The sequence below is a fragment of the Rhinichthys klamathensis genome, unplaced genomic scaffold (assembly GCF_029890125.1).
Source record: "Rhinichthys klamathensis goyatoka isolate OS25496 unplaced genomic scaffold, OSU_Roscu_1.1 h1tg000225l_1, whole genome shotgun sequence".
Taxonomy (NCBI): Eukaryota; Metazoa; Chordata; class Actinopteri; order Cypriniformes; family Leuciscidae; genus Rhinichthys; species Rhinichthys klamathensis.
In genome coordinates, this window is record NW_026606749.1 from 1,463,329 (window position 1) to 1,524,893 (window position 61,565).

The 61,565-nt window shown below is 42.1% G+C and overlaps 1 long non-coding RNA gene across 1 annotated transcript; it reads right to left on the reverse strand.

Moving 5' to 3' along the window:
• Window positions 1–40,608: 40,608 nt before the first annotated feature.
• On the reverse strand, window positions 40,609–41,441 carry LOC130099245 (uncharacterized). Its single transcript, XR_008808370.1, has 2 exons — window positions 41,360–41,441; window positions 40,609–40,759 (listed from the first exon to the last, which is right to left on the reverse strand). It is a non-coding gene; the product is annotated as an uncharacterized LOC130099245 (long non-coding RNA).
• Window positions 41,442–61,565: the final 20,124 nt, after the last annotated feature.

A 61,565-nucleotide genomic window follows, 5' to 3' on the forward strand; every position in this document is an offset into this window, starting at 1 on the left:
TGCTGTCAAATACGTAAATGTTATACGTTTTAGTGCTGTAAATACATCAGTATTATATGTTTATGTGTGTATAAAACATAAATAAATGTACGTATGGTAGAACTACACTTTTTCTCATGAGATCACGTTGACTAGTAATGTGGCCCATATTTTAAAGTGAGAAACATGCTAACTCCTCACTAATTACTCAAGCGTTAACTTGTCATCACGCAGGAACTACTAGTGATTCACTAGTAGTATAATAGTGAAGTGTTTAAAAACGAATCGGTTACCTAACGTAACCTCGGTTCTCTCTAGAAGAGGGAACGAGTATTGCGTAAGCTAGCTCACGCTGCGGGAAAGATTCATCTTTGCTGAGATATTGAAGCCAAAAAATTATTTCATAATTTGTATCCATTGACAACGCAGTTCCTCTGCGGCAGACCTAGAGCAGGCTAGCTAGCAGCTCATTGGTTCGCTCAGAGAGAACTGCTTAAGCCTATGGGAGAGCGGGGCTGAACCCGCTTCCAATGAGAGGCGCCCGCGCGCTCATTGCGTCATGGCCCGCCAGAATGGGCGTGGCTATGGTGTATATAACAGTCTCTCCCAGGCTTATATGTTGATTTATTTCAGCGTGAAGCGAAACGCTAGTAGCGCAAGCACGGCCGGGAACGCAATACTCGTTCCCTCTTCTAGAGAGAACCGAGGTTACGTTAGGTAACCGATTCGTTCTCTTACGAGAGGTTCTCTCGTATTGCGTAAGCTAGCTTACGCTGCGGGAACACCTGGTCAACGCCGTGCGCGCTATGAATCCACTCATGAATCCCAGGGTGATACCGGGGGATTTTTAACGTGGAGTGAATGTATTATGAGGCCGGCAGAGCGGGCACATGAAGTGTATACATAAGCATGTATGATGAAGTGTATAAGCATTTAAGGAGAGCACAAGGGGCGAACCGGTTGTGTGAGGGACTCCCAGTAATGCAGCTTCTTAGGGAGCTGGTCGTTAGACAGCTAGTAATTTTGCCTGCAAGGCGGGAACTTCCAAGTTGTAAAATCTGACAAAAGTGGACGGGGAGGCCCATCCCGCGGCCACACAAATGTCATGAATGGAAATTCCACAGGACCATGCCCACGATGAGGCCATGCCTCTAGTGGAGTGCGCCCTGATGCCCAGAGGGCAGGGCAGGCATTTAGATGCGTAAGCAGAGGCGATAGCGTCTACTATCCATCTAGACAGTGTCTGTTTAGAGGCGGCCAGACCTTTGGTGCGCCCCCCAAACGACACGAAAAGCTGCTCAGCGCGTCTGAACGCGGCAGCGCGCGTAGTGTACAATCTCAGAGCCCGCACCGGGCAGAGGAGATTGGCGTCGCGCTCACTATCGGATGAAGGCAGAGCCGATAGGGAAATAATCTGAGCCCTGAACGGGGTACCAATCGCCTTCGGGACATAGCCATGTCTAGGTTTGAGAATGACAACAGAGTCATTCGGTCCAAACTCGAGACACGCGGCGCTGGATGAGAGCGCGTGAAGATCCCCCACGCGTTTTACTGAGGACAGAGCCGTCAGAAAAACGGTTTTGAGCGAGAGGTATTTTAGGTCCACAGACTCGAGCGGTTCGAACGGGGGTGCTTTCATAGCTTCGAGAACTATAGAAAGATCCCAGATAGGAACCGAGGGGGGGCGCGGAGGGTTCATCCTCTTAGCTCCCCTGAGGAAGCGGATGACTAACTCGTCTTTGCCCAGGGACTGAGCGCGTCGGGGTTCAGAGAACGCCGCGACGGCTGCCACGTAAACCTTGAGAGTGGAGGGGGACCTGCCCTTGTCCAGCATCTCTTGAAGGAAAACAAGCAAAGACGGCACCTCGCATGACCGTGGGTCCAGATGTTTGTCGGTGCACCATTTTGAGAACACAGACCATTTAGACGCATAGAGCCTTCTCGTGGAAGGTGCTCTAGCCTGTATGATAGTGTTTCTTACCCCTTCTGGCAAATCGACGAATAGTCGTTGATCACCCATGCATGTAGCGCCCAGCGCCGTGGATGGGGGTGCCAGATCGTGCCGCGAGCTTGAGAGAGGAGATCTGCTCTGACTGGGATGGGCCACGGGGCTGTCTGTGACAGCTGAGTGAGCTCCGGAACCCAATTCTGACTCTCCCAACGCGGGGCTATGAGGAGCACCGAGTGGCGTGTGTCCCTGATCCTCTGAATTACCTGTGGTAGCAGAGCGATCGGAGGGAATGCATAGAGCGGGCGGCGAGGCCATTCCTGGGCTAGCGCGTCCTCGCTCCTTGAGAAAAATATTGGGCAGTGAGCGTTCTCTTCTGACGCGAAGAGGTCCACCTCTGCTCTGCCGAATAGCCGCCACAGTATTTGGACCGTTTGTGTGTTCAGGGACCATTCTCCTGAGGAGATGAGGTTCCTGGACAGTATGTCTGGACCGTCGTTCAGATGGCCCGGCACATGCGTCGCTCTGAGCGAGAGCAGGCGGCTCTGAGACCAAACTAAAATGCGGTGTGTCAGTAGGAAGAGATTCCTGGACCGGGATAGGAGACCACAGCCATGTTGTCCGAACGGATCAGGACGTGGTGTCCCCGAATGAGCGGGAGGAAGCGCGAAAGCGCGTTCTCGACCGCAAGCATTTCCAGACAGTTTATGTGTAAGGGGCTTTCCTGTGTCGACCAATGGCCGAAGGCCGGTGAGCCCTCGCAGACTGCACCCCAACCCGTGTTGGATGCATCTGTCGAGATGACTTTTCGGCGGGAAAAGGTCCCCATCGTGACGCCCTGTCGAAACCATTCTGCTACTGTCCATGGCTGCAGCGCCGTGAGACATGTCTGCGTAACTCTGATCAGCTGGCGGCCCGTGTTCCACGCGCGGTGGGGTACACGGCTGTTTAACCAAAGCTGAAGCGGACGCATGTGCAGAAGGCCCAGCTGAAGCACAGCGGAGGCTGAGGCCATGTAACCCAGCATCCTCTGAAAAGTTTTCAGAGGTGAGCGGGTGCCCATCTGAAACGAGGCGGCCAGTCGCTGTACACTGCGCGCGCGCTGTGTAGACAGGCGAGCCGTCATCGTGACCGAGTTCAAATCTATTCCTAGAAAGGAAATCGATTGACTGGGTTGAAGGGAGCTCTTTGTCCAGTTGACAGAGAGGCCCAGCGTTTTCAGATGGTCGAGGAGAACTGCGCGGTGCGACAGAAGCTCCGTCTGTGATTGGGCCAAAATCAGCCAGTCTCCAAGAAAATTCAATATGCGCAGCCCCTGGCTCCGCAGGGGGGTGAGCGCCGTATCCATGCACTTCGTAAATGTGCGGGGCGCCAGGGATAAGCCGAACGGGAGAACGGCGTATTGATAAACATGACCCTCGAAGGCGAAACGTAAGAATGGCCTGTGACGGGGATTTATCTGGATCTGAAAATAGGCGTCTTTCAGGTCTAGAGAGATGAACCAGTCCCCCTGGCGCACCTGCGCGAGGAGTTTCCTGGTAGTGAGCATCTTGAACGGTCTCTTCATGAGCACTTTGTTCAAAGACCTGAGATCTAAAATCGGTCTGAGGCCGCCGTCTTTCTTGGGAACCAGAAAATAACGGCCGTAAAACCCCGACTCGGTCATAGATGGTGGGACTCTCTCTATGGCGCCCTTTTGCAACAGCGTCGCAATTTCTGAGCGGAGCGTGCCGGCGGCCAGCGGGCTGACAGTAGATTCGAGCCGCGCGCGCACGAGGCGGGCGGCGGCGAAACTGTAGCAGATAGCCGTTCTTTATAATGCTTAGTACCCACGGGGAAATGCCTGGAATGGCTTCCCACGCTTTGGAGCATGCGGCTAGTGGCCGAATGGCTATATCGCCCTGATTGCTGCACATAGCGGGCTGGACACAGTGTGTGGGCGCGCTTTGAATGTGTGTGGCAACGGGATTTGCACTCAGAGAGGAGTCTATGGGACGTGAAACAGAGGGAGCAGAGAGGGGACACGCGCACGAGCTCGTGGGCGTGTTTATGTTCTCTGATATTAGAGCGGGCTGTGCCCGTTTCATGTGATGGGGCTCTGATAGAGACACGGGATATGTTATGCTTGTGTGTATGGGTGAGCACATGATTGTGGGCACATTTTCTACACAACTGGCAAATTTTCTCTTTTTGAGATTTCTCTGGGTAGCCGTAAAAACGGCTTTTTGTCGCTCGCAAGCGGGCTGGGACACCGGCTTGTTTGTGGCGGTCAACACTACAGCAGTCGGCGAAATAACGGGGACTGGCAGAGGGCGAAGCTTTGACGGCGGTCCGGCCGCAGCGGGAGAGCACCGTCGTTTTCTTGACTTTGCTAGGCAGACTTCTGATGATCAGGCTTCAGCGTGATCTTAGGTCGCGGGCCTCGTGGGGGCGGCGGTCTGCGGCGGCTGTCAGAGCGAGAGCGAGGGCGGCCGCCCTGTCTGCGCTGGGCTGTTTGAGTCTGCGGAGGGGGGCGCTGTGGTGGAGCTCTGGCAGGAGGCTCGCGAGAGCGGCCCGCGGAAGAGCTAGCGCGGCGGGGCAGAAACAAATTCATCGCCTGAGTAGCTTTCTGGACCTCAGAAAAGCGATCGACGATTCCCGTGACAGCAGATCCAAAAAGGCCCGTCGGGGAGAGGGGCGCGTTAAGAAACGCGGCGCGCTCAGAATCTTCCATGTCGGCGAGCGTGAGCCATAAGTGTCTCTCGGCAACACAAAGGCTGGCCATGCATCTCCCCAGAGCTTGTGCGGCGGCTTTAGTGGCGCGAAGGGCGAGGTCCGTAGCACTTCTCAGATCCGTGACAGCGGGGGAGGGGTTTCTACCGCCTTCGGCCCACTCACGGAGAATATCGCTCTGTAATACTTGGAGGACAGACATAGAATGTAGCGCTGCGGCGGCCTGACCAGCGGCGGCGTAGGCGCGAGCATGAAAGCTCGAGGTCGCTCTGCAAGCTTTCGAAGGAAGCGTGGGGGAAGAGCGCCATCTAGCAGAGGGCGGGCAGAGGTGTGCGGCGACCAAGTCCTCGACGGGCGGCATGGCTGAGTAACCTTTTTCGGCGGCTCCGTCCACCGAGCGCAGCGAGGCGGATATATCAGAGCGGTTTCTAGCCGAGAGCGGGGCATTCCAGGACTTCGTCAGCTCAGCGTGAAGTTCAGGCAGGAATGGGGCGGTTGCACGCGGGGGTCGAGCGCCGATGAAAAAAGCTGCCGTCCATCCGGTTCGGGGCCTGCTCGGGTGGAGGAGACCACTCGAGACCGAGGCGTTCGACGGCCTGTGAGAGGAGGCGCATTAGTTCCTCCTCTATCCCGGCGCGGATCCCCGCCGACTCTCTCGTGGAACCGAGAGATGACCATTCTTCACTGTCTGATGCGAGCAGTGAACAGGAGTCCTTCTCCTCCGCGGCGTCATCGGAAGCGACAGAGCGGCCACTCGGCGGCAACTGTATGTCCGGCAGGGGCGGGGAGGGAGAGCGGGAAGCGGGAGGCGGCGGCGGCGGCCCGCATGGTTCCGCTGGGGGCTCCGGCGGCCTCTGGGAGCGACGTTTCTTCTTACGCGGCGAAGAGGGAGGCGGCGCGGGAGCGGATTTTGCTGCCAGAAGTCGTGCCCACAGGGAAAACAACGGCAGGCTCTCACAGAAGTCACATCCTCCATCCGCGAGGGCGAGTTCTGCGTGCTCGAGTCCCAGGCAGAGAGCGCAGATGACATGGCGGTCTCCGTCCTCGAGACGAGCGCGGCAAGAGCCGCAAGAAAAACGAGACATCTTTAAAAAGACGCTCGGCTCTTTTAGATATAAATAGAGAAAAGAGAAGGATACAGTCGTCGGATGGCGCTAGCTTGCAGGGCGGCTGAAGGTGGCGAAGACGGCCGGCTTCTTCAGGGTCCGGGAGCTCGCTAGAGTGATGCCTTCTCGACGGCGACGGCTTTTCTCAGGACAGCAGAAGCGTGCAGCTTGCTGAAGATGAAATGAATCAACATATAAGCCTGGGAGAGACTGTTATAGACACCATAGCCACGCCCATTCTGGCGGGCCATGACGCAATGAGCGCGCGGGCGCCTCTCATTGGAAGCGGGTTCAGCCCCGCTCTCCCATAGGCTTAAGCAGTTCTCTCTGAGCGAACCAATGAGCTGCTAGCTAGCCTGCGCTAGGTCTGCCGCAGAGGAACTGCGTTGTCAATGGATACAAATTATGAAATAATTTTTTGGCTTCAATATCTCAGCAAAGATGAATCTTTCCCGCAGCGTAAGCTAGCTTACGCAATACGAGAGAACCTCTCGTAAGAGAACTATAAGTTTTATTAAGTGTTTTTCACTTTAAAATAATGGGCCACATCACTAGTAGTTCTTGCGGGATGACGGTAACGCTTGAGTAATTAGTGAGGAGTTAGCATGTTTTTCACTTTAAAATAATGGGCCACATCACTAGTAGTTCCTGCGGGATGACAAGGTAACGCTTGAGTAATTAGTGAGAAGTTAGCATGTTTTACACTTTAAAATAATGGACCACATCACTAGTAGTTCCTGCGGGATGACATGGTAACGCTTGAGTAATTAGTGAGGAGTTAGCATGTTTTACACTTTAAACAACCTAAAATAATGGGCCACATCACTAGTAGTTCCTGCGGGATGACATGGTAACGCTTGAGTAATTAGTGAGGAGTTAGCATGTTTTTCACAAGTAATACAAGTTATTTAATTTTATATTTGACACATACTGTACAGGCATACATTTCTGTGAGGCACTAGTCATATTCAAACAAACATTGTAATCTGGAAGATGTGGTTTTGCGATTATCGCAACATAAATGCAGGAAATTTCTTCATTAAGGATGCAAATTGTTTTTGACAAGAGAACATCAATGTTTATATCCTAATGAGAAGTCCTCCTCAGGCGGCTACTGTAACATAAAGGTAGGTCGTTGGAGTCTGAGACATATTGAACTGACACTCAAAAGAGCTCGTAATAGTGAACTAATCCAATCATGTCAGCATCACTTCCTAATTATTTAAAATTTTAAACATATTATCATTATTAGTATTATTCTATGTTTAAGTTTATGTTTAATATTCATAAACTGGTTTCCACAAAGAACCCATTTGAGGCACAAGCTTCTGAAATGTTATGACCATGTTAAGAGTAAAAAAACCCCCACAATTGTTCACTTTTTAGACATGTTACTTTTGTGATTAGTAATTAATTGGTTATTCTTTCTTAGTTCACAAGTAGTTCTCAATGAGGATATATTTCTTTAGTAATAATCAAATACCTACCAAGGAACTACCTTTGTACTAAATTAGATATTAGTTAATATTGCTTCCATATTAGTTAATAGTATTAAAGTCCCCGTGAACCGGAAGTTGCAAACGACTTTTCTCCAGTGTTGTGACGTATTTCCGAGAGAAACGGAATACTAAATGAGGCAAAATGGTGGGCGTGGCTTTTTTCCCAACTAGGACCTGATTGGATCTAGAAAAGTAGGTGTTTTCATTCAGACTGTCTATTGTCAGTTGGAGGGGCGTGATTATGGATGTTAAGAAGACGCCCAAACCGTGAAACCTACGTCATCAGGCAAGGTCCTCCAACGCAGAGGGGAGGGGAAATTTCAGATTTTGATTAAAGATTACGAAGCCAAAAAATTTTTTTGTGTGGATTGACTTGCATGGATGAATTGTTTACCACAAAACGATCAATTTAGGCAAACAAAGTAAGTATGGTCAATTTTGAATTCATGGGGACTTTAAGTTCGGTGTTAATGCAGTACTACCTATTACTTCCTGCATAGCATTCATGAACCTATGGTTGTTTTTGCGGTGGGTAAGAAACGTAAGGCATTGAAATCGAATCATTTATGTGAGGAGATTAAGAAGATGAGGCACTCGGGAGGAGGAAAAATGTTTTCAATCTTCTTTACAGTTCTTAATAAAAATATTATACTAATAAACTTACGTTGTTGTGCATTTTCAACAGTTTCAATATGAAAAAAAAAACTTTTTTATTGATTCAATGGATTAACTGCATTTTGATTTTTTTTTAAATGGATTTATTGCATTTGGGGGGGGGGGGGAATTTATTGCATTTCTTGTCTCCACACCTGCACTCACTCCCTCAATCACCCACCTGTTCTTCGTCATCATCATCCGTGTCACCTGTCCTCACCTCGTTATTGTTCATTTGCATCTGTATTTAGTCTCCTTCTGTTAAGTTAGTCTTGGTCGGTTATTGTCTATGTCACGTTGTGTGTATCCTCTGCCCGTTTGCTTGCCTTGTACCTGTTTTTGAGTTATCAGTAAATATTTGTATTGGAGGTTTTGACTCAGCCTTTTCTTCAACCCGCACCACAACCGTGAAAATAGTAGGGGTGTAAATCGGACAGTTAATCACGATACGATACGATATCGATTCTCTCAGCCAGCGATACGATATTTGCCGATACCTCAAAAAATTCTACGATTCGATTACGATTCAGGGCTATATCGATCGATTAATCGATATTTAGATATTATGTGCCAAGTGTACACAACCAACGTTTATTAACTCACAATACATCCAAAAATATATAACAAGAACGTTTATTTAAACTCATTTAAAATTGCACACCCTCTCCCAATTCGGACATTTACAAGTTGTTTGTTACAAGTTAAAAAAAAAACATGTTATATGAAAATGAACAAGAACGGAGTTATCTGTTTTTGCAAATGAACTCTTCTGTTATATTAAAGTGAAAGGATGTATATATATATTAAACATGTGGCAAAAGCAGACAACTCCACATTTCATGTTTCAGAGTTAAACAAAGCCAAGTATTTGCTATGATACATAATAAAACACTTGGTTAATCTGTAACGTTAATCTCCTCAGCTGATCTAGACGCCTGTCAAACTTTGTTGTTGTGATTAACGTACACGCAATACAGAGAGCTTTTCACTCACCACTAAACGTGCTGTTTTAGCAAGATTCCGTGACAAAGTTTCAGCTTTTATTTTACTTTTACGCCCCGAAGAAGATATCACGGGTTCATCAAGTTCGCTGAAATCCATCCTCGATCACTTTTAGTCAGCTTTGACGAAACTCCTCTCAGCTAGCGCGTCTTTTCAAAGTGACAAGCAGCGCCACCTGACCTGAATACTGCGTACTGATTTGCTAAAACAGACTTTTCGGGGCTTGTTGTTTCTGCTGTAAAACATGAACTCGTGATGACAGTGGAAAATACCGGCTTTTGTGACAAAGGGTTCAGTCAATCTTGTCAGGCGTCTATTTCAGCGGAGAAAAGTTACGTGAGGATGTGGAGTGTGTCAAAATAAAGGTACCGTACATCGATATTTTATGTGTGGTATCGATGCATTGTATCGTTAGACGTTTGATCGATGCATCGATCCATATCGATGTATTGTTACACCCCTAGAAAATAGTAGTCTTTTTTTACAGTAACAACTTTATAATCTATTCAAAACTTGTCTAAACATTCATATTTCATCTGTAACATCGTTTTTATGATATATTAGCATATAAATCTTAATTTGCAGTTTAATACGCTGCTTTTACGACACAGATGCAAGCTGTTCTGTAGTAAACAACAGCATGCACCTGTGCAGTTCATTCATTCACACACAGACACGCGATTCATAATTAAACAGTCTTTTTGCAGTTTACAGACACTATTGCATATCGCGATGAGAACAAAGCACTTAAGAATAAAAAGAAATACTATTCCACCTCAGCTGGATCAGTTGCGAAATGAAACTAAACCGGCACAGTATTATTCCTCACAGTGTCGTAAAGTGCATGGGTCTGATCAAACTTGATGTGTTTTATCAAGTTGATGTGGGCGTTGACATGTTTGCATCTTGCCTCAGATCATTTGCGTTTGAATACCGCACACTCTCCGTGGGCGTGGTCACATTAGCACTTAATGAGCTATAATGAGCTGAAATGAGAACGACTGACATCTCTCTCTTTTCATACAGATTACATTAACTGAGAATATTTGTTTTTTTTAATATAAATTACTTCATTTAAAAGAAGAGAATTCAGGCTTCATGCCTGTGTGCCTGTATGCCTGTGTGACTGAGTATTTGCTGAGTTACAGTTAATGTTTGGACGCGTTTCAGAATGGACTTCACATTGAGAAAGATGGCAGAACGTGCATCATTTTTATTTTGCTTTATTTGGCAAAAAGCACAACACTTTGTTTTTATTGTGAGTATACACAAAAAATAGACACTTAACAGGATCGAATGATGTATATGCAAGATCAAAATCAAAAGAGTATTTTGAGTCTCTTTTGCACTGATAAGACCGCCGACCCCAGGGGGTTAATATAACCCAGGACAACTTTTCTGTCCGTGTAGAAACTGATCAAATTTAATTTTATGTCTATTTCTTCACTAATGACTTCTGCAATCTCAGCGGCTATCGCTGATGCACACAGCTCCAGCCTGGGGGTGGTAAGATCAGGCTGAGGGGCAAGTCTCGACTTTCCAAATACAAACCCCACTTCTCTACGTCCATCTTTGGTTGTGGCTCTGAGATAACCAACTGCAGAAATGGCCTTGATAGAAGCGTCTGGAAAGCGTTCCAGACGCTTCTATGGCCTTGATAGAAGCGTCTGGAAAGACAAAAAGTTCCACACCTTGAGCTTTGGAGAGAGGAGTTGTTGAGTATGTGCGAGGCACACGAATGTCACTGAGACTATACAGAGAGTTCTGCCAGTCTATCCATTTTTCTTTCAAACTCTCAGGCAGACTTGAATCCCAATCACAGACTTGTGATGTCATCTCTCTAAGCAATAGACGTCCTTGTATGTGGTATCGGTGACAAGAAACCCAGTGGATCGAAAAGACTGTTCACCATAGAAGGAACTCCTCTTCATGTATAGGGTCTATCAATTCTTGGAATGTGAAATGTCAAGACATCCGACATAATACTCCATCTTACTCCATAACTTCGTTGGTCAGGCAGTTCATCCACAAAAAGATAGAGATTCTGGAGGTCTTTGGCTTGGTCTTCAACTGTAAATGCATCCAATACCTCAAAATTATTCGAAGATACTTTGTGGAGCTTAAAGTTTGAAGCAGCTAACATTTTTGACAAAACACTGACTGACTAGGCATGTGCCGGTATCAAATTTTCATGCTGCGGTTAATTGATTGAGCTTTTATCACGGTATACGGTATTATCACAATATTTTAATTGCTCAAGAGAAACAGATGGATTGTGGGTATCTAAAAAAACAACAACTTGCATCACAATGTGTAATCGTGATTTTCAAAACATATGGTAACTAAACAGAATTTTATTAAGTTTAGTGACAACATGTTACAATGTTTACATGGTACAATGACGGCTATTGTTTGTATTCCTCAATTCAATTCTTGGATTTGATTTCAATCTTAATTCAATATTGACTCATTTGGATAAATATTAGGTAGGCTACAGTCTGCATGTTAATTTTTGGTAACACTTTACAATACGGGTGCACTAATATGCATTAATTCATGTTTAGCTAATGCACAGATAATCATGAGTTAATGTATAACTCATGAAGAACTAAACCATTAATTAATTATTACTGCATCAGCAACTAATAAAGAGTCTATATGATTAATAGATTATGTAATACATGAATTGCTATTAATTCAATGTGTCATTGTGTATTAATTCCTTAATAACATGTTTTATTAACTAATAGTGTAAATTAATGTGTTAATTACCACAATTAGTCAAAGCTATGCACTTCAACTACCAGTTGTCTGCTTTGATTAATCATTAGTTAATGATTCGCAAAGGTATCATTATGTTATGACTTTACTTGTTGAGGCACATCATTATTAACTAGTCATTTAGTAATTGTAGTAATTTACACATGAATTTGCACTAACAATAACGTAATTAATCATGTATTAATGCATATTAGTGTACCTGTATTATCTCGAAGTTGAAATACAAGGCTTTGGCTCATTCTGGTAATTAACATATTAATTAACACTATTAGTTAAAAAAATGAGTTATTAGGGAATTAATCCACAATTACATATTTAATTAATAACAATGCTTGTATGAACTAATACATTAACCTTACAGACTCTTAATTAGTTCCTAATGTGGTAATCATTAATGAATAGCTTAGATAATCATTAGTTAAACATTAATTCAGTATTATCTGTGCATTAGTTAAGCATGAATTAATGCTTATTAGTGCACCCGTATTGTAAAGTGTTACCTAATTTTTCTTAAGAAAAAAATATATCTCACATAATGCTGTAAACATACAGAGATAAATTAAATATAATGCGGTTTTCATTATAATAACAATTATGTAATGACAAGTAAACATATAATAAATATGTAATATAGTGCACATATTTAGCAAAATACTCCTCGCTATTTTTTAGTCAACTAACATGCTGGTCATTAAATGGCCTTCCTGAGGTAAATGTAACGTTCTGTGACAATTGTTCTCCTGCAGTTTTATTGACCTCTTTCCGTGTTTGAAAAACACTGATTGATCGATATTATGTATGAGGCATATACCTTTCGGTAAGTTGTACTGTATCTTTAAATAAAAAGTAACAGATGATCGGTTTACTTGAACTGAGGCGCAGCGATCTTTCACAATGGACAGAACCTAAGAGCTGATTTATTTATTTTTTTTCATATCTAAAGTAACCTGCTCTGTCTAGTCTGTCGGTGTCAGTGTCCTCTTTGCTCCGCGATTTTTCTCTGCGTGAGAGCATGTGAAAAGTGTCAATTGCGTAAAGCGCCTTTCAGGCTCATTAATGCGCGGCGCTGGCTGCTGGGTTCAACGTTGCCCTTCAAATACAACGCGATTTGCTATTTTGCAAATAAAAAGTTGAACTATTTTGAACTTTGACCCCGGCGTGCTTTGGTCGACGCAGCAACAAAACGCCCCTCGCGTTGCACACGTATTCCGCGTCCTGTCTGAAAGGCGCTTGAGTCTCAAGCTGAATGCGTGAGAGTTGGCAGCCCTGTGGGGGATAAATCATCAGCAGCGTTCCTCCTTCCGCCATGCTTCTACTCCATGTGAGGATTGTTTACATTAGACTAGTGCGCACTGCGCCGCATTCACACAGTGCTTATACATGTGGGGATTGTTTACAACAGAGTGCGCACGTGTTTTGCGCAGCATATATGCAGTGTTTAAGCGGTTGATGGAAAATAAGCTAATGCGCGTTCTAAAAGTCTAAATTCGAATCTATTATTTTTCACGGTATTTTGAAGTGCCCGCGATAACAATATCGTGCATATTCATTACCGCGATTTATCGCATTACCGAATACCGGCACATGTCTATGACTGACCAATGTGGCCTTGCATCCTTGTTGATCCTCTATCCTCGTTGATCCCCTTCAGGTGATTTTCACAAAGACTTCTTCGGAAGGAGAATTGTTGGAAAGGAAACATGAACTTTTCCTTGACTGACAAGTGACTTTCACATGGAGAAAAATTACTTGGCCTGCCACTCTCAAAAACAATAGTTTTCATACTAGTAACCTGTGAAGGCCTATGTGTGTTTCCTAGACAAACATCACCAATTATTACCCAGCCCAAGTCCAGCCTTTGTCCGACTGCTGCATCATGAGGCTCATTAATTTGTCTACAGACCTTGTGCACTCTTAGTAAAGTCCCTGTCCAACAAAAACAGGATTTCAGCATTTTCATCCAGAATTGGTATCTCGTGAACAATGGGCTTAAGATGGCGATGACTGGAAGCTACTGCCGGAGTATGGATTTCATACCCATTGTCAGGAATCATGGTACATTTCAAGAGAGTGGGATACTCAGTCTACTATCAACATGCTCTATTATGTAGCCAACAGCTCGTCAACCAGCTTTTTCAGCTACGCCATAACAGGTATTGAGTGTAAAATGGACTGTAGGGCCATAGATGTTAAACATATCAAAGAACTCTGGTCATCAAGCATAGAGTACATCCTTCTGCCTTTGCTGGGATCACCATATGGGTATACATTGACCAAGCATATTTGCGAGCAGGACTTCCCTTTAAAGCCTTCTCCACATACCTCTGTGCATTTAAGTGAAACATCAACCTCTGATCTTTCTACCTTCTCCCCGCCATGCCGTGCAGAGGAGGCTTGAAAAGCCATGATGCTTGACCTGGATGAAGGGCTGATGGATGTCTATCACTTTGGCATTCAAAACATTGTACAGTTGCCTCACAATGTCGAGCTACATGTGTGTTTGATGCACAACATTTGAAACGGATATTATGTAGCCTCAGTATTCTTTTACGTTCCTCCAAAGTCATTTCTCTAAAGCCTCTGCACTTTTTAAGTGGGTGCGGCTTGTGGTGTACAGGGAATTGCTCATCTGGGCTTTCAGCAATGGAAGTAGACTTGGAAGAGGGCATAACATCTGTTCAACATCTATGAACAGATACAGAAAGGGGGGTTCAACCTCCTGGCTCCTTTGAGAAAACGAACGATAAAGTCATTTCTACCAGAAAGACTTGGGAGAATAAATACTGTAACAATAAATACATTTATTGATAGCCCAGCAAGCAATAAAGTTATTTGGCGTAGGCCCCGTCCATAGCTCGCAATCCGAGGGTCCGGACTCTGCATTTCCTGCCTGAAGACGAAGGCAGGGGCGCAGCCGACCCCCTTAGAGGTATAGGAAGGGACCATCCTGGTGGTGGTGGGGAGGATGGAGGGAAGGGACCATCCTGGTGGTGGTGGGGAGGATGGAGGGAAGGGACCATCTTGGTGGTAGTGGGGAGGATGGAGGGGAAGGAACCATCTTGGTGGTGGTGGGGAGGATGGAGGTGAATGAAAGCATCAGCATCTGCGAACTCAAACATGTGTAAGTACTGGTCTTTTATACCACAAGTATTAGACACGATTGGATAGATGAGAAGGTAATAAGTGACGAAGCAAATGAGTCTTCCTGGCAGAACTTAACGCTAAAGCTTCCATTTCTCCCCAGTAACTGGCCAGCCACAGGAGCATGGTGAGCTGACATGGCTGCCACATACACTTTGAGCGTGGATGGGGAACGACCCACATCCAAAAGCTCTTGTAAGAAGGAGAGCACCACTGATACTTCGCATGAGTAAGGCTTGAAGTGTCTGGCTGAGCACCAGCCAGCGAATACTGACCACTTCAGAGAATAGAGGCATCTTGTAGACAGTGCTGTATCCTCAGTGATGGTATTTAACCCTCTGGGGTCTAAGGTGTTTTTGGGGTCCTTGAGATGTTTTGACATGCCCTGACATTTGTGCTTTTTTCAGTTGCTTATAAACATATTAATGGCACAGGTGTAATTACACTCTATTTAGCACAAACAGGGCTACCATAATATGTGAGCAACATGTATGTACATATTTGTATTTTTGAGAGAATATTGTTTTTGCATGGTTATTGAAAAAACTAAAAATTAAAGTTTCTGAAATAAGGCCACAAAACACATATTGATTATTTCTTCACAAGACTTTGAAAATTTTATCACATAGCCTAGAATATTTGCTCCAAAACTATGTGAGAATCATCCTGACTACTCATTCAGATAAGTCAATAAAGTCTTTTAGAATGTGTATGACGTGTTTTGTTTGAGAAAGCTTTATGCGAGGAGGCGTGATCTCTCATTAATATGTATGGCATTTCACACCTGAGAAAGACAAAGACCCTCCCATAATGGCCCTATTAGGTGCTATCAGGCCCTATCATTACGAGGAGCCTTGCACAAAGAATGAGATTTAAAAAAGAATGGCTTTTAGATTGTTTAGATTTATTTACAACACAACATAATGCAAAGACACACAACAAAGGACAAAAAAGCACATTAGTAAACACACTGATCTAAAGACAGAGGCTTGAACAGTCACACAACATTGTCCCATTCCTGAAACATAGTACATACCTGTCATTTCCACGGTCATTGATTTTTCATTTTACCATGTTCATGTACAGAGACTGTTGAATGTTGAAGTCAGCAGGACTCATCAGTGGCATGTCGTCCCTGTAAAAAATAAAATAAAATAAATAAACACCTTTGAACATGCTGATATCAAGAGAAACTATATGGCTGCACGACTTTGGGCATGCATTGTAGATTTTTCTGGTTAAAATAGCGATTTAATTATATATATATATATATACACACACACACACACACACACACAGTGCTTAGAATAAGTGAACACACCCATGCTAAAGTTGACTACCCTTCACAATATAGACATGGTTTTATTTCAGTTAGCCTAACTGAACATTTATACATAAATAATATATTGTATTTAGACAGTATCACATATTTTACTAGAGGCTGAAATATATTTCACTAAATCATTATATAACCTAAGCAGTTATTCGCAAACAAAATAAATTACGCATAAGGCAGTATTTTAGCATGATAATCAGTGTCATAAGCTAATCAAAACTATATGTATTTAATATACAAATATGTTTAGAGGGTAATATCACATTTAAAAAGTTTACATGAGCGTATACACGAATGTTAGGGATATTGTGAGGCAATCTTTTCTGTAAGATGTCAACAGCTAGGCAAAATATAGTCTGAAAATTCATCTGAACTCTATACGATCAGAAAATAAATTATGAAACACTAAACAACTTACTTCAAACTTGTAGGCCTATCCTCGGCGGGATCAATTCGTTCTTCAAAATGCAGCCGTTCGTCGTCCGAGTTATAATCTTCCTCTGAGGAAAAGTGAATTCTTCCTCGCTGTCCAGAATCATCTGAAGGAGTAACGTGCCATCCTCAAAACGCAATGAACTATCAGTGAATCTGATGGAGAAACTTCGTGTATTTTATGCCATTGATCGTTGCTGGGCGTGTGCGATGCATAACGTTAGATCACCTATTTACCATGTGAAAAGCGCTGGGGGCGTGGCGGCCTCAGCTAATTAAAGATAATGAACTGAGACCGAAAAAACTGTACCTCTCCTTGGTTTCAAACGAATTACATAAACTGGAAATATTTCCTTTTTTAATAAATTACTTTATTTAAAAGAAGAGAATACAAGCTTTAAAAAGACACGTCTCGTATCTCTGTGACAAGTATTGACTTAGTTACAGTTCATTTTTCGGACGTGTTTCAGAATGGACTTCACTGACAGAGAGAACGCAGAACGCGCATCATGTTTATTTTTCTTTATTTGGCGAAAAGCACAACACTTTGTTTTTATTGTGAGGTTCCACAAAAAAAAATACAAACTTAACAGGATCGAATGATGTATAACACTTATATGTAAGATCAAAATCAACAGAGTAATCTTTTGAGTCTCTTTTGCACTGATAAGGAAAAAAGTCAGCTGGTATCGCCGGCGAGACCGCCGACCCCAGAGAGTTAAGACTTTTTCTGGGAGGTCCCCCGGATACCCGTTCAGGGGCCATACATGGAGGGCCCATAAGTCGGGGCGAGAGTGCCAGATCATCCCGTTCGCCTGCGTGAGGAGATCCTTCCTCATTGGTACTGGCCAGGGAACAGTATCCATCATCCGTGTCAGCTCTGGAAACCATTCTTGGGTTTTCCAGAGGGCGGGATCAATACTACTAGGAGGACTGAGTATCCGCTCTCCTTGATCCGTCTGATGACCTTAGTGATCATAGAGACCGGTGGGAATGCATACAGCGGACGTCTGGGCCATGGGTGTGCCAGCGCGTCCCTGTTCTTTGAAAAGAATGTTGCGCATTGAACGTTGTTCCTTGAGGTGAAGAGGTCGACCTCTGCCCAACCAAACACACTCCATATCAGATGAACCGTCTGTGAGTTGAGAGACCACTCACCTGGGGGAGTGTTGTCTTGAGACAGCATGTCCGCGCCCACATTTTGGACTCCCGGGACATGCACAGCTCTCAGGGAGCGCAATTTGGCATGCGACCAAAGGAGGAGCTTTCTGGCCATGACATACAGGCTGCCTGATCTGAGGCCACCCTGGCAATTTATATAGGGCACCACCGACATATTGTTCGTGCGGACCAAGACGTGGTGTCCCCTGAGGTCTGGCAGAAATGCATTCAGGGCTAACCAAACTGCTCTCATTTCCAGGCAGTTGATATGTAAGCTCTTCTCCGGGCTCAGTCAGAAGCCGGAGACAGGCTTGCCCTCGTGCAGCGCTCCCCAACCTTGGTTGGAGGCGTCTGTGAAAATTACTTTCCTCCTGGAGCCTAATTCTATCGCCCCTTTTGCCAGCAGATTTTGTACTTCGGTGCGAAGTACGTGAGCCACATTGTCTCTCACCGAGAGGCACACTCTATCCTCTATCCACACTCTATCCTTGCTTTATAGTGTTCATAACCCAGACTGACACTTAGTGGATGGCTTGCCAGGCCTCAGCCCTTCTGGCTAAGGTTTGAATGACAACTGGGGATGGGTCGCCTAGCATAGGGAGACCTAATACCCTTGTGTTGTGATTTGTGCACATATTCTCTTTCAGAGGAGCGTGTCTTATGACGGGCTTGGACTTATTTGGAACACTCATGTCTCGCTATATCAGAGCTGCTGTTGAAGCAGTGACTATCTGTCGTGGCGCACGCTTCACAGTGGGCTCGCTGACTGCAGTGATAGTGTGCGGTATCAGTGGGGCGCGCTTTGTAAAGGGCTTGGTAACTGGTTTGAGAACATTCCCAGCCACCCGTGAGCGGTTTCTGACGCTCATTGTTTGTCTGAATCATGTGGAGGACGCACGAGACGAAGGGCGTGTGCAAAGGAGGGGCACGCACAACCGGGTGTGAGGGTGGGGTAGCTCACTGACGTACAGGAAGCTAGCCGCGCGCGACAAGAGAATGGCGGCTTGTTCTTGCAGTGAACAGCCGTGGTGAGAGAGAGCAGTTTCAGCGTGGTTGGATTCCAGGCATGAAAACGCACGTGTTGTGTCTGAGTCACGGAGAGGGCTCTGCGTGACGTGCAGAACGGGAGGACGCGGTAGCTCTCTTGACGTAAAGAGAGCTAGCCGCGCCCACATCTAACCGCACGCTTCTTCCGTCGAGGCTCAAAGAGGGAAAGGAAGCGGGGGGAGCTCGAGAAGCGGTTTGCCGTCTGAAAGGAGAGGTAGCCACGAGCGCGGGAAGTAAATAAGTAGGCTGTCGCATTTCTGGAACAGCCGCCCTTGTGAAGTGCGGCCTGTGTTTGGTTAAGCCCAGACACAAGGCACACTCAAGTGTCCATCCGCCTCACGCAGAGAGAATCCGCAAGAGGCACAGTGGACGAGGCTGCATGAAGAGCGAGGCATTTGGAACAACGCCTCGCGAAAACTTGCAGAGCGAACACAACAGTAGCAGAAAAAGGATATAGCGTTTTTTTTCTCGCCGGATGGCCACAGGAGAGCAGCGACAGAAGATGAGCGGCTTCTGGGTGAGTTGAAAGGCGCTGTTTGCTGTGACGCAAAGGTTCGCTCTAGCTGATTTGGCTTGTTTCGACAGCGAAAGGCTTCAGGATGACTCAGAGACGTGAAGTGTCACTGAAGTTGAGTAAATCTGATATATTGGCCGAAATGAGCGATCTTTATAGGCTTAGGCCACGCCCATTTAGGCGTGCTCTGACGTACTCGGCACCAAGAAAGTTGATTGGGTCGCGCGTCTGAGGCGCTCGGCCATTGGATGTGCAGTTGCCGCAGTACAGCCAATTAGCGAGGTAGACGCTCTGCTGTGATCGCTGTGCAGCTACACTGCGTTTTAAATTATTGCTTAAATATTTCGAGGAAAAGGAGTTTCCCCACTGCGTATTAGCTAGGCAATACGAAGTGACCGTTCTCGAAAGGGAACTACATTTATGGGTATAATCGTGTATACATAGAAATAGCTCTTTAAGGTAACAACTTACCAATGTAAAGCAATGAGCTCTAGTATCAAAATAGCTACATCTTGAGGTGGCTGTAAAACTTGTGAATAATAAAAAAAGCATTCAATTGTTTAATACAACACCAAATTGAAAGAGAATATTGAATTATTTTTGGGTTGAAAATGCCTAAAATGTATTCAACTTAATGACAAAAGCATAATTTCTCTAGTCAAGCAAAAATCCTGACCCTGCATTTTCCCTTGAATAAAGCAATGACAGATGCAAACCAAAAACAGAAACACTGAGCCAGAGGAAGATTGTATGAGGGATAGTAATGGGAAAAGCGTAAAAAATCTTGTTAACCTTCACCAGACCTCCGGCTGCAGTGTGATAAGATGCTTCTTGACACCTTTAAAGAGACAGGATTTTTCATTCAGATCATTTAGGGAAACAAATTCTTAAGTTAAGAAAGGAAATATTTACACATTGTTGCTCTTTTATCCAATTCATTACTTATTGTTGCAATTCAATATTTGTTTTGGCTAAAGTGTGAGGTTCTCAATTGATGGAAGGGTGTCTGATTCATCTTTATTCTCAGGGGGGATTCAGTGGAGGCCACTGTGTTGACTCATCAGACCTTGCCTGCAGCAGTATCTCTGTGAGACTTGTGTTACCAGGGTTTATATTTCAAAGATTTCTATGTTGCATGCAGTTTTTTGTGGGTAGCTGTTTTTAAAATGCCTAATGTGATTTGAATCATTCAGTTGCCACAAGAAATACACAGTACCACAACTATATTCTTTATAGTTACTATTTCCCACATTTTAGATTAAACTCTGATGTAACCCTTTACAATAGGGATAATGCACTTTACAATAAGGTTTTATTGTTAACATTAAATACACAAGTTAACATGAATTACACAAATCAACACAATATAACATTTTGTCATCATGAAAAATTAAAGGTTCCTTTAAACAGATTTAAGAATGATCTACTGTATGTTTTTGAAACCTTTGTGTGTGAAATTTACCCAGAAGACAATGTACATGATTACAGTATTATCAAGATTAACTTCCTTAGAATAAAAATGTTTTTATTTAGATAGATAGATTATATCATTTGTGTAGGCATGTGAGTTCGGCTGGACTGCACTGTAGTAAAATAATGCGTATATGCAGGCGCCTTGTCTTTCTTTACAGTGACATCGCCAACTAGTCTGGCATAAACAATACAGCATTATTAGTAGTTTTCACAGACCCGTGTGACTAGGGATCGTTTTGATGACGTTGTTCCCTTTCGTTGTCACTTCGAGTTACGTCGAATGACGAAGAAAATGGGGTTCGCTTAGAAGCCTATCATCTTTGAAAGAAATAAAACAGCCAATGGCAAGGAAATGCCGTGGGTCTGCGGAATTTGCATGGGGTAACTCCGCCGCACCGCGTGGGTATAAAAGGAAGGACGCCGCACTATGCAGACATGTTTTCGCTTCGGAGCCAAGTGTATTCTTCACTCCCAAAGCCATCCTGAGATCTTCTCTTCCTCTTCGAGACGAGCTTCTCTCCAGGTGTTGGTGTGGCGGCGATTTCTACCGCCACACCGAGTGCACATTCCCTGCGATCTGTTCAGTGATCTGCCAGTGTGTGTGTGTTCTCCCTGGTCGCTTCAACACTCTGCGGAGATTTAATCCTCTCTTAAAAGAGAAGCGCATGGCAGTCTTTTTAAAGATGCATCGCTCGTACACTTCTGGTTACGGTCGACTCCTATCTGACTCTGATGGGCACAATCGTTGCTTTTCGTGTTTGGGTTTAGAGCACGCTAAAGCAGCACTTGTGGATGATTCATATTTTCGTTGCGGAAACATGACCATTGTAACACTACGGTCGAGACTCAGTGATCTTGCAAAAGTGAGAGTCCCCTCATCCACACCCCGATCTACCGTTCCCACGGGAGCTGGTACTTCGGCTAGTGGACAGGGTGACCTGAGGGTGACGGTGTGGCACCAACAACCGACGATTCGTCCTCGGGCCACACCCCCCTCTCCAGTGTTACAACCCGCGAGCCGTCTGGATGAGCACCCCTCCAAAGCCTGTAGGTTTTTTTCGTCTACTCTGGTGGCGAAGACCTATAGAGCCGCGGGGCAGGCATCTGCCTCACTGCATGCCATGGCCACTCTGCAGGTCTACCAGGCCCAGATGCTCAGGGACATGCACGAGGGGAGGACTGACCCAGAGCTCTTTGATGAGCTGCGTGCCGCCACTGACCTCCCCCTCCAGGCGACGAAAGTGACCACACGCTCCCTGGGTCAGGTGATGTCCACTAACTTGGTCCAGTAGAGACACCTGTGGCTCAACCTGGCTGATATGCGAGACGGCCCCAGCAGCAGCCTTCACGCAGGCCGCGTCGTGGAGGAAGCCGCAGGAAGGCGCCCCAGCCCTCTCCAGCCCCGCGCCCCGCTAAACGCCAGGCGGCGCTCCTGACACGGGCTGCTCAGAGATGGTCATCAGTTCTTCCCAGGAGATGGTAGCAGGACCACTCTTTTCCCCGGTGGAGGGCCGGGGGAGAATATTTTGTTCTCCACTCCCCGCTCCTCACCCCCGGGTGAGCAGCACCCTAATGTGGTTAAAGAAAGAACTGACATACCCATCTCTGAGCATGCGCCGCCCATGGGCCTCGCCACTCTCGTCCCCCTCTGTCGCCAGACCCCTGGCAGAGCAGGCCCCCGTGGAACGCTGGTCCTTCCCTGGCCTCCTCTGTCAGGACGCGGCTAATGACCATGCCCCCAAAAACCCGGTGAGTTGCGGCCAATCCTGGACCTGCGGCTCTTGAACCGTTCCCTTCACAGGCTTCCGTTCAAGATGCTCACGGCCAAACGCATTTTTGAATGTGTGCAGCCACAGGATTGGTTTCCAGCGATCGACCTGAAGGACGCCTACTTCCATGTCTCCATTCTTCCTCGACACAAACCGTTCTTGCGTTTTGCTTTCGAGGGGCAGGCATACCAGTGCGCGGTTCTCCCATTCGGGCTAGCCCTGTCTCCTCGCGTCTTCACGAAGGTTGTCGAGGCAGCCCTTGGGCCGCTACTGCAACACGGGGGTTCGCATCCTGAACTATCTCGGCGACTGGCTGATCCTAGCTCACTCTCGAGACCAGGTTTGCGAACACAGGGACCAAGTGCTCCGGCACCTAGCTCGTCTGGGCCTTCGGGTCAACTGGGAAAAGAGCAAACTTTGCCCCGTGCAGAGGATCTCTTTTGGAAATAGACTCAGTCGTCATGTGCGCACAGCTTACAAGCGAGCGCGCGCAGTCACTGCTGACTTGCCTGAGACAGTTCGAGGGCAAGAGTGCGGTTCCACTGAAACTCTTTCAGAGGCTCCTGGGGCATATGGCATCCGCAGCCGCGGAAAGCCGCTCGGATTGCTTCATATGAGACCGCTTCAGCACTGGCTTCGCGATCGAGTCCCGAGGTTGGCATGGCAACAAGGCACGCTCCGAGTACCAGTTACTCCGACCTGCAGTCAGACCTTCACCCCGTGGACGAACCTCAGCTTTCTATGGGCCGGAGTGCCCTTAGACCTATTTTCTAGGCATGTTGTTGTCTCAACAGATGCCTCCACCACGGGCTGGGGTGCCATGTGCAATGGACATGCTGTCGCGGGCTCCTGGACAGGACCCCACCGCCTTTGGCATGTCAATTGCCTCAAGTTGCTGGCAGTACGTCTCGCTCTGCACCGCTTCCATGCGCTGTTCGTACTAGTCCGATCAGACAATACTGCGACAGTAGCGTACATCAACCGACAAGGTGGTCTACGCTCCCGTCGTATGTCGCAACTCGCCCGCAACCTCCTCTTATGGAGTCAAAAGCAATTGAGGTCGATTCGAGCCATTTATATCCCGGGAGACCTGAACTGTGCAGCCGATGAGCTCTCACGGCTTCAGCCTCTCCCTGGAGAATGGAGACTCCATCACCAGTCGATTCAGCTGATTTGGGATCAGTTCGGGGACGCACAGGTAGACCTGTTTGCCTCCCACGACTCGTCCCATTGCGACCTGTTTTACTCCCGGACCGAGGGCACGCTCGGCACGGATGCACTGGCGCACAGCTGGCTGCGGGGCCTCCGCAAGTATGCGTTTCCCCCAGTGAGCCTTCTTGCACAGACCCTGTGCAAGATCAGGGAGGACGAGGAGCAGGTCATCTTGGTTGCGCCTCATTGGCCCACCCGGACCTGGTTTTCCGATCTTGTACTCCTCGCGACAGCACCTCCCTGGCCAATTCCTCTGAGGAAGGACCTCCTTTCTCAGGGACGGGGCACCCTATGGCACCCTCGTCACCAACCAGGTAGGTTTGAGTACCCTACCACCAGCGGTGGTGGCTACCCTCATTTCCGCTAGAGCGTCGTCCACCAGACATGCCTACGCGTTGAAGTGGAATCTCTTCGTCTCCTGGTGCTCTTCTCGTTGAGAAGACGCCATAAAATGCCCGATCAGTGTCGTGCTTTCCTTCGTGCAAGATGGGTTGGAGCGAAGGCTGTCTCCCTCCACCCTGAAAGTCTATGTTGCCACTATGTTGCTGCACATCACAACGCAGTTGAGGGTAAGTCCGTGGGAAAGCACGACCTGATCATCAGGTTCCTGAGAGGAGCGAGGAGACTCAATCCTCCTCGCCCTCCTCTCGTTCCCTCTTGGGACCTCTCAGTGGTTCTAACTGCCCTGCAGAGTGCTCCATTTGAGCCTCTGGAATCAGTGGAGCTTAAGTTCCTGTCAGTTAAGACAGCGCTCCTGGTTGCATTGGCCTCCATTAAGAGGGTAGGGGACCTGCACGCATTTTCTATAGACGAAGCGTGCCTGGAATTCGGGCCGGCCTATTCTCACGTGATCCTGAGACCCTGGCCTGGATATGTGCCCAAGGTACCCACCACTCCCTTCCGGGACCAGGTGGTGAACCTGCAAGCGCTGGCCCTAGAGGAGGCAGACCCAGCCTTGGCATTGCTCTGTCCAGTACGCGCCCTCCGTGCTTACGTAGACAGAACGCAATGTTTCATGACCTCTGACCAGCTCTTTGTCTGTAATGGTGGGAAGCTGAAGGGAAAGGCTCTCTCCAAGCAAAGGTGTCTTCGCTTGCTATTCATTCCACTCCACAGACTGGATATGTGCGATATTCTCCTCAGGTGAGCCTCACAAGCCCTGAGTTCCTCCAGGGCTGTTGACGTCAACACCAGAGTTATGCCTCCGGCAGCTTTCGCGATTGGCTAGGTGCCGCCATGTGCATGGTTCCCCCTCTGGGTAACCCCCACATGTGTATTTCCACTGTAAGCCTCTCTGAGCATGTGTCTTTCCCTTGGCAAGCCACTCTGCCACCCCTGGGGTTGAAATATTCCAAACTGCGGGCTGGACACCCCAGTGTTCTCCGTATGCACCCCCCTCCGGGTCATATGTGTATTCTGTAAGATTAATTTCTGTAACAAAGATTAATAAATGGTGTACAAAATACTAACTAATATATAACTAATGTTAACAAATCAGACCTCATTGTAAAGTGTTACCAAAACACAAATAAAAGTATGGGAAATATGCATAAGATGCTAAACAGTTCACAGGTATGTTGCACATTTGATGGGTGCTTTTCCTTCAATATCTGGTCACACTAAACCATCTAAATGGAAGAATAATTTTATTTTTCCCGTGGGATTTGATGTGATGGATTAATTGCTGCTTGCAAAAAGTGAAAGAGTTACATTTTAAGTACTAGGTAGTATTTAGTTAAATAGTTTATTTTTCTGTGGATTTAGCATTCAAATCTGCCACAGATTAAGTTTGATGTTTTCTTTATAAGTCAAACAGCTTAAAATATATCAAAAACTATTATTTATGTCATTGTAGCTTTGAGTGACAGCAACACTTCCTTGAGCCAGCCAAATGCCTTGTTAACTTAGGGTTTATCTTGTGACGGATCAGTGTTTCTGACAGACCCTGCCTCCTCTCAGAGGAATTATCAATCAAGAAGGTCCACTAGAAGGTCAGTCGTGTCAGGATCAATTAAAGTGCACCTTCATAACTTCATAGCCCCATCAAAGAAACCAAATAGGACATGGCATACCAGAACCTTGCTGGTGTGGATTAAGTTTTTTTTTAATGAACTTATTTGCATAATTCCATTGATAATATTTAGCATTTCTGTTTTGATGCTGTGCTGGTCTAGGTCACATGAGTGAATGAGAGAATTATATATACAGTATTATATAATTAAAAGTGCTACACAACTATTTTCTAATTTCTATAATGGTTCCCAAAGGAGGTTTTCACAGCGATGCCATTTCTGGTTCCCCAAAATTATCTTACATTGAAAATTATTAAAAGAACCATTTTTTTGTCTTAGTTTGAAGAACATTTCAATAATCTAAGGAATCGTTTTTCCACTATAAAGAATATTTTGTGCAATGGAAAGATTCCATGGACATTAAATCTTCTTCATGGAACCATCGATGACAATCGATGAGTACATCGATGACATTCAACCTTATTTATAGAATTATTTTGATTACATTTCATGCATCTATTTTTGCTCTGCATAACCTCTAAAAATAATAAGTAATTACATGCATTGACAAGCATGGATAAAGAGCAAATATGAAAATGTATCTACTAACGATTTATGCAGTGAATATGAGGAGTGTTTAAAGTCCAGAATTAAATTTTAATTAACCATGTATGATGATTTTTGTATGACTTTATGAATCAGTGTATGGAACTAAACTCATTAAGACTTTTTATACTACACGATTTTACAATTATAGTTTATTATATACTGAGCAACACTATGTGGTTATGCAAAAAGGTTGCTTTAATGCAATTTACGGTTGTGTGTTCATGAATCATGTTAACATAAAACTTTGCTTTTCCACTTGCTTTACAATCATGTTCCAAACTGCCAATCAGTTGTTTTTTAATGTAACTGTCCTGGGAGATAAACCGAAATCTGCTGTGCAGACAGGCAAAGAAAAAAGAGAAGAAAAGTAAAATGGGACGTATATGGATGGAAAGGCAGTTCGTGTAGCAATTTCACACCCTTATGAATCTGTGTTTTTCATTTGTATCAATCAACAGTCCTGCTAATGTCTGATGCACACACAAGTGAGGAGAGGTGTGTAAAACATCAGGAGCATATCAGGAAAGCACAAAATATACATTGTCTTTTTTTTACCAATATAATTACCATCCTTAAATTCGGCATGAAATTGAAGTTCTCTATTGTGACACTAAAATGGCTTCTGGAACAAGAAAATGTAGGGCAGTGACATGATTTTGATCGGATTGATTGATTGGATGGTTGTGGATTGCTATTGCCGTGATCTCATATGAGTGACAAGTTGTCATCAGAGAAAATATGTTGCTGCAAGAAGAAGGGGAAGTTATTTTGATTAAAGATTGCAATGGCACATGAATAATAATAAAAAATAAAATAAAATATTTATATTAGTTGTCTTTAACAACTAATTAGGTGTCTTTAACATTTAAATGAATAATTTGATACAATGGACTTATTATGTATATACATGTTTTTAAATTGTTCTTATATATTAAAAGAATATCTGCATTACATTACAGGACCCTTCCACCAAACCTGTCCCTAACCTAATTCCGTAACCCACCTCAATAGCAGCAAGTGAAAGTTTTCTCTGTGTCAGAAAAACGTCTCATGTCTCAACGTTATGACCGTAGTTCCCTGAGATAGGGAACGAGACAATGCGTCGATGACGCTTTGGGAACGCCTCCAGCGTGAATGCGTCTGAAGCATCTATGTCAACTAGACCAATGGAAAGAATGAGCGTCACGGGCGGGTGACGTCATGACCAGGAAGAGATAAAGCGCATCCGGTGCAAACCGGCATTAGCTTCGAAAATTGCCGAAGCAAGTCGATCGCAGGGATGCAGGAAGTATGGCATGGCGACGCATCGTCTCATTGCCTATCTCAGGGAACTATGGTTACAGTCGTAACCTGAGACGTTCCCTTTCGAGGGAACTTGCGATGCGTCAATGACGCTTTGGGAACGAGACTACCCAAATCGCCAAACTTACAAGTACCTGAGTGTCAGCCTGTTGTCAACTAAACACTAAGCACCTGGGACCTTGGGGCAGCATCCAGGTCCAAGCTGTAAAACCTAACGAACGTGAGCGGTGAGGACCAGCCCGCCGCATCACAAACGTCTTGGAGAGAAACCCCAAATAATAAGGCTTTAGAGGCCGCCATACCCCTCGTAGAGTGAGCTCTGACCGCCAAAGGACACGGCTGGTCAGACTACTCGTAAGCGATTGAAATAGCCTCGACTATCCACTTACTGACCTTTCTTGGGTGATCCAAAGCAAACAAATAGCTGGTCGGATTTTCACCACGGAGAAGTCCGATGAACATAAGTGTCTAGCGCTCGCACTGGACACAAGAGGTTCAGCTTTTCCTGGTCCGAAGAGGTAAAAGGAGGAGGACAGAAAGCCTGCAGCACAATAGGCCTCGGAATCATGGTCGGCACCTTAGGGACGTATCCCTGTTTTGGATATAAGAATGCCTTGACCATCCCTGGTGCAAACTCAAGGCAAGTGGGGGAAACCGAAAGGGCCTGAAGGTCTCCGACTCTCTTGAGGGACGAAATAGCTAGCAGAAAGATAGTCTTAAAAGTAAGAAATTTCTCTGAAACCGAATCGGTTGAGAGACCACTCTCTATGAGTTGGGCCCCCTCAGAGGCCAAACCCACAGTTTCCAAATCCCCTGCCGGGGGTGTGATATTGCACCCCCTGCCTGAGACGGAAGGTCTCTCCTGATCGGGATCTCCAAGGGAGGGCCGTCAAGGAGAAGAATTAGGTCCGCAAACCAAATTCAGCTTGACCAGCGTGGTGCTACTAGCAGTAGGCTTATTCCATCCTGGCGGATTATCTCCAGAACTCCTGGGAGCAGAATGTAACCCAGGTTACCAATAAGGGTTGGCAGGGACAGAATAAACTTCGAGTTAAATGAAAGATTTTGACAGCACATATAAGTTGTAAAAGGATTTATTAATGATATAAAAGTGACAAAACATAAATATGAATATTATAAAATTGTTCAATAAGTATTACCTTCTTTTGGAAGGCCTCCAATTAGATCGCGCTTTGAGTGACGTCATGTGAGCTTCCGCTATCGCGGGACTTTGGAAAGTAGTGCGTACTAGATTTTTCTTTTCCTCCGTGAATCTGATGAGAGCAGATGGTTGTTGCTGCTCCGGGAGACTTTAAGCTCTAAATCCAGCGAAAACTGATGTAAGAGTTGTTTAATTTGTCTATAAATCAGTCATATGATGATAATGTAGAGTTAAGTGACGGTTAAATGTAGTAAGAGATCTGATTATGCTCATAGTGTGTCCGACCTCGTGTTAATGACGCAATAATGGTGCGTTAGCTTAATGCTAATATTCCATGTGCCTATATATATTTCTAACAAAGGATTCAGAGAGAAGCCGTGTGTGTGAGATTGACGTTTTGGAACATTGTCATCTGGAATTTTCCTGTTCTCCAGATGCACATTGTATTCGAGTTCCTTGGTGAGTCAATATTAGTGCATTTATTTTTCTATACCGTGTGGTTTTATACGGTCTATTCAAGGTCATATTAAGTGTGTTACACTAAAGCATTGGTTATTTAATGCAGTATTAGTAAGAGATACAGTTGAGTGTAAATTGAAAACTGTAAGTAGGTCATTTTGGTGAAATTAAATGAATGAAGAGTGATTTTGTGTTAAATAACATATCACAAGCAAGTATGCAAGAAAATGTATTTATTGCAGTTTCATAAATGAACCTTGTTGATGTGTTTACAAGAAGTCGTGTAAAACTGGAAGTGATTTTAATGAAACGAGATGCTAATTTGATATTTTGGTCTTGTGTTTCAAGGCCAGGTTTTTTTTTTTTTTGTTCTTCTTTGATGTGTTTCATTTCCATGTGAATGCTGGAACATCAGTCTGAGTGCGATCCATCCTGTGGTATTCGAGTGAACCGCGAGTCAATCCTGGATTGTGAACCATCTCAACTCCTCTTTGGATGTCTTACAGTGGAGTTGGACTGGCGAGCCACCCAAGAACGAAATCTTGTTCCCCTGTGAAAAGAGAAACCGAAAGTGAATTGTTCACCTTTGAATGGTAGGACAGAACTGTGCATTTTCTAATCGTTTCATCAGGAAGATGATTCCAGAACTGAACTGAACTGAACAGTTCATGGACTGTTTGAACTGTTGAACTGAATTAATGAACTGATTGAGTTCATTGCAGAGAAATTTGATTCCGGATACTTTGAAGTGTTTTAAGTGAAGAAAGCGCATTTGTGTATGGGTTGTTCTGTTTATTTTATTTCAATTTAATCTGGGTGAAATCCTATGGTGAAGAAAAGAAAAGTGAATTAGAGGGTTAACTAGGAATTGATTTCACTAATTGTTCTTAGTGGTTTGTGAAACTAGGAATTTGAACAAAGAATTAATTCTAAAAAAAAAAAGGAAGGGAGAAAATTAATAATTCTGAATTCATTTACATTTTCATGCATTAAATCTTTTTGTTATATTGGTCTACTTAAAATTACAATTTGTTAACTTACCTGTTGGTCTGAGTGTTCACTGCTGCTGCCTCATCTCTCTCCTCGAGCGAATCTGGATCTTCTGAGCCACTGGTCCATTAGTGAATTTGATGTAGTGAACTTATCATCGGGTTCAGGTTACAAGAACAACAGGGGAAATTGCGTACAGACGCAGCCTCAGCCACGTCTGCACCATAGCATCCAGCCTCGACAGGGTGTCTGCTCCCATATTCTGGCCCCCTGGAATATACACTGCCCTCAGAGAGCATATTTTCCTGAGGGATCAAAAATAAGAGGCCACCAGAGTGTTGTCTGTCCAGAGCAACACATGATGGCCCCTCAGGTCTGTGAGGAGATGTCTCAACGCATTGAAGATGACCATCATCTCTAGGCAATCCATATGTCAAGAGAGATGATGACTCCTCCACAAGCCCTGAGCTGAGCGGCCTTCCATTACCGCTCCCTAGCCGGTGAGGGAAGCATCTGTCGAGATAGCAACTCGATGGCAAAGAGCTCCCAACACCGGAACCTGGGACAAGAACCAGTAGACCATATAAGCAAGGCGCGGGGATACTGCCGCGTGATCTTGATCGTATGGAGTGGGTTTCCCCTCGGGGAGAACCCTCTGGTCCCGAGCCACCACTGCAAAGGTCTCACGTACAGCAGGCCAAAGGGTATCACATTGGACACTGCTGCCCTGAGGCCTAACAGTCTCTCTGACTGTTTCACATTGCGTGACTGGCCTAGCCTTAGCTCTTTTGTGGCAGTAAGGATAACAGCTACACGAGCAGGCACTGTGACTGAATCCCAAACCATTCCAAGAAAAGTGGTCCTCTGTACTGGAGAAAGCACACTCTTCTTGGTATTGAGCCTCAACTCCAACCTTCGCATATGAGCGAGGACGACATCTCGATGCCGAACCGCTAACTGTTCTGATTCTGCTAGAATCAGCCAGTCGTCTATGCAATTCAGAATGTGTATGCACTGCAGCCTGGACGGGGCCAGAGCTGCATCTACGCACTTCGTGAATGTGTGGGATGATAGAGCTAGGCCGAAAGGAAGTGCCTGATACTGGTGTTCTTTGCCCCTGAAAGAAAACCTCAGGAACCTCCTGTGCTGAGGGAGGATGGAGATATGGAAGTATGTGTCTTTCAGATCTATCTTTGAAAGACATCGGATCTGGTTTGAGTCACGATCTGTTCGAGTGTCAGCAACATGGACTTGAGTTCCAGCACCGAACACTCCAACAGAAGAAGATTTAGAAAATGATGCAGCTCTCCATCCTTTTATGGAAAAATGAGATAATGGCTGTAAAGATCCGACGCAATGTCGGGTGAGTACACCTGCTCTATAGCTTTCTTTGCTAACAGGGCCTTTACCTCTTGCTCCATTACTAGAGCCTGCTCGGGATGCACTACCATGAGCAACACCCCGTTGTAGCCTGGAGGACGAGAACCAAACTGGAATCTGCCTCTTGCTACTAACTGCAGGACCCATAGAGATATATTTGGCAGTAGCTTCCGCGCTGCCAGAAAATCTACCAAGGGAACCAGCCCCTCGAGGCTGGCCTCTGGTGTAATTGGGACAGCCAGTTCAGGGACCTGAAGCATACTAGCAGGAACTACCCGAACTGACTGTTTTCGAACCCCCCTCAGAGGGCGCGATTCTGACGCAATGTCGAGTTGACACTGCGCCAAAGGCTCGCTGGAGACCGCTGCTCCCCGAAGCACTAAGGGTGGCAGGGTTGGTAGAACGGTCTCGTGAGGACACCGAGATGGAACGGGCACCGTATAATGAGGTGTACACCATTCCACCACGGTTGGGGCTGCCCTCACTGGTACGACGCCGGTGGCACCATTTCTTTTGAGCCGAAACCTTCTCAGCGTGAAGAACGGCCCTCGGAACCGGCGTCTGCTTCGAAGGCTTTGGCTGCTGTGGTGCGAATGAGAAACTAGACGGCTGGAGCTGCTCACGCCCAGCAGGCCCAGGGGGTTGGACATAGCGAGGGAGAGATATTTTAACCACCTCTGACTATAATTTGGCCTCCTGGAGACTCTCGACGACCGAAATAACCGCGTCGCCGAAAAGACCAAAAGGATTTATGGGAGCATAAAAAAAAGCTGTATCTTTCTCCTTGATCTCCGTCAAATTGACCCAGAGGTGTCTCTCAGTGGCCACAAGGGCTGCCATAGACAGCCCTGAGAGATAAATCTGTGGCCCGACAAAGTTCTCGAACCCCATCGGGCTTAACTCCCTCACTTATATCCAAATCCCCCAGCAGGTCAGCCTGATATGCTTGTAACACTTCCATAGTGTTACAGTGTAATAAGACTTTAGCCATGAAAGAGTTACAAGCACCATAAATAAGCACAAATGTCAGGGCATGTCAGAACACCTCCAGTGCCCAGAAAACACCTCAGACCCCAGAGGGTTAACAGGCTAGCGAAATTCTACATTGTAGCATTTGATAAGTAAACTGTACTTATTTTTTGATGTAAGTACATAGTAGTTAAAAACATCAGTTACACTTTATTTTAATGTGTCTGTTACAGAACAGAGACTCACAACAAGGATGATAAGGTTAATAAACAGTTTATTTGAGATCGGCGAGTATACGGACATAAAACGTGTCCGTTCTTCGTACGTCGCTAACTCACTTAGCTGGATTTGATTATTGGCAATTTGGCATGATCTTGGGTTGTTTGGTTCTTCGACGCTCATCCTGGACTTGCTGCTATAGAAACAGGTGCGTAAGCTTAAACCTACTCGCGAGCAGGCTTATTTCATGTTAACAGGATTAGATCGCGGCTTTATAAGCGGAGGTGATACGGGAAGTCTTTCGCAGCCATGTCATTTTTACGACAGGAACCTGTTGCTGAAGATGCCAGAATAATTGCATCCCACCATAAGATGCAAAATTGCATCCCACATATTGCGAGATAGACAGGAAGGATCCTTTAGTGCAGTGCGATATTCAACTTATTGAGAGATATCGGTTTTCTCGTGAGGCTGTCATATACATCATTAATTTGTTGGAACCACATGTTAAATGTTCGACTCAGAGTCGGGCTTTAACAATGGCACAAACTGTTTTCATTGCATTGAGATTCTTTGCGAGTGGCTCTTTCCTTTACACTATTTGAGATGCGGAAAACTTGGGGAAAAGTGCTGTCTGTCGTGCCATTCGCAAAGTTTACCTGGCACTCAAGCGTTTTTTAATGGGTTTTGTGGTATTTCAAGCCACTTAAGACCCCAGGTTGTGAAGCAGATTTTTTTTTTGCCATTGCAGGTACATTATAATTGTTAATGAAGATCATGCAACCATGACCATGGCAAAAAGTAGGACTTATAGTATTTCTTCCTCAGTCTTCCCTAACGTGACTGGTGCCATAGACTGCACACACGTCCCCATCAATGCCCCACCAGGCCCCAATGAAGGGGATTTTGTGAACCGAAAGGGATTTCACAGTGTAAATGTGCAGGTAAGTTACTATTACAATTCTTAATATTCCAGATTAGTAAAAAAAAAAAAAAAAAAAAAAGGAATGTAATCAAAAAGTATGCAGTTGACTGACTAAAAATATCTTAGATGGTGTGTGACATTACAAATCTGGAAGCAAAATGGTGCTTACGACGGGATCCTGCTTGGTGACAGGGGCTATGCCTGCAGGCAGTATTATAAGACGCCATTCTCTTACCCAAAGGCTGATAGAATGGTTACATCCTGATGTTAGCGGCATATGTTGAGCACCATAGATCCAATCTTATGGGGGAAGCATCACCCCAAGCTGGAGCAAGCAAGGATACATTGCTGTAGCAAGCGTGTTGCTGTAGCCAATTTAACTAAATCCAGGCCTGTTCCTCGATCTCCACTGTCGTCACTCCTCCTTTTATGCTTCCGCTCCTCCGTGAGAGATGTTGCTAATTAGTAATCACGCCACCGGCCTCTCGCCGTCCTCCCACGGCCCTCGACCTCGTCCTGCTCGCCACAACAATTGTATGGGATCAATTGAGGGAAGCTTACACCCCTAGCGGCAGAAAAATCTGATACAACAAGCATGTTGTAAAATCGCGAAACTATTGCTAAAACTAGTGTAGTCTGGCAGGGTAAGCATAAACCCTACAGCAATAGCTCTGACTAGTGAAAACAAACTGATACAACAAGCATGTTGTATAAATCACAGAACTATTGCTAAAACTAGTGTAGTTTGGCAGGGGAAGCATAAACCCTACAGCAATAGCTCCGACTAGCGGCAACAGACTGATACAACAATCATGTTATATAAATCACAGAACTAGTCTGAGCTATTGCTGTAGGGTGTAATGCTTCCCCTGCCAAACTGCACTACTTTTAGCAATCTAAAAGTAGTGTAGTTTGGCAGGGGAAGCATACTCCCTACAGCAATAGCTCAGACTAGTTCTGTGATTTATATAACATGATTGTTGTTATATAATGATTGTTGTTATATAATTGTTATATAATATACACTGGATTTTTAAAATGCAAAATCTCTAAACGCTGCAAAATCTTCACATGATCAGTAATAACACGTAGGGATGCACGATAATATCGGGACAACATCGGTATCGGCCGATAAAAGCTTAAAATGACCATCATCGGCATCGGCCGATATGAATATTTCTGCCGATGAGTCTTGCCGATAGGGTGGCGTGTTTCCTATGCGCACGTGACGCGAACGAAGCATGAGCGCCAGCAACTTAAACTTCCAACTAGGGGTGTGCGTCTCACGGTTTTTGATCGTGGACGATTAAAATGTCTCCACTATCTGCTTTTGAAGAAAAATCATAGTATCGTGCATTCTATCAGTTCAATTCTGGCGCCTTCATCTCAACATACTGTACAACGCGATGTACATTCACATCACATCACATGTAAACGCAAAGGTAGAGTTACACTCACGGGACACCGCAATTCACAAAAGTTCATTGTTTGCATGTGCGTCAAAGTCTTGCTAGGTAAACATATCATTCACGTGCTGATGGTGCGCTGTTCTAACATCCGCTTTTCTGAGCGCGTTACACCCGACGCTCACAGGAACTAAAAGCCTGTCACAGCGCCTGCATACTGGACTAATCTTTCGAGTCTTATTGCGCTGATACTGTCAAATACACACAAGGTTTACATAAACAAAGTTGGTTATGTCTAAAGTGAAAGCAAACAGAGAAAATCTGCTTGTCAAATGCGTGTATATTAGACGCGTCGCGTTACTCGCGTGCAGTTCTTAAAGAGACAGTAATAATATTCTGCCGCTTGTCTTTAAAGAGATACTGCACCCAGAAATAAAAATTCTGTCTATCTAATGTTGTTTCAAACCTGGATTCATTTCTTTCTTGTGCTTAAATATACTATGGAAGTCACTGGAGTACAGCAACTGTTTGGTTAGCCACATTCTTCCAAATAACTTTTATAATTTCAACAGAAGAAAGAAACTTGAGAGAGTAAATGATGACAATTCAAATTTTTGGGAGAACTATCCCGTTAATGTTAATAAAACAACAAAACACAGAGGAAATCACTCACTGCTCTTGACTGAGAACATTAATAGAAGCTTTAATAAGCTTTTTTTGCACTTAAAAAAAATACAAATATATCGGTATCGGTATCGGCATCGGGCAAAATTAGTTTGAAAATATCGGCATATCGAATATCGGCCAAAATCCTATATCGTGCATCCCTAATAACACGACATTCACTACACCTAAAAACACTGAGACATGGCGACCGCCGGCGCTGCTAATGCGGTGGCTCTGAATCCACTTGTTGACAAGAAAGGAGGAAAGAGCCACATATGGAAATATTATCGATTAGGCTAATGTCACGTTGCCATAAGGGGCCATTCACTTAGCGCGTTTGTCTGCGCGTGCAAATTTGTTATTTCAAATGTAGGCGCGCGGGAAGCGCACTTGTTTTTCCAGGCCGCCTCTGTTCATGGTTGCATAGCAACGACAGACGCCACGGGAGAGCAAGCGCTTTTTAGAAAGGAGAAAGCGGCGCTCTCCATGAGGACGAGGAAGTATCAGCAAAGAATTAATTGATTTCTAGCACTTGCATTAGCTTTACTACTAGATATATTTATGGAGATGAGAAATAAAAAGCCGCCCTGTACAGCTATGATCAGCTGTTCGGCCGAGCTTTCGATGTTGTTACGGAAAGGCCGAAGCTGATCGGTTGGCTTTTGTCACATGGCCTGTTGAGATGAGATGTTACGATGTTTTCATCTCGCCATGCGCGCCTACAATTGAAATAACGAATTTGCGCGCAAAAAAACGCGATATGTGAACGGCCCCTAAAGTGGACTCGGGCGCGGTAGTTTTACGAGTAGGAGTACATGAGCACAGTATCGGACTGACACCCGAGTACTGTTTATGCCATTATTAGTCCATCAGAAAAGCAGTTCTAGGCTTATTCTTGGCTGGATAACTCTTAGCAGGTTTAAAAAGCCTTTTAAAATTAAATATGAGATTAAATAAAAGTACAGTCAAGTCAAATAAAACACGTTTTATCTCCTGTATTGTTTGGTAACACTACAATAAGATACTATTCATTAACATTACTTAATGCGTTATCTAACATCAACACATTGAGTGAACAATATATTTTTACAACATGAATTAATGTTTGTGAATGTTATTTAATACAAACACTTGATAGTTCATGTTTGTTCACTTCATTCATTGTACATTCAATAATGTTAACATAAAACTTTTGATTTTAAAAATGTTAGAAAAATGAAGTGCTCACAGATTGGGTGTGGCCTTTGCCATTAAGATAAAATTTTCAATAAATTCTAAATAATCTTTTTCTGGGTTGTGCCATTTTATTTTTCCCCTAGCAATATCTACCTTATAGCTGAAAATTAACACAAAACAAAAACGTGAAAAATCCTGTCTAAAATTATAAAATGAAGGTTTCTGTTTGTGACCAGTTCAAGGTACGTGCTGCAATAATCATGCCTTGAATCTGTTGATGGTATGTCATATTTGTATGTCTCAAAATGTCCATTTCTATCCACAAAACTTGCCAGAAGTCATGGTTTAAACCTGGGGTTTAAACCTTCCGGAGGTACATGCCCCCGGACCCCCCGCGCGCGACTTGGTAACATCCTCCGTCACGTGACAGCACCGCTGCTGGAAAAATTTCTAGGGGAAACACTGCACTGTGCTTCCTCATTCACGAACATGATTTCTGCTCCCGTCCTATGGATTTGATCGGCTGTGGAGGTGAAGATGACGACTCCCATGATTCCACACTCCTTCACAGGACCATCAAGCTAAGATGTTGTTAGTGTTGAATACCAGACCTCTGCGGTGAATGTACTGTGTATTTTGCACAAGTATGTTACCGATATCTAGATAGCTTTAGCCACAAGTATGTGGTAACTTCAACACAGCATGTTGCAATAATCGGATAGAATAAAGAACAAGCATTTTTCCAATGCAACCAGATAAGCATAAAACAACGCTTGATTACTACAGCAGGTTGCCTAGGACAGTATGTGCAAAAATACTAGCCGAAGTAACAAACATATATTCGATAACATTGCACTAGCAACCACGGTCCTGATAGCAATGTTGCTGAAATGACAGCATATTGCTGATACCTGATAAGCTTAGCACAACATGTGACAATGACACCAGGGGCCCGTTTCAATAAGGAGGTTCAACCAACTCTGAGTTAAAACTTGAACTCTGAGTTGACTTACCCTGAGATGGGAAACTCTGAGTTTTCGGTTACAGAACAGCTGAAATGAGTTAGTTCAATCAACTCTAAGTTGACTGACTCTGAGTTAAGCGCGTGCACCACAACTAGATGGAGATGGAGATGGAGATGATCCTGAGCCTGAATGCTGGAAGGCCAATGGGTGAGGGAATTCCTGGAGGGACTTCATCAGAGCCAGTCACTGATGTGGAGATTGAAGATGGAGATGAAGATGAAGATTGTAACAGTGGTCACCCAATAAGGCAAAAAAAAAAAAAATCTTAGGTGAGAATCGAACTCGGGTCTCCTGCGTGGCAACAAAGAGTCCTAACCGCTAGACCACAGTGACGATCACGGCCTCGAGAAAAAATAAATAAATAAACAAACAAACAATCATTCATGTTCGGCCGCCAGACAAGTATACACCTGCCACACAGATTTATATTATAGTCCCGGATAGCAACAACCACCCGTTACATACAAAAAGAAAGAAACAGACTACATAAGAAATTATATGCACTTTCTTTACTAAGATTAGAAAGTTTTCTTCATCAACACACTTTACTTCAAAAATAGAGAAAAAAATAAATAAAAATAAACAAAAGAAAATTCAACACTCTTAAAAAACACAGTAGTACTATATCTTCATGTTCAAAAAGTAGAAAGAGAGAAAAACAAAAACAAAAGAAAAACTAGCACTCGTTAATTCTGCAGTGTGTGTGTGCGTGTGTGTGTGTGTGTACGACTTGATTTCGGGTTTGGAAATATAGCAACGCAACACTGACCCAAGTTGGCAGCACGGGTGGTCAAGATGAGTGACTCGGGAACATCGGCAGCGTCAGTCCGTCTTGCTCCTATCCTTTGCTCCTCCAGTCCAAGCCACTGATTTACTGGTACAAAACTCCAGTCCAAATATGCGAAAGCATTCGACTTAGGTAAAGTTGGTTTTATATTCGCACATTCGCACATTCGGGTTAACTAACTTTTTCAATTAAATAGTCAATGAAGGATTTTTTTTTTTCAGATTTGAAGCAGCTACACAATATTGACAACAAAGATTGTGAACTACAACATTTTCTACAATCGATCAAAATGGGCAAGTATATTTTTAATGCATACACACTTTGTTGAATATTCAATGTAGTGTGGTAACCAAGATAGGGACCGTCTAAAAAGTTTATATTGTTTTTCATCGTGTGCAAACAGACAACTACATTTTAGCCAACTACAGATGTACCAGCAAATATCTCTCACATTGTGTGTTCTAATGCAATAGAATGTCCTTTAGCAACAATACAAACTGCATTATAATGATGGTGTTTAAAAAGGTGTTTAGGAAATAATAGAATGAACATGTAGGCAACATGAACTGTAATCTGGTAACAATCCAGACTGTAGAAAGTGGAAAATCATGTGTAATCTCCTGAACATAGTTAATCGCTTCATTTTACATATGTTTATATATATGTTTATTTATTTATTTGAAATCAAAATGAACAAGAACAGTGTTGGTCTTGGTTTTAATAATGACATATGATTTATTTCAATAGGTTTTGAAAGGATGGGCCGACTGTTCCAAAGCAAGTTGAATGGTCTTGTCTGGACCCTACAGAACATACTACAGCCCATGTTTTGCTGTTTTATCCACCTTGGTTTTTCTGTTTTTAAGTGTAATAAAGACTTTACAGTGTAACAGTGTTCTCCAGGTGTTGAATAAAAAGAATGGCCTAACAGTATTTTATGTTTTCCTGTTGTATAGCATCTTCAATTAACATTAAACTCTCACAATAACACAATTCGTGTGCATTGATTGATGTTTACAGTCCTGCAGAAATATCACTGTCCATGGTACTGAATCCATCAGATTATTGACAAGTACCCAGAAAGCATGACAGCAAACATGATGTTTATTTTGGGGGTGAAGGGTGTGGATTTTGGAATAAACTGCTGCTCCAATGTATATGTAATGAGTGATTATAATCAAGGTTTTCTTTCTAAATATCACATGAGTGGAATGACTTCTCTAGGCATGTGAGATTTTACTTAGTTATAGAAGTTACCAGTATGATTACTGAAATGTTTGTTTCATGTATTTTCTAATGTCTGTATTTGATATCTGAAAGCAGTAACAGTGCTTGCTCATTTAGTGATTCTGTGATCTTTTTAACGGCCTATGAACTCCTGTGAGAGTCTTGAAGCTGACTTCTGCTGATGAAACTGAAAACTATCTTCAGTAAATCTTTTCTTTATTATAATTCTGACTCCTGCTCTTCATTCATCATATCTGGTTCTGGGTCTTTGACTGTGCGCCCCTAACAGGTGAACATTTAAAAAACTAGCAAAACTCCTATGGGGTTCTTCAATGGCACACCTTCCATCAAAAAATATTACATTATCTAAATATGTATTACTGTAATGGCTGAAAACAGTAACTTCTTTACTTCATGGATGTATTTATAGAAGAATGATTTGCTATAAAATAACATTGAAACCATTAAACAAAGTACAGTTTTGAAAATATCTCCCTTACTGTACGTACAATTATCAAATGTGTATTAAAAAAATTACTGTATTTCCCCTAAAGTATTCTTTTCGTGTTTCAAAGGGTGTAGTGCTTTCCTAGTGACCACACTGACTTACTACAGGTAAAATTCTGACAATAACTCCCTTACTGTACGTACAATTATCAAATGTTTATTAAAAAAATGTCTGTAATTGCCCTGGCCTAAAGTATTATTTTCGTGTTTCAAAGGCTGTAGTGCTTTCCTAGTGACCACGCTGACTTATTACAGGTGAAATTTTGACAATAACTCCTTTACTGTATGTACAATAAACTAAATGTTTATGAAACAATTACTGTAATTCCCCTAAAATGCTTGCTCATTTAGTGATTCTGTGATCTTTGTAACGGCCTATGAACTCCTGTGAGAGTCTTGAAGCTGACTTCTGCTGATGAAACTGAAAACTATCTTCAGTAAATCTTTTCTTTATTATAATTCTGACTCCTGCTCTTCATTCATCATATCTGGTTCTGGGTCTTTGACTGTGCGCCCCTAACAGGTGAACATTTAAAAAACTAGCAAAACTCCTATGGGGTTCTTCAATGGCACACCTTCCATCAAAAAATATTACATTATCTAAATATGTATTACTGTAATGGCTGAAAACAGTAACTTCTTTACTTCATGGATGTATTTATAGAAGAATGATTTGCTTTAAAATAACATTGAAACCATTAAACAAAGTACAGTTTTGAAAATATCTCCCTTACTGTACGTACAATTATCAAATGTGTATTAAAAAAATTACTGTATTTCCCCTAAAGTATTCTTTTCGTGTTTCAAAGGGTGTAGTGCTTTCCTAGTGACCACACTGACTTACTACAGGTAAAATTCTGACAATAACTCCCTTACTGTACGTACAATTATCAAATGTTTATTAAAAAAATGTCTGTAATTGCCCTAGCCTAAAGTATTCTTTTCGTGTTTCAAAGGCTGTAGTGCTTTCCTAGTGACCACGCTGACTTATTACAGGTGAAATTTTGACAATAACTCCTTTACTGTATGTACAATAAACTAAAATGTTTATGAAACAATTACTGTAATTCCCCTAAAGTATTTTTTCCTGTTTCAAAGGGTGTAGTGCTTTCCTAGTGACCACACTGACTTACTACAGGTGAAATTTCCACAATAACTCCTTTACTGTACGTACAATAAATGAATAAGTTCAAGAAAAAATTACTGTAATTCCCCTAAAGTATTTTTTCCCGTTCCAAAGGCTGTAGTGCTTTCCTAGTGACCACACTGACTTACTACAGGTGAAATTTCCACAATAACTCCTTTACTGTACGTACAAAAAACTAATAAGTTCAAGAAAAGTTTTCTGTAATTCCCCTAAAGTATTTTTTCCCGTTCCAAAGGCTGTAGTGCTTTCCTAGTGACCACACTGACTTACTACACATGAAATTTTGACAATACTTAATAATACTGTATTACATAATAATATAATACTGTAATTCACTAAAAGGGGTTTTGTTTGTTTAAGGTTGTAGAACATTAATAGGGGCTACATTATTAATAACGGTAGTGAATGAACCTGTTCACATTGGTGCAGCAAATCTGACAGATAATGTACAGCAAGATCAAGAAGGCATTCAAAATACTGTACAGTGCAGAATTTTATGACCAACATTATAAAAAATTACTGTAATTCCCCTAAAGTATTTTTTCCCGTTCCAAAGGCTGTAGTGCTTTCCTAGTGACCACACTGACTTACTACAGGTGAAATTTTGACAATAACTCCCTTACTGTACGTACAATAAACTGAAATGTTTATGAAAAAATTACAGTAAAGCTATTTACAGGCATTGTTCATGGTTAGTTCATGTTAACTAATGCATTAACGAATGTTAACTAACCGGGCTATTAATGTGAATTGATGCATTTGTACATGTGTGAGTTAACGTTAACAAATATGAACTAATGCTGAACAGAGATGTTGTTCATGGTTATGTAGCGATTATACGCACGTATAAATATAATTAATTATTATTCATAACGGATTATGATCAATAATTAATAATTGAATTATTTTCAGAATTTACTGTAGCAAAATCAATAGTATGATCAGTTTATCAGTTCATCCAATGAACGGAAAGCATAAACAATCATTAATTCTAGGAAATATAATATCTTCTTGGCCAAGAAAGACTAATTCCCAGCTAACAGCTAAATTAAGAAATAAATCAAGGGTCAAAGCATAGGTAACTTAGATCGAAGTTCAAGACAATAAATCTGTAAGCACATAACACAAGTAATGCTTCTCTTTTCAAATACAAACAATACTTTATTGATTATAAGCCTATGACTAACACACAAAAAAACTAATATAACACAAACACACGCACACGCATTCATACAAGTTGAAGAAAGACAGAGAGTGAGGAAGAATGAGTTTTAGGAGTTAGATGGTGAGATCCCAAGTTTCTATATGCACTTAAAAGACATGACCTGAACGAACCATCAATAATTAATTTCACCCTTTTATCGTTTCTTAGGCGGGTAATTCAATTTGATATTAAAATCACCAGTTCAGTTAAAAGTCTGGAGGTACTTGCTTGTCCTTGCTTTGGGGTTCCCTTTTGTCATGAAGGGGGTTCCCGGGTCCGTGGTTTGGCTGGCGGTCTCCTCGTGCTTGATAGATCTTGGGCAGCCAGTCACGTGGTGTGTTGGCGGATGGATGAAAGTCTTTGAAGTTGGAAGCGTGTTGCAGTCGAAACGTTTTAAACGAAACTTTGCAGCAAAACTTAACTTAGAACCGAGACTTTTAACGGAAAAGAAAACAAACTAAGAAAAGAAAGAAAAGTGTGACGAGATGGCTTGAATTAAATCTGTTTTAACCCATATCTTGATTTGGGTCATTTGTCTCTGCGTCTACATGGTTACTATAACCATCGTTGGCTCCACCCGGCTTGTTCTGCCGAAAGAGAGCATCACAAGAGAGCAGAGGGCAAGAGAGTACAAGAGGGCAAGAGCCGAGGGCAAGAGCGCATCACAAGAGCGCATCACAAGAGAGAGATTCTGTGTCCGGGTCTAAGATTTTTAACTCAAAATGTTTGTCCCGCCTCCTGGAGGAATTTGGAATTCGGACAATAAGATACTATATGGTTATTTGAGAAGGGGGTCTATTCTATCCCCCCCTTTCTCTCATCGTGAATCATGTGCTATCTGTGGTCTGCTTAGTCATCAGCTTGAACATAGGATTCAGTTTAGACATAATTTCCATTTTAAGAACATAAACATTTTTACACAGATTTCAATCAAGCCATCTTTTGAATTAAACACATACGAGCATAATGATAGGAAACACGACACTTTCATTCCAGTATCTCTAATATTTAAAACAATTACATGACTTAGATGTGATCTAAGCAGAATAGACACATACAGGGGTTGTAAACACAATATATAATTGTTATGTTACATGATTTTGATTCTGGGTCAGTCAAGAATTGTTCTGGGATGAGTTTTATTGGTATTGGAGAATTGGAGGAAAGTCCTTATGTGTGTGTGTAAAGTTTCTGGGGTTTAAGAAAGACATTCCAGTCTGAGGTAATGATAGTTCCTGCTGAAGTCTGTTCTTGTTCAACATATCATGAGACCTTGGTTCTTAAAGAAAGGCTAGTCTGTTTAGTCGCAGGGGTCAGGTGACTTCTTGTTAGGGCCTCTTGTTTCACCATTTCTGAACAGATCTGTTCTTGCCAAATTATAAAACATTGACAACGTCCTTCCTTTAGTTAAACAACAAAAGGTCTTCTTGGCTCATAGCCTCGGGTGATCTGGAATATGCAGCCTCTTGTGTTTGATTATGTATGACAGCTTCACTTGTGTGGGTTTCATTCTCGTTGTCGCTACAGTTAGTACATGTTAACTAATGCATTAACTAATGTTAACTAATGGAACCTTATTGTAAAGTGTTACCAACAAATTTAATCAAGGTATTAATCAATATTTTCATTCTAAATATCAAATGAGTTGAATGACTTCTCTAGGCTTATAAGATTGTACATTGTTATAGAAATTACCAGTGTGATTATCGAAAATGTTATTTCATGTATTCTCTAATGTTTGTATTGAATATCTGAGAGGTGCACTGTAAAACCCAACACGTTAAGCTAACTCATTTCAGTTGAGACCGATTACCTCAATTCAATTAAGTTTATAAAAACAATAGTTGTGAGTACTCTGAACTTATTTTAATCAAGTCCACTAAAACAAGGAAATTTCTTAATACACAATTAAACTTCTGCATTCAAATATATTGATATATGATATTATATATTGAGTAAAAACAGTGAAATTACAAACTTTAAATGAACTTTTAAGTGCTTGTAGTTACTACTAGCTCACAATATCACACACAAAGTCAAATCCTTAAGTTAAGCTAACTCATTACATTTGAGGACACCGATTACCTTAATTGAATTTAAAAAACAAAAAGAAGATATACATTGCAATCAATAAGTTAAGCAATTATTTAAGTGACTAATTAAGTGATGATTGAGCATTAGTGATGAACACCTGCTGTTAACAAGCAAAATCACTGAAGTAAAGAAACACTTGAAATGCAAATGAGCTGCTGCTCCCAGCTCAGGGGGCGGAGTGTGTGTTTGGCTGCTGAAACTCATGTGTTTATAAAACACATTTGTAATGGCACAAAAGTCAAAAGAAAGTATGATCAGGTGTCAATGGTTGTGTTTTGATGATGAATTTCATGATGAAACTACAAACTTCAGTAAAACTTTCATTAATTTATTATAATTCTGACTCTTGTCTTAAATTGACTGACTAACTCCTGGTTTTAATTAATCACATCTGGTCCTTGGGTCTTTAACTGTATACAGTGGTAATCTATATTGCAACAAGAACAATAAAGCAGAAGTTTCTGCAGATATTATTTAATGATACAAAGTTTAGCCAACTTATCAAGTATTCTTAATGTAAGACATTACAATTTTAAAAGTGGCGTTAGGTTCCACTGTTTAACTAGGTAACCAGTGAGCACAACCATTGGGCATCTTTTCAGGTAGCTTGTCTGGTGATAGTCCAAGGCATGGTACCAATATTTTGCACTGTTCACATTGCTAAACATGACAAGGACTAATTATGTAATAAACCACTAGCAGTTGTGTGTGTTAACCAATTATATTATGTAATAAATAAATATTAAATAATTTTAATATGTTCAATTGCTTCAATATTTTGGTTTACCCAAAGTAGTCCTGACTGAAAACTGTGCTGAAAACAATATTTTAATTCAAATATACACATTTATTTTTATTCGATTTATATTTTATTGTCACTTCACTAAAAGAAAATATAGTAAAGTAAAAATTACGTGACAAAACAATCAGTTAAAGGGTTTATGATAATATAAGAACAACTTAAACCAAGAGAGGATCAACAACAGCAAAATTATGAAGAGGTGATATTGAAATATTACTCTAACCATGAGGAATTAACTACAACTTTTATGTATAATCCCAGTTGTATTCCATGGACAATTAGAAAGATAATACATATAAAACAGTGTTTACATCAACAGTGACTTTCTACGTTACTTTGGTTGAATTTGAAGTTGAATTTGGAGGGGGGAGAAAGAACATAAAAGTGAATGTCATGTAAGTTTGTTGGCTGGTGGCAATATCAGCACATGTGACTTAATATGTGAAAATATTGACAATGAAGGACAATACACTACATACAGATTTACAGGAGAGTCAGTGTCAGAAAAGATGATGCCAACAGCATCCTCTGAACAAACCATTATTTTGGATAACCTTGCATACAAAAATATACCGGACTAGGACTTCTGCAATCATACCCTTTATTCCTGCCGTACAAGAAGCAAAAATTACATGTTGGTCATAAAATTCTGCACTGTACAGTATCTTGAATGCCTTCTTGATCTTGCTGTACATTATCTGTCAGATTTGCTGCACCAATGTGAACAGGTTCATTCACTGCTGTTATTAATAATGTAGCCCCTATTAATGTTCTACAACCTTAAACAAACAAAACCCCTTTTAGTGAATTACAGTATTATATTATTATGTAATACAGTATTATTAAGTATTGTCAAAATTTCATGTGTATTAAGTCAGTCTGGTCACTAGAAAAGTACTACACCCTTTGAAACACGAAAAGAATACTTTAGGGGAATTACTGTAATTTTTCTAATAAACATTTGACAATAGCACGTACAGTATGCGAGTTATTGTGGAAATTTCAGCTGTAGTAAGTCAGTGTGGTCACTAGGAAAGCACTACAGCCTTTGGAACGGGAAAAAATACTTTAGGGGAATTACAGTAATTTTTTCTTGAACTTATTAGTTTATTGTACGTACAGTAAAGGAGTTATTGTCAAAATTTCACCTGTAGTAAGTCAGTGTGGTCACTAGGAAAGCACTACAGCCTTTGGAACGGGAAAACATACTTTAGGGGAATTACAGTATTTTTTTCTTGAACTTATTCATTTATTGTACGTACAGTAAGGGAGTTATTGTCAAAATTTCACCTGTAGTAAGTCAGTGTGGTCATTAGGAAAGCACTACAGCCTTTGGAACGGAAAAAAATACTTTAGGGGAATTACAGTAATTTTTTCTTGAACTTATTAGTTTATTGTACGTACAGTAAGGGAGTTAATGTCAAAATTTCACCTGTAGTAAGTCAGTGTGGTCATTAGGAAAGCACTACACCCTTTGAAACGGGAAAAAAATACTTTAGGGGAATTACAGTAATTGTTTCATAAACATTTTAGTTTATTGTACGTACAGTAAGGGAGTTATTGTCAAAATTTCACCTGTAGTAAGTCAGTGTGGTCACTAGGAAAGCACTACAGCCCTTGGAACGGGAAAAAATACTTTAGGGGAATTACAGTAAATGTTTCAGAAACATTTTAGTTTATTGTACGTACAGTAAAGGAGTTATTGTCAAAATTCCACCTGTAGTAGTTAGTCAGTCTGGTCAGTAGGAACATACTACAACCTTTGGAACATGAAAAAATCTCTTTGGTGAATTACTGTAAGTTTTAAAACATTTTTGCGTACTGTATGTACAATAGCCTACACAAAAGTACACTAAAGCAGTCGTGATCTAGGTGAATACTCAGCAAATATCAAACCTGAAACTATTTTCACCCTGGTTGATTTTTTTTTACAACTTGACTATGTTCATGGTGCTGTCCACGTACTATGTGGTCCTGAAGATCCTACATGATCAAGTCTGCAACTTGGGTACAGTTGCTTTTTATATTCGCTTTGCATATTTGCGGAGTTCCGCGTTCAATATCTCGTGAGCTGAATATTGTTACTACACAAATAACATTGTTTTAATATTTTAATCTCCTCAAAACGAGTTTTCCTTCGGGTTTGCACTTTGCAGATGGTCCCTTCTTAGCAGCCTGCGCATAGAGATCAATGTATTTTGTCCAGTGCGAAGGAAAGATCGTTTTGAGGAAATTTATGTTGTAGCTTCTGGTGTTTTATCTGTAGTTATCTGTGATATGTGTTGTGTGTCGCAACAACGCTTAGTTCACGAGTTATTGAACGCGGAAGTCCGCGAATGTGCGAATATGCGAATATAAAACCAACTTTACCTAAGTAAGCATTCGTAGGTCAACGGACACACCCGCTAGTGAGAGGCTAACCAAACAGTACTACCTCCTATTTCCACGATGCCCGAAAACACACTCTTCTCTTGTGTGCCGCTAACTGAAACACACGTTCTGTCAGAGCGTCCAAACGAAAAATGATAAAGTCAATACTTATAACGTTAGCATTATTATCAAAAACAGTTGCTAAATGCCTCAGCTCACTGACAACTTCATCGTAGGTAGCCATCTTTGTTGTGACTGTGGCCGGTGCCATGTAGATTCGACCGATGCAGTAAAATGCTAACCAACCAATGGGCAGAAGTTGACCCCCTAAGACAGCCCCTCCTCATTTGCATAATGAGGCAGAAATGCATACAGAAATGTAAAAACGACAGGCAGAAATAAATAGCATTGAAGAAATAAATAGGGTAAAAAAATACAAAGGAAGAATAAAACAGACAAAAATATTATAACATGCACATAAATAAATAAGGTAATTATTACAAAGGTGAATAAATAAAGAAGCTAATTAAGAGATATATACATTTATGTCTCACTGTATAATTTAATTTCTACCTACATTTATTTGTTTATTTTATTTTTGGGGGCAATTAATTGTATGCTTATTTATTTATTGAGCATTTATTTATTTCTGTATTTATTTTTAAATATGGTGGAGCTGGTCCTCCATAGACGTGCGGGTGGGCTTTCATTTTTATTATCAAAGATGAGTTTTAAAGTGTAAATTGCCGGTAAAAATTTTCACGAAGATAATATAATGTGCTTACTAAACATAAAGATAAGAACCGCCCACCATTGTTTTTTTATGTTTTTTATATCAAAATGCTGAATATAATATGAAAAGTTGGTGCGTTTTACAGTGGTTTTAAGCACGCCCCCTCCCTTCCACTAGCTGGGCGTGACGTCATAAAAGGTACTCCAAGCTTTTACTATGCCCCAGGCCTGGAGTTACGCTATCTTTGAGACCTAGCTAGCAAAAATGGTTAACTATTGTGTTTGTGCGGGATGTACGTATACATCAAAAACGGGGGAGAGGCTCCACAAGTTCCCCAAGGACAAACGGCTGATTCGTGCCTGTAAGTGTTAGCATAACTTACCCGAGGTAGAGCTTAGATTGGGCCCAAAAAAAATCAAGCAAGACCCTACCCGAGCCCGCTGTGTCCGAGCCCGGTCCGGCCCTGCCCGACACATTAACTGTAATTATGAGCACGGTTTAAACCCGACTATTTTTTAATACGTGGGTCGTTATAACTGATGTTCTCAACTACTTTCTATATTACTTTCTCCCGCCCGCAACATTTATGTTTTGTCCCGCTCCCACCCGCAAAAAGACTTTTTTTCTGTACCTCCAAATACTTTCAAGTTAGCCTATGTGTCGCCACCATACACATCAGTATACATGCTCCTGATCACTGTTATAACATAAAAGCAAGCGGGCTACTGCGTGCATTGTCTGGCATGACTGCTCGCAGAGTGCGCTCCCATAATAATTTCCAAAAAGCTGACATCTGTTTGTTATAATCAGAGGATTTTCCAGCATACAGAATTCAGCACTGAACAAAAAGTCCGTTTTGAGCGGTGAGGGGAGTCCATCATAAATGCTTCTGATTGGTCATTATTGCGTTCAAGAAATCAACACATATGTCTGTGATTGGCTACATCGCTCAACGCTGCAGACATGTTAGAAATAGAAACTCTGCCTGTAAACCGTTTCTATTTTGTTTTAGTTGTTCTTATTGCTTTTCTGCAACAGATGAATACAAATGTATTAGTTTTTATGTTTTATTCATAGATATTTCTAGTTTGCGGGAGTCCCGCGAATCGTTTTATTCTCCCTCAACCGGCACACACAGAGTGAGTGCATTACCGCCCGCACTCCCTTTTATGACGTCATCACCCAGTTACGTAAAAAACATGCTACCTTTGAAGAAACCCCAATAAATGTTATTTTAACGCATTTTAAGACAGAAATTTTTACATGTATACACATTGAGCACTTTAATTAACACATTAATTGGTTGTGGTGGTTAACCTGTAATTTACACTTTAAAGGATACAATTATTGACTACAGGGGGACTTTAAATATATGTTCTGCAAATCAAATTTCATTCAAAAAAAAAAAATTAATTGAATGAATCGGCTCAAAGAATGCTTAAGCACAAATTGTACATCACCATCACAACTTTAGAAAAGTCTTAAATTCCTTCAAGTCAAAATAACAAGAAATTTAACATTTAACATTTTAACAGAGTAAAATGTCGGACGGACGTTTTAGAAACATCTTTGAACAACCATTACAAAAACAAAAACAAAAAAACACACACAAAAAAAACAATTGTGGATCATTCAGGTAATGACACACAATATAAAAATCAAGTAGGCTAATTTGTCTTGTATTTTGTGTTTGTATTTTGTCTTGTGGACTAGGCTATAAACATCTGTTATGTGAAAAAGCTTTTTCAGTGCAGTACTAAACAGAAACAATGTTTTTATGATCCTTTCTTATAAATAAATAAAAATTACATTTTGGAGATTCTGAAAGGTGTATGTAAACTAAAGTGTAAATGTAACAAAAATCATAAAACTATTAGACGCCAAAATGTGGCTATGGTTACTATGTCAATCATCGCAATTTCATGACTCACATGACTAAAATTTTGCGGATTCACTCCCACATTTAAATGCATTTATCACTCTTTATAATTTACTGTGTGAACGTAACCACTGGTCTTCTAGAAGCACGAAAAACAAAACTATTATTTAGATTGTCAATAGCGCTCCCTTTAAGCCATCACTTACTTACCGCGCTCTGCACTCTCCCTAAAACTCTCGTCATAAACACTGAAGTTGTCCGCACTGCACAGTGAATCTCTCATTTATATCGCGTCTAGACTTTGTTGATTATGAGGAGATTTGCGAAAGGGTAAAACTCGTGCTGATTCTAAACATACATTTTGAGCGAATTACAGTAATGCTACAACTCACCGAAGGTCTGATGCGGATCGACAAGAGCCATCTTCCGGGTAAATTCAAGATCTGGTGTTACCAGTTCACCTTATATAGGCGGCTAATGTGGCCTCTCAAGATGTGTGAGATAACCACCTCCAATGTGCAGAAGATGGACTCAAAAGCCAACAATTACATCAGGAAGTGGCTGGGCTTACCTCGGGGCCTCTCCAGTGTTGGCCTGTTTGGGAGGAATGCACTTCAACTGCCACTGAGGTCAATCCTGTTGGGCTACAGACAGGAGAAGGTGAGGCTTGTCCTAGAGCTGAGGAACTCGTCGGACCCATCTGTGCAGAACACCAAAGCCCCAGTCCGAACAGGTCGTAAGTGGAGGGCAGAACTAGCAGTCGACCAGGCTATCAGCAGGCTGAAACACCAAGAGATTGTTGGCAGGGCACAGTCAGGGAGAACTGGCCTGGGGTGGGGTACTGCTCCGAAAAGGTGGTCCAAAGCCACAAGGAAGGAAAGGAAAGAGCTAGTGATTTCTGAGGTGGTCAGGACAGAGGAGGAGAACTATCAGATCAAAGCCCTTAGCCAACGTCAGCAAGGACGCTGGACGACCTGGGAAGGAGTGATAAGCAGGACCGTAGGTTGGGCTGACATGTGAAAGATCCCCCAAGCCAGGCTGAGTTTCCTCATAAGGGCTACATACGACACCCTCCCAAGCCCCAGCAATCTTTGTCTGTGGTATGGCTCAGAGGAGAGCTGCCAGCTTTGCAATGCCCCAAATCCGAGCCTGCAGCACCTCCTGTCAAGCTGCAAAACAGCACTGACCCAGGGTCGGTACAGGTGGCGACACGACCGAGTCCTGCGGAAGCTGGCAGAGATCCTGGAGATACGCAGGGCGGAATCAGCCTGGGAGCGCCTACCACCAAAAGCGAGGCGGCCGATCCACTTTGTTAGAGAGGGAGGAGGGGCCACCAAAATCACGCAACCACAGAGATCAGCCCTGGCAGGCAGTTGTGAGTGGAACCTGAGAGTGGACCTCGATCGGCAGCTCAGGTTTCCAACAGAGATCACCATAACCAACCTTCGACCTGATATCATTCTCTGGTCTGCCACAACCCGGGCAGTGATTTTGGCAGAGCTCACTGTCCCGTGGGAGGGAGGAATGGAGGCAGCCTTTGAGAGGAAGAAAGATCGGTACCTCAACCTCACAGCCGAATGCAGAGAGGCGGGGTGGTCAGCTGTCAGCTACCCGGTGGAAGTCGGCTGTAGGGGGTTCGTGGGAGCATCCATCCAGCGCTTCCTGAAGAGCATGGGAGTCACCGGCCCCAAACTCAGAAAGGCCTTGAAAGACCTGGCCGAGGAGGCCGAGCAGGGAAGCTTTTGGCTTTGGTTAAGAAGGAAGGACCAGGCGTGGGGAAAACAAGGGTCCTAGGGTCAGCTGCAGGGGGCGGCAGGGAGACGTCCCTGCTGTTGCTCCACCACCGTGAGATGTTCCGGGAATAATGGAGCGAAACATCAATGAAGGGTGGCTCCCGGCTGATGACCCTGCAGCTACCCGCAATGGCACCGTCGGAGGTGCGGGAAGCAGAAATGCTTAGCAGGCAGTCACTTGCCTGTGCTACCACCAAGGAAAGGAGAACAGACAAGTTTGTAACTTATAATTTATTACATGGCTTGAATTCAAATGTAGAATGCGGTGTAAACGTAATAATAACACGTGTTATTTCTTGATAACAGACCGCTGCTAAGGATAACACACCGTTGCCATGGACACTGTGTTCTTTAGCGGAAGCAATACAATCGTTTTTAAATCAATAAACTCCTTTTTAAATCAATATTTTGTGTAAAATTATTGATTTATTTGGTAGGTAACCATGAAATAAGCTGGATAATGAAGATGGAGGCGGTTGTTATAGCGAATACAACCCATTCAGGATCCGCTTCGGCCGAATTTATAATATATTATGGAAGCCCGGTTCGCTAGCAACCGCCTCGCTACATTATCCCTTACATATTATATAATATTAACTTTAATTATATTTTATCCGCTATAATTATATTTTATTCATCTCTATTTAACTAACGTAGACTAACCATGTTCCGTACACTTTTAGCCTATCACCGCACGTCAGCGACCACTCCTCCGTTTCTGAGAGCAAGACTAGCATGTTTGTGTGATCATTCTCCGGGGGAATACCCATTGATTGGTCCACACTTTGATTGATGTCTTTTGGACCAATAGTTTTTGAGAAAAGTGGGGAAAACTACCTCCTCCACCTGTGTACGGAAGATGATAAGCGTTAACGATGTTCCGTACAGGCTTATAATGGTGTTCCGTACAGAGCGAATAACTTATTTTCAACGGCGAAATGGAAAATTAACCGGTCAACTGATTAATTTTAATGTTAAAATATTTAATCATGTAACAATTTATGTTAATATTAACTTAATTGACCCTTTATGAATATAAACATCATCATTGCACTGCTGACAGACGTGCAGCCTTTTTTGCTGCCTGAGAGTGGCGCCAAACGGTCATCGGCCGCAATCGTTTAAAAATCCCCATTTCACAGCATTTAGTCAACAAAAGGGTAATATATTTAACAATTTGTGATAGCATAATATTCATTTAATAAAGACTGTTATACTGGGAAAAGCATAAATGAAATTGAAATGTACATTTTCGTTGCTCTAGTTGTCTCCCCACCCAAGCCGCTGTCTGAAGTATAGCTTGCCCACGGGCAATTTTCAAGCGAAGTGGGCGCACCTGGCAAACTAACTGAAATATCACTGGAACATACAGCTGGAGTGTCTCTGTTTTGATCGGGGATGAAAGAGGGAGAAATGAAGACGACACAGATATGTATTTTGTGTATGACCTAGAGGTATTTATTCAGCGATCGGCGGTTAAAGTTAATCTGTACGGAACATCGTTGTTGTACGGAACATGGTTAGTCTACGTTATATATCGAATCTAAAGTTAGATTTGCCTGAAAATATCTAACGTTATGCTGTGAGTGAAACTATAACTATAAGTTATTTACCATCAGTTGCCAATATCTTGGCAATCCAAGCAGTCGTTTTTCCATTTTTAGACCACCATACCACATATTCTTTGTCCACAATCCACATCAGGTTCATAATCACCCTCAATAAGGTTCAACCGGCCAACTTCAACTGTACGGTTACTAAATTCATAAAGAGCGTACATATTTCCAAAAAGATTGTTTGTTTACAATTCCCACTGCGTCTGTATCCTAGGCAACAAGAGAGGAAGCGCGAGTGCGAAGGTTGCCAACACAAATGCGCTATTTAGGTAGGGTATGTACCATGGTAAATCTGAGGTACCATACTATGTACCATAGTAACAGCTACAGTACCATACAATGTACCATGGTACCATGGTAATATCTGAGGTACTGCAGAATGCACCATGGTAATATCTGAGGTACTAGGGTATGTACCATGGTAAATCTGAGGTACCATTCTATGTACTATAGTAACATATACAGTACCATACTGTGTACCATGGTACCATGGTAATATCTGAGGTACTAATGGTATGTACCATGAAGGTACCATGGTACTACTATGGTATACCATGGTACTACTATGGTATACCATGGTATGTACTATAGTTTATCATGGTAAACTTTCTTATGGGAAGTCCCAGTACAAATTCATCCAATTGCGTGTCAAGTCCGAGTTCATTCAAAATTGGACTCGAGTCCGAGTTCGAGTACCCCAACTCTAATATATTTTGTTATAGGATGTAATGGTGAATCTGACTTTTTAAAAATCACATTCATATCTGTACGTACACACCGCCGCCGACTTGAGCTTCAAAAGTTACCGGAAGTCATTCATTTTCAATAGAATCTGGCCTCTCTCAGCTGCAAGGAGCGTCAAAATCCATCGGCGTTGCATTTTGGGCGTTTTGAGCGACCAGAGCATCAATCAGAAAGTTGAAAGTAGCTAAACTTTATGGTAATGAGCTATGACGCGGTTCAGCGGCAAAACGACAGCAACCAATCGGAATATAGACATCCTTCGCGCTGGCTGATTCCGGAGAAACATATGATGTAAACTTTCGTTCCTACCAAAACATTAGTTCCGAGAAAATGGAGGAGACGTCTTCTCCGCAAATACAATACAGCAGCACCAAATACAACAACTTTGTGATGATCCATAATGATCCATAATGATCCAGTGATACACATTTGAGGATGTGTATAAAACGCTCATTTTAAGCGGGAATGCATTTGCTCACGGTAACACCGATTTGACCAATTGCACTAGATGCAAATAATAATAATAGCTAATTATTATTATTTTTCCCGACCAAATATGACCAAAACGGTTATAAAAATGCTGTCATTATAAAAGGTTTCTAGTGTCAATGTATTGCTTGTTTTTTCTCTTCACATTTTATGTTGTGACACTTCTCTTCTCCCATGATCGAACATAGAATGCTGCTACTACGTCAAAGCGGCCAAAGCGTCAACAAGCTTCCCCGTACTTTTTGACAAGCGTCCTTGACAGGGCGGCCATAGCTTTTTTGCAGCTCAAGTAGGCGACGGTGTGTGCATACAGTATGAATCTTTTTGTTTTGTTTTTTATGTTATTTTGACACTGTCCCAGTTTGCCAATAGTGTATTGTTAAACTGGGACAGGGTATTACTGCCTAACTGGGACAGCCATTTAAGTCATTCTAAAGGTGGAATTGAGTTCCCTTTTTATATGCCCCTCATACATTTAGTTAGCTAGCTAGATATTTCAACAAAGATTGTAAACTGCTTATAAAAAAACTATGCAATCCCAAAAAACAACAAAAAAAAAAGAAGAAAGATGGAGGCTACAACCCGGGACATTTGCAATATTTGCAAAGCCAGATATGGTGATGAAAAGTATCCCAAAAAGGCAGAGGATTGGATTATGTGTATTGTTTGTGAGGACTATTTCCATGAGACGTGTGGCGAGGAGAATGGCCTCATTGAATACGGGGGAGGCATTCACTTGCACTGGCTGTATTGACATGTAGACTAACCTACTGTACAAAAAGACATTAAATTTAGCCTGTGTGGAATAAATTAGCCTATAAGAAGAAATGTTTATGAAGATTCCTCTTTTTTAAAATTAAAATTTATATGAAACAAATTAAACTCAATACAAAATATTGTGGACAGGAGAGGGAGGGAGGGTGAATCTGCTGTACCTGCACCCCTCCTTAAAAAAAGAGATTTTTTATTATTTGTGTTGTTGTTGTTTATGTTGTTATTGTGTATTTAATTAATTGGGCCTACATTTGAATAATTTCATGTGTTTGAAGTGTCCCAGTTTGCCAATAAAGGTGTCCCAGTTTGACAGTAGCGCCTGGAAAAATGTGGTTTGGGGTCAATTTGTGTTTGAGGAAGAGTCATCTATCCTCTGTTTAATGTTTCTTTCTTTTTTATTCTGTATAGTAGAGTAGAGCTCTTAAAGGGGTGCTTCAGAATTTTGGACATCGGGCTTCATTTCCAAGTTAGCCTTAGTGTTATTTATCAGTGGAGACAGTTTTCAAAAATTTTCATCCAATCATTCCAGTTGCATAGTTAGCGCGAGTCAACGGTATCTGCTATAGCCTGCCATTAAAAACAGTTTTACCCACTCCACAGTACACCAAAAGCAAATAAATTATAATGCCAGACTTACGATGTAAATGTCTGTTGAGAGAATAATGTTAGAAATCAAACTACCCTTTCATCGCATTGCAATAGTTATACTTTGTTCCCTGTATTTATTAGCGCAGTCTACAGCAGCGGCGGAGTATTATTAAGTTACCTAGGCAACCGAGAGAGGTAGTGAGAGAGAGAGGTAGTACAGGTAGTCCCGACTGTAGTGCGCTTCTGTTCTCTGTTTACTTTTCGGCGCAGTACTACTAACCGGAGCAAAGATTCCAAAATTCCAAAACCGGAGCAAAAATTCCACCACTGCTGAAAAACTAGTTCCTGTAAATGTATTGCGATCATTGAGATGCAAGAGTAGTTTGATTTTTAACATTATTCACTTAACAGACATTTACATCGATAATCGGGCATTATAATGTATTTGCTTTTGGTGTACTGTGGAGTGGGTAAAACTGTTTTTAATGGCAGGCTAGCAGTTATCATTGACTCGCGCTAGCCTAGCACCGGCGAACTATGCAACTGGAACGACTGGATGATTTTTTTTTAAAACTGTCTCCACTGATAAATAACACCCAGGCTAACTTGGAAATGAGGCCCGATGTCCCAAATTCTGAACAACCCTTTTAAGCTATTTAGAATAGTATCATATGAGGGGCTAAGACATTTGGATCATAATAAAAAATTATGCAGAAGGTAAATTATCAGAAAGTGTCCACTTTACCAGTATTCACCCTATATTCACTGGCCAATATGATGTCTAATTTCCTGCTGTGAGATCAATAACAACATACAAATTACCACATTAAATATTTATTCCTATTTGCCTTGTGTATAACCCCAAGCAAGATGACTGGATTTCCTCTTTTATCCATTTTAAAGGTAATTACGCCTCCAAATAAAACCGTATACAGCCAGTAGTACTGGTTTCCAACATTTCCATTTCATTTTAATGGACTTTGAAAATGAGCTTTGAGAAAGGTATACCATTTTCATCAGTTCCCTATTGGGAAAAGGCTGCTAAAGCAATGAACCACATTTTGATTAATAATAACAGTGTTTGTCTGAACAATACCCTTTAAGTATTAATTACTACATCAGCCATCAACCAACCTAATTGATTTTTGCAAGCATGCTATGCCAAGACAAAATTACTTTGTCATTTGAACTATGTAGCCTATAATGAGGGGAGCACCCTTGAGATTAATATAGCACTCTGCTGGCCTCTGGCTCACCTGTCAGTGTTCTACTGCTGTGACATTATTTAGTTTTCACTGTGAGTAAAATAATAATCTGTCAAATAAATGACATTGCTTTGGTGTAGATTGGGTATTTTCCCTATGTCTATCTGTTTCAACATTGTAAGATATATATATACAGCTAAACTGTAAATCATAAGATATGCTGTCTAAAGATGACATCTTTTGTCAAGATAATATACATGAATGTATTTTATACTGACTGTTCATTCTTTAGATGTTGTGAGTGGGTATTTGATACTGTACAGGTCCATACAATTTTGTAGCATTATATGTGGATGCTAGGGCATTCTGAATAGTTGCAGTCTTGTTGCTAGGGTAATATGAGTGGTTGCTAGGTGTTTTTGAAGCAATATTGATTGCTTAATATAACATGCCTAAAATTTTAATAGTTTTAATAATCCCTAACTCTAAAAATATGCTAAATCAACCATGACTCTTGCTTTAGTGAATGTCATTAATAAGCCCTTCAACTCAGTTTTTTTTTCTTTTCAGAAATGATTTTGTGAGGTACACTGAAAAGAACATCATAGGTTCATTGAACTTGTGTCTTGAATGCTAATGCTGAGAACTAAGATGAGGAAAACATAGATTTTTACTTCTAATCTTATAAACCATTGTGATAATATCATTTGATTTAACACTGGATATTCATGTAAGGTTATTATCAGTATTCTAATGCAAGAAGTAAAAGGGTAATTTACTCTTAACATATATGGAACTTTGACAAGCTTTTACAGAATCATCTTTGGCGCACAGGCTGTTCTTTGAAGTGGCTGATGCAAATTTAAAGAATTCATCATTGCAATCTTCATGGCACCCTGCATAATTAGGTCCAGTTTCTCTCTTATTCTTGAGATAACCTTAACAAAAGGGCTCTGTATTGGGTGCAAAGAGTGAAGGGAATTTCTAATTAATAATAAGCTAATTATGAGCTGTTGCTGTGTATATTTGCTATTAAGCTTTGTTGTAACTTTATTCATCTGTCTTCGTCTGTCTGCAAACACCCCATGACAATAAATGTATAGGAAGGCTGTATATCATATGACAATGAATATATATTTATTGTATATACATAGAGTTGTGCTCAAAATGATTCATACCCTTGGTAAATACGTTTTAAATTCATATTCACAAATGAAAGGTTAGATTTTTTATACATTTTTAATATATACGATCAAAAGGATTACTGTTGCAGATTTATTTTCACAGCCTTCCTGATCATATTTACTATATGAATAATTTTGGGCACACACACACACACACACACACACACACATTTATATATATATATATATATATATAATTTGAAGACATTGTCTGGAGTCTGTCTGATTACTGCTGCACGGCAGGATAGGGAGCACTAGAGATCTTATTTCTATTCCCAAGTGATACTGCTTAAGTGGAACAGAGACCTTATTCCCAAATGATAGTGTTCAAAAAGGGCGAGACACCTAGTAGAGTATAAATTAGTAGGTGTTGAAGAGGAGATGCCGTTTAACTTTTCTCCCTGAGTGGATTGTGTTTGTTGCTCCTTATAGCTTTGTTTTTAATCTTCATTCTCTATTTTTCCTTGCTGGTTATATTGTTTAATATAACTTATCCATGACAATATATCTGATTTTATATTGTCTGTCACATTAATCTGACATCGCTAGCTTTAATCTAAATCATTATCACTAGCACAACACACTTGCATTTCACTAGCCTGTTAACCTGCCATCCGTGTTTGCCGCGTTTTTTCTCTCGCACACTCTCATGCCTTTTACGAGTCCAACAAATAAATGTGATGAGTCGGATCAGTCAACATACATTGTCTGTTATTGTCACTTGCACAGCCTGCCACATGTATAGCATAGCATTCTCTGTCAGCGAGAGGGTTTCACATGTGATAAATGCAGGGAGATAGTCAGGCTGATGGAGAAGATTTCAGAATTAAAGACATGCATCCAAACTTTAATCGAGGATAGTAACAGTTGGAAAAGTATTTGGGGCACACCTGACCTGTTGAAAAGAGACAGTATATATCCCTCCCGGGGTGGTGCCACACTTCTATAGTACTATGGCACATAGTCTTAGAGTTGAACCTTGACTAACTGGGCCCATGTCAGGAAGCAGACATACTGGCTAAACCAACCGTCTACTAGCTGTCTCGCGTCACAGAAGTCAGATAAATCCCAACACATAGAGACTCGTTCAGCTAGTTATCATCATATAGATTATAATATTCCTTAAGTTTATAATTCAGTTTTTTTGGCATGCCAGGCCGAGTGGCGCTATGCATTGTTCTAAAATCTGGTTTTATTCTGGCATGTTGAATTAGCGTTCGACGAACACGGCGGCACGTTCACTTGGAACATAACAGCTAAAAGAACTTCATATACTCTGTAATTTTTTGGTCATACAGATAAGATATCGGGCCCTATTTTAACGATCTGAAACGCAAGTGTCAAAGCACAAAGCGCAAGTAACTTTGTGGGCGGATCCCGGCGCTGTTGCTATTTTCCCAGCGGGATAAATGCCTCTTGCGCCTGGCGCAAATCTAAAAGGGGTTGGTCTGAAGTAGCTTCATTATTCATAGGTGTGGTTTGGGCGTAACGTGAAATAAACCAATCAGAGCGTCATCTCACATTCCCTTTAAGAGCAGGTGCGCATGATGCATGACGGATTGCTATTATAACGGCGGATTTACCAGGCGCGCGCCAGGAGCAGTGGTGTAAAGTAACGAATTACAAATACTCTCGTTACTGTAATTGAGTAGTTTTTTTTAGGAATTGTACTTTTTTAAGTAGTTTAAAAACAGTGTACTTTTACTTTTACTTGAGTACATTTTAAGTGTTGTATCGGTACTTTTACTGCGCTATTTTCCCTGAACCTGCCGTCGCTACATTTATATTAATATTTATTTTTATAATAAGTCATCATGTGACTCATGCGTGATTCCCGTCAAATCAAATCGCGCGCGGAAAACTTTGCATCAAACCAGCATCAACAGACTTCGAGACACCTGGCGCCAATTTATTTTGTTCACGAAGTGACTTTCGGAGTGGATCTTGAGCATGGAGGAAGTTCATGCATTCGTGTCTTCATATAGGCAAAAAAACAGCGCAAGCTGTCACACGTGCTTTAGTGTGTGTGTGTGTGTGTGTGTGGTAAATTAAACTGCACGTCGGCTGCACCATTCGTTCACACAGAACATGCAGGATTCGAATTTAAATTGTCTTTGTGGTTTAATATTCACACACACACACTATATCGCGATTTGATTTCAAGTGTACTGAACTGCTTTCTATTTATTCCTCAAAAAAATTACAAATTCCGTGACATTTCGCGTTATACAGTAAATTCCTTTTTTATGACTGGATTTTGTCAGCATTTTAGGGGGGGCGGGGGTAGTCCAAAAAAAATGGTTGGGGGAACGCTGTATTTTTAGCAGTCAAAAATAAAACTGTTGGAGAAATATTG